General features: G+C 42.5%; 1 protein-coding gene and 1 long non-coding RNA gene across 4 annotated transcripts in view; one reads left to right on the plus strand and one right to left on the minus strand.

The window, feature by feature from the left end:
- The window catches only part of LOC115106609 (myosin-binding protein C, fast-type-like), a 50191-nt gene extending 31332 nt beyond the window's left edge, over positions 1–18859 (minus strand). For both annotated transcript variants that reach the window (XM_029629499.2, XM_029629497.2), the window contains exon 1: positions 18719–18859. In XM_029629499.2, coding sequence (XP_029485359.2) covers positions 18719–18743 — 25 coding nt within the window. In that variant the 5' untranslated portion in view covers positions 18744–18859. The remainder of the gene's footprint in view (positions 1–18718) is intronic.
- Positions 18860–38122: 19263 nt separating this feature from the next.
- LOC115106192 (uncharacterized) lies at positions 38123–56038 on the plus strand. Of its 2 annotated transcripts, none has more exons than XR_010460676.1 (3): positions 38123–39195; positions 54473–54615; positions 54973–56038. It is a non-coding gene; the product is annotated as an uncharacterized LOC115106192 (long non-coding RNA). The 2 variants fall into 2 exon arrangements; XR_003859996.2 differs by having other exon boundaries at positions 38124–39100.
- Positions 56039–66783: the final 10745 nt, after the last annotated feature.

Below are 66783 nucleotides of genomic sequence, written 5' to 3' on the forward strand. Positions count from 1 at the left end.
TGGACACGGGAAAGCCCTGGACCCAAAATGCATGAATTAATTTGGTCCGATTTGTGTGAGGGAAGCAGCAGAAAAGCTCATTGTTTTTGCTGCTTTATTAACCAGAGCTGTAGAGAAAGGGAAAGAGAGGGGCCGTGCGGTGTGTTTGAATGAGTGAGTGAAGCTTACTACAAACTCTATGGAGACGTAAGATTCAGAGTGTTGGAATGTTGTTTTATGTCACAAAAGGGGTAGCCCCTTGTAATAAACTCTGTCATTCAAGGTGCGTTTTTACTACCTGAAAATTGAGACAAGCCGTATCATTCCCTCCACAGTCGTGGGAGCAGTGTTGTCGCTTGGTTCCTATAGGATTTGTAGGCTATTCATCAAAGTAGACTATTTTGCATTGATTACCAAATATAATCTCAACAACAATTGAAACAGTAAACCAAACAACAAGAATCGACCCAAAAATATATTTTATTTAGAAGTAATAACTACTGATTACAGGCTATCAAAAATGGTAGAACCTGCTGTACCCAACTAGCTAGCCATGTGCGTTTTCTGCGTGACCAAAACAGGATCTATTTGTAGCAGATATGAGAATGAATACACAAGCAGCATATCAAAATGGCATAATGTTTTTTACACTCAATATTTGCAGGGCATGTTTTCTTCATTATAAATCTGATTATTTCACATGGTGATGTGGTTAACTTAAAAAGCTAGCTAGCTTGCTATGTTTATAGCTATTGTGTTAATGTCTTAGCTGATTGCGGTGACTTCACCCAGCATAACTAGCGGGTCCGGAGATGCAACCTCTCTTATCATCACTCAGTGCCTGGGCTTACCTCCCTTGTACCCGCACCCCACCATACCCCTGTCTGTACATTATGCCCTAAACCTATTCTACCACGCCCAGAAATCTGCTCCTTTTATTCTCTGTCCCCAACGCACTAGACGACCAGTTTTGATAGCCTTTAGTCGTACCCTCATCCTACTCCTCCTCTGTTCCTCGGGTGATGTGGAGGTTAACCTAGGCCCTGCGTGTCCCCAGGCACTCTCATTTGTTGAAAAATCCTTGGTTTCATGCATGTTAACATCAGAAGCCTCCTCCCCAAGTTTGTTTTACTCACTGCTTTAACACACCACGCCAACCCTGATGTCCTTGCCGTGTCTGAATCATGGCTTAGGAAGGTCACCAAAAATTCGGAGAATTCCATACCCAACTACAACATTTTCTGTCAAGATAGAACTGCCAAAGGGGGAGGAGTTGCAATCTACTCCAGAGATAGCCTACAAAGTTCTGTCATACTTTCCAGGTCTATGTCCAAACAGATAGAGCGTCTAATTTTACAAATGAATCTCTCCAGAAATAAGTCTCTCACTGTTGCCGCCTTTTATAGAACCCCTCAGGTCCCAGCTGTGCCCTGGACACCATATGTGAATTGATTGCCCCAAATCTATCTTCAGAATTCGTTCTGTTAGGTGACCTAAACTGGGATATGCTTAACACCCCGGCAGTCCTACAATCTAAGCTAGATGCCTTCAATCTCACACAAATGATCAAGGAACCCACCAGGTACAACCCTAAATCCGTAAACATGGGCACGCTCATAGATATTATCCTGACCAACTTGTCCTCAAAATACACCTCTCTGCTGTTTTCAATCAGGATCTCAGCGATCACACTCAGCCTCATCGCCTGCATCCACTATGGGTCTGCAGTCAAACGACCACCCCTCATCACTGTCAAACGCTCCCTAAAACACTTCTGTGAGCAGGCCTTTCTAATCAACCTGGCCTGGGTATCCTGGAAGGATATTGACCTCATCCCGTCAGTCGAGGATGCCTGGTCGTTCTTTAGAAGTAATTTCCTCACTTTAAAGTAATTTCCTCACTTTAAAAGTAATTTCCTACTTCTCAGACAGAGTTCAGTGTGTCAAATCGGAGGGCCTGTTGTCCGGACCTCTGGCAGTCTATGGGGGTACCGCAGGGTTCAATTCTCGGACGGACCCTTTTCTCTGTATACAGCAACAATGTCGCTCTTGCTGCGGGTTATTCCCTGATCCACCTCTACACAGATGACACCATTCTGTATACATCTGGCCCTTCCTTGGACACTGTGTTAACTAACCTCCAAACGAGCTTCAATGCCATACAACACTCCTTCCGTGGTCTCCAACTGCTTTTAAACGCTAGTAAAAAACAAATGCATGCTTTTCAACCGTTCGCTGCCCACACCCGCCTGCCCGACTAGCATCACTGCTCTAGACGGTTCTAACTTAGAATATGTGGACAACTACAAATACTTAGGTGTCTGGCTAGACTGTAAACTCTCCTTCCAGACTCATATTAAACATCTCCAATCCAAAATGAAATCTAGAATCGGCTTCCTGTTTCGCAACAAAGCCTCCTTCACTCATGCCGCCAAACATACCCTCGTAAAACTGACTATCCTACCGATCCTCGACTTCGGCAAAGTCATTTACAAAATAGCTTCCAATACTCTACTCAGCAAACTGGATGCAGTCTACCACAGTGCTATCTGTTTTGTTACCAAAACCCCTTATACCACCCACCACTGCGACCTGTATGCTCTAGTTGGCTGGCCCTAGCTACATATTCGTCGCCAGACCCACTGGCTCCAGGTCATCTATAAGTCGATGCGAGGTAAAACTCCGCCTTATCTCAGCTTACTGGTCACGATAACAACACCCACTCGTAGCACGCACTCTAGCAGGTATTTTTTATTGGCCATCCCCAAAGCCAACACATACTTTGGCCGCCTTTCCTTTCAGTTCTCTGCTGCCAATGACTGGAACGAATTGCAAAAATCGCTGAAGCTGGAGACTTATATTCCCCTCACTAACTTTAAACATCAGCTATCTGAGCAGCTAACCAATCGCTGCAGCTGTACATAACCCATCTGTAAATAGCCCACCCAATCTACCTACCTCAACAGTGACAGGACTGTTGACCCAGTGAGCATTAAGTCACTGATTAGCAACCTGTCTTAGGTTGTCCATATGAACTTCAGCTATAGAGTAGCCACTGATTGGTCAGTCTCCTCCAATAGCTTCGTGAAGATGTACGTGAGGAGGAGGTGGTTTGGTGAAACATGCTTGCATGATGTATAACTTCGCTATAGATTTGTGTTGGCTACCAAAGCTAATGCCTAGGCCTCAGCTCAATGGACCAATGCAGACCATAGAGTCACGCTCCCTGGTTTGATACCTGGTGGATCACATACAGACATGGGCATCCAATATGCCCTATATATATTGTACGGGTCATACTGTTGATGAAGTTAAACATTGAAATGCTAAAATGCATCAGAGATGGGTGCGCTTTTCACTTTCTAAACGTGGCACGGGGTTGTTCAATGACAGACATGTACTGTATCACTTGATGGTTTAATTTTAGAGAGACAAATAATCATGTTTTTTTTTGCAAAATGCTATATACTGTAGACACCTCCCTCTCAGAGAAACAACTAGTGCTGCTGGGTTTTACACAGTCAAATGAAACAAATAACAACATTTGTAATAAAGAACTGTACAAATAACACATTTGTGACGTCAATATTTAAAGCGGAACTGACAGCATTTTAGCAGCATGAAACGTTATTCAAATCTGTTCATATACACCCCCAGGAAGAATACGATACTTTGAAAAACATTTTCTGACAAGCGAGAGCTTAAATATGGTCTTTTTCACGTTTTCATAAATTCTTAGAATGTTTGGGAATTATATATTCTAAGGCATTTGTGACAATTCTACAATTCTACAGCAGCTACAGAGTGGGAAAGGGGCCGTGCGTTTGGACAATTTAATAGACACTGCAGTAAATAAAACCCAATAAAAACATCGGCCTGGTCCAGTACCGGAGTCTACCCAGACCGGTGCGCCATAGCCAATCAGATTTACAGTAGGCCTTTTGCCACTCAGGCCTGCCATCATTCACTTTGAACTGGACTGTGTGTTTAAAGGCAGTTGCAACAGCACTACTTTACATCATTAGAACGCATTCGCCAAAAGCCACAAAATTCACCCGAATGGATTTCTGCAAATATGTCAATACCACAGGAATACTTTTAGATTTGGCAACTTTACAGTCCCATTGATCAAACAACAATGACAAGGTAAGCTCTCTCTCCCTCAGTTAAATCAAATCAAATTTCAAATGTATTTGTCACATACACATGGTTAGCAGATGTTAATGCGAGTGTAGCGAAATGCACCTCAACAACAACAAGATCAACAACTAATAGCTAGCCAGAGCAAGATGAGCTCAAATCTAACGAAGGAACATTAGATAAACCCTCTCAAACTTTTTCGCTAGCTGGCCGTCAAAATTGCTCTGATGAACGATGGGGAATTGTAGCCTACTCGTCCTTCTGCAGCTTTCCTGACAAAAACCCAGAATTAAAATAATGATTGTGCCATTATACAATACATAGACAGCCACATATTACACATAGCAGAAAAAAATACTGATTCAAGATATCTTGGTGGTCTAGCCTAAATCCAAATTTGGCAGATTTAGCCTACATTTATAGTAAATTTGTTTTAGATTTCGAATAGCCTAGTAATAGGGTATTTTTTTGAAATGTCATCATTAATAGACTGACACATTACCTTTAATTAAAGAATACCTCACCACCATGAGTTTCCATCTACTCCCCTCTCTCCTTCATTGCTTTCAACTCAATTCAAATCAATTCAAATGGGCTTTATTGACTGGGGAACATATGGTAACATTGCCAAAGCAAGCGAAATAGATAATAAACAAAAGTGAAATAAACAATAACATTTTTACAGTAAACATCAAACTCACAAGTTTCAAAGGAATAGGCACATTTAAAATGTCATATTATAGCTATGTCCAGTGTTATCATTATGTACAAAAGTAAATATGGGTTGTATTTACAATAGTGTTTGTTCTTCACTGGTTGCCCTTTCAGAGAGATGTCAACAGTTTCATTAAATATGTTTCTATTGATGTTCCCAAACAGATTTCACTTGGTTTCCCAAATTAAGCACTTGGTAGCAGCAGGAACACAGTTGGACAGCCCATGGCATTCAGAGTTTGAGTGGTATATCACCTGTGGTGCAGCGAAATGACCAGAACCGGAGTAGCCTACCCAACATGAGTGAAAAATGTTCATGCGGAAAAGTGGCTTCCATTCACTATTCCAGTGTATATGGAGGACATGTATTTTTAGTCTTGCCCCTGTTCTTGCCTATTTGATAGCGGGCTATTCTAAATCAAAACGAATTTAATATATTCGTAATGACGAGATTAAATTGAGAATAGTCTGATGGGTGAAAATATGATCGCTTGGTGAGAGAACAGCCTGTGCAGTCTGAGGCAAGGAACAGAGTTCGTGTTTCATTTGAGCAGAACAGGTTCTGGCACTTCTCCGTTTTGGACTGTTTTGTTGGATCCGGTACCTCTCGTGACAAGAAAATTATTTTTAATTTGAGTTGCTAATTAATTATCCTGCCCCCAACAAAAAAACATAATGTGGAAAAGTAGATTTTCAGCCCTGGCCCGGGTTTCTGATTTGCGCAACATTGTAACCTATGTTTGAGACCAACGCGTGGCCATGGCTTTGTGAGAATTGCGCCAGTATCTCTCACATTACTATAATGAGATTCACTTTCTATGTTCTTTCTCCCTGTCTGCTCTGGTAGACATGAGCCTGCAGCTCTCATCTCTCCAGCGTTGACCATCATGTATTTCCTTAGAGAACCGTAGCCGTGCAAAGGGTTCTGAAGGAACTGCGGCACCCCTGATGAATTGGAATACATTTGCCAAAGTTATAGACTTACTGCTGTCTGTTCAGAAATAAATTAAATAATTCAGAATAGCCTACTACACTATGAAAAGGCCTATAATTTAGCAGCATATGATCAATAGCTTTAAAAAAAAAATTGCCTTGCTGTGGATTGTAGCCCAATAACGAGGCATAGCCTACATCGGGAACACATGGCAAAAATGTCAGTGAAATAAAAACATGCAGACCCAACAGGCCTTTCGCGATATTTCAAATACAATCGATTGCTCGCCTGCCTGTAGTTTGTGAGTAAAGCTAGTCCCAGTGACCGTGCGGACACACAGCTACATACATCTATGGCTATCTATCGACCCGTTTCTCGTGAAATAATCCTATGCTAACATTTGCCGGCTAGAGTAGGTATGTTTGAGGCGGCACATAACTCATTTGTTGTTGACAGTGACATGGTATGCTGTCTCACTGTACTTTAAACTTCAATTTGATCTCATTTAGTTTCTTAATCAAAGACAATCGCTGTTGAAAACGCATTTTGCTTTTTTTATTTTGACTAAGGCTTTGATTTCGCTGTTCCATTTATGGCAATCTATAGCCCACATGGTAGTTTGGCAACCTGTAGGCTATTTTGGATACTGTTACTCGCAAGTTAGACACCGATCCTGTCTACCGATATTTGTGTATATATAAATGCATTTTTCATTGGGGCTCTCCTTGATGTATAACGTTTTTTGAAATTGTATTTTTAAATGTTATTGATGGACATTTTGAACTACCTGGTTTAGTTTGGCCTTAATTGGTGATGTTGCTCACTGGTGGTCCTCAGTCACATTCACTTTATCTTGGACTCCACTACGACATTGGAGTCTAAAACTATCACTCTTCTCTTCTAATTTCACTCTTGTTAAATCGTTGCACTACCTGAAGAGTTTAGACCCATGGTTTGTGTGCTTAATTGTATATATCCAAAATGCTAGTTGTCCATTTGTATACTGTTATTTAATTGTGTCCACCTAAGGATGTTTGTAAAAATGTACAAAGACAGGGGATGACCCTTTTCATAGCCTACTGGTTCCTTTATAATGTTTCTCATTATCTCAGACATGTGGCAGCACCTAGTGGGCTTCACATTATGGCCATTGAACATTATGTTGGCATTATCCAAAGATTCTTGTGCTCTGTTTCTCTAAAGTTTTTTAAATGTATTATTCAGATTTTATTTTTTCATGCTGCTCCTCTCTCTCAATCTCTCTTTTCCTTTTTCTTCATTTGACGTTTTGGGATTTCCAGTCAGACTGGTGACATGGAACTCTTAGGCATACGGAAATGGACAACTTTTTCAACAACTTGGATAATCCATCTATTGATATGGACATGAGTAAAGTTCTGGACAACCCTCTGCACCTAGATGAGATAACCAAGGGTCTAAAGTTAAATGCAAAGTGGCAAGGCCCTGACGGATTCCCCATTCATGTTTATTTAAAAAATTCTCAGATCAACTCTCCCCCTTACTATCAGATATGTTCGCCGACTCGTTATCACATGGCTCTCTCCGCCCGACGCTAACTCAAGCCTGCATATCACTTATACCCAAGAAAGATCAAGATCCGGCAGAATGTAGTGGATATCAGCCCATTTCACTTTGAACGCCAATGTTAAACTATTAGCTAAGGTTCTAGCATGCCTGTTGGAACCCTGCCTTCAGGGTGTCATATCTGATGATCATCAAAGAGCGACAACTGTTTTCCAATGTACGCCGTCTTTTTGGGCATTACACTCGCGCCTGTCTCTCCAGACCCCAGAATTGTTGTTTCTCTTGATACGGAGAAGGCTTTCGACCGGGAGGAGTTGGATTATTGAAGATTTTGTGAAGATTTTGTTTTGGGTCCAATTTCATCTCATGGATACGTATCCTCTATTCTGCTCTTACGGCTAGCGTACACACCAACCTTCAACATTCAAAAATACTTTCCCCTCTCCGGCGGGACCCGTCGCCCTATGCCCCCGCTCCTTTTTTGCAGATATGATAGAACCGCTTTACTTGGCCTTAAAATGATCATCATTCACGAGAATCCACTGAGCTGGTGAAGAACACATGGTGTCACTACATGCAGACGATCCACTATTACACATCACTAACCCTGTGAACTCTGTCGATAGCATACGGCATATTTTAAACACATTTGGATCATTCTCAGGTTACAAATGGAACATTCAGAAAAGTTTGTGTTTTTACCTATAGGTTTCTATGTGTTTTTCATCGTCTTCCGATCTTTCTGCCGAAATCATTGTTTACCAAGTTGGATAGGCTCATCAGTCATTTTATCTGGGAAGGCAAATAACCTAGGATACGTAGAGCAATATTTAAAAGAAGGAGACAAGATGGAGGATTGGCACTTCTAAATGTACTTTTTTATTATCGGGAAGCCAATATTCAAAAGATTATGGTCTGGTTTAATGCTCCAGGTACCAACTGGTGCTCATAAGAAGCACACTCCTGCCAATCATCCTCCCTTTCTGCTCTTACTTGTGCTCCTTGTGTCCTTCAAAGTATACTGTATTTTGTCAACATTGTAGACCTATCTAAGCCCTATCTGAAACAACCACCTATTTTTACCCTCCAAACTCGACCAGGCTTTTGTTTTGTGGCGAGAGAGAGGTTTGGTATGTTTCAAAGATGTATTTTTAGATGGGAAGTTTGCCAGTTTTAATGATCTCGTTATTTTCAAGCCCGCAACTTTGTTCGCTTTCATTTTCCCACCTTTCCTCAACTACCTCCCAAGACATTGCTAGTAGAGATTTCTAGATTATATGACATTATGCTTTCCCCTGAACCCTCTCCAATAAACAAAATCAAGACAAAGGGGTAGTGAACTTGAACTGATGGGAGGAGGCCCTTCGTAGGGTTAACTCCACATCCCGATGTGCTCGATTGAGTTGAATTCAGTTCAAGGTCTTGCACAGAATTCACTACGCCAAAGAATAACATACAAAATGTCTCCCTGACACAAATTGCACGTGATAGATGTTCAATCACTTCGGCACACCACACCCATTATGTTTTATTCATGTTCTAAGCTTTCTGAGTATTGGCCATCCTTTTTTAATACTCTCTCTAAAATTCTGGATATCGACCTGCAGCCTTGTCCTTTGATAGCTATTGGAGTTCTGTCATTGTTGCCTAGTCTCACTAAAAGTAAAGCAAATGCTGTAGTAGTGTTTTGCTTCCCTCATAGCCCGCCGGAAGATCTTGCTTAATTGCAAATCCTCCAAACCTCCCACTGTATCAGCCTGGTTGAAAGATCTCATGTCTTTTATATATATTTTTTTTATACACCATTTTTAAATACTTTGAGAGGTTGTACTGATGACTTTAAATGTCCTTTTTTGAACAGTTGCCTTCTATTGATCAGGGGTAAGAATTTTGGCCACAAAAAGAGGGTGTGGGAGGGAAGGGACAGTATGATGTGGTATTTTAATTGTATTTTTGTGTATATGTATGTATGTACAGTTGAAGTTGGAAGTTGACATACACTTCGGTTGGAGTCATTGAAACTCGTTTTTCAACCACTCCACAAATTTCTTGTTAACAAACTATAGTTTTGGCAAGTCGGTAAGGACATCTACTTTGTGCATTACACAAGTAATTTTTCCAACAATTGTTTACAGACAGATTTTTTTTACTTATAACTCACTGTATCACAATTCCGGTGGGTCAGAAGTTTACATACGCTAAGTCGACTGTGCCTTTAAACAGTTTTGAAAATTCAGAAAATTATGTCATGGCTTTGGAAGCTTCTGGTAGGCTAATTGACATCATTTGAGTCAATTGGAGGTGTACCTGTGGATGTATTTCAAGGCCTACCTTCAAACTCATGCCTCTTTGCTGACATCATGGGAAAATCAAAAGAAATCAGCCAAGAGCTCAGAAAAACAATTGTAGACCTCCACAAGTCTGGTTCATCCTTGGGAGCAATTTCCAAACGCCTGAAGGTACCATATTAATCTGTACAAACAATAGTACGTAAGTATAAACACCATGGGACCACGCAGCCGTCATACCTCTCAGGAAGGAGATGCGTTCTCTCCTAGAGATGAAAGTACTTTGGTGCGAAAAGTGCAAATAATCCCAGAACAACAGCAAAGGACCTTGTGAAGATGCTGGAGGAAACAGGTACAAAAGTATCTATATCCACAGTAAAACAAGTCCTATATCGACATAACCTGAAAGGCCGCTCAGCAAGGTAGAGGCCACTGCTCCAGAACTGCCATAAAAAAAAGCCAGACTATGGTTTGCAACTGCATATGGGGACAAAGATCATACTTTTTGAGAAATGTCCTCTGGTCTGATGAAACAAAAATATACCTGTTTGGCCATAATGACCATCGTTATGTTTGGAGGAAAATTGGGGAGGCTTGCAAGCTGAAGAACACCATCCCAACCGTGAAGCACGGGGGTGGCAGCATCATGTTGTGTGGGTGCTTTGCTGCAGGAGGGACTGGTGCACATCTCAAGACATCAGTCAGGAAGTTAAAGCTTGGTCGCAAATGGGTCTTCCAAATGGACAATGAACCCAAGCATACTTCCAAAGTTGTGGCAAAATGGCTTAAGGACAACAAAGTCAAGGTATTGGAGTGGCCATCACAAAGCCGGAACTGAAAAAGCGTGTGCGAGCAAGGAGGCCTAGCAACCTGATTCAGTTACACCAGCTCTGTCAGGAGGAATGGGCCAAAATTCACCCAACTTATTGTGGGAAGCTTGTGGAAGGCTACACAAAATGTTTGACCCAAATTAAACAATTTAAAGGCAATGTTACCAAATAATAATTGAGTGTTTGTCAACTTCTGACCCACTGGGAATGTGAGGAAAGAAATACAAGCTGAAATAAATCATTTTTACTCAGATTAAATGTCAGGAACTGTGAAAAACTGAGTTTAAATGTATTTGGCTAAGGTGTATATAAACTTCCGACTTCAACTGTATGTGTACATATGTGCATATAAATGTATATATATATATTTTTTGTTTACATGTATTTAATTATGTTTATATACGCTGCTTTTGATGTTAAGGGAAGGGAGGTGTTTCAATAGGTACAGGGGGATAAAAGGATGTACCTGTTACATTTGTAATTTTTGTATTTCTTTATATGTCCAACAAACAAACAAAAAATATCAAAAAGAATCCAGCTCCCTACACAGCAGCGATGCATACCCATGGGCAGCAGTGGGGCCACCCACACAACCTGGCACTTGGGCAGATTGCCCACGCGATGAATGCTGCTGACGTCCGCCTGGATGATCCAAAGGGTCTCCGCAGATTCTCCATCCTTACCAGCTCGATGGTGAGTGTCCGGATCTCACAGACCTAGCGAATTGGCTCCAGATCGAGGCAGAGTGTGAGGGCAGGGCACAAGCGAACCAGAGAGAGGCGTGAGCGTTTGCCCACAGAAGAGATGGGGCACTAACTCTCTCCACGGAACCGACCAGAGTCCACCCTGGGGAAAGCCAGCCTCGCCACTTCGACATAAGTTTAAGGACTAGCTCCAGCCCTACTCTACGTACTCCTAGACGAGGAGGAGCTCTGCACCAGATGTGACCGATAGCACTCAGCAGAGAAGTGCAGCCTCAAGAAACTCTGCAACATCCGTGAGGGACGCCACCTCCACGTCCTTCACAAGATCTAAAGTCAAGGAGACCATGACCATGTCCCCTTGTCACAGCCCCCAAGAGCACAGTGCGAATGGGACGGCTAAGCGGCAATGGGCAACTGCTCCTCAAGGTGGCCAACTGGTCCCACCCGTCTCATCACAGCCAAAATCGCAGGAGGCAGTGCTCCGTAACCCTAGGAGCACTGGAATGCAGCTGGCTAAAGACCTTGCACCTTGCAGACCAGGAGTGCACAAGCCAAAGCAAGACGGCCACATGATCAAGACCGAGCCTGAGGACTACAAGGTACCTAGTCTAAGGAACATCGATCGGATCGTAGCCACACCACTGGTCTGATTTAATAGGGGTCAGCCAGCCCATACCATAAAATGATTTAAAATATGTCCTTTTACTTATTTGTACCTTTTATTTAACTAGGCAAGTCAGTTAAGAACAAATTCTTGTTTACAATGACGGCCTACATACAAACAGATACGGTATATTTAGTTACAGTCTTGCTATCTTTAGCTCAGAGCATGTAATCTACTGTAGCACTGGTGCAACATGGCCACACACAGACACTTATAAGGCTTCTTTTATGGATGCATCTGGAGGAATGTTTAAGCCTTTTGGTAAATCAATGTGATTTTAAATGACCGTCCTGATAATAGGATTTATTCATACAACTCATTTCTTTACTTTTCATTCGAGAAACGCTGTGTCGTGATGACAGGGAGGTCATTGACACACTGTGTGTAGGCCAGGCGAAACAAAATCTACATTTGAATCCATTTTAAATCCAGGCTGCAACACAACAAAAAAGTCAAGCGGTGTCAATACTTTTTGAACTTGGACTCAAAGGACCATTCAGTCACTGTCCCAATAGTTTTGGAGAATTGCATTGGATTGATTGCTTTTGAAGGCAGTGTTTCCAATATGATGTCACTCTTTCAAGACATACGAAAGAGTGACATCATATTGGGAACACTGCCTTCAAAAGCAATCAAAAGCAATCAATCCAATGCAATTCTCCAAAACTATTGGGACAGTGACTGAATGGTCCTTTGAGTCCAAGTTCTTTTAATTTGGAGGGGCAGCTGTTAAAACCCCTCTCCCCCTCAGCTCGAGTTGATTACATTTATGGCCAGTCTGCTGCGTGAGAAAGGGCTCTCTCTGCCTTGGAGGTGTGAAGTGTCTGTTTACAGGTCACGCCTCTGACCTCTCAAGGGACCTTCCACCCACTAATCAGCCCCCCTTGACCTTGCCCACCTTGGCCTTGAGCCAATAGGAACTTTAGGCCGGGACTGATGTAATAGTCAGCCCATATCATACAATTATTTTAAATATGTACATAGAAACAGATACGGTAGATTTAGTTACCGTCTTGCTATCTTTAGCTAAGAGCATGTGATCTGGTGCAACATGGCCATACACAGACACTTCGATGGCGTCTTTTATGGCCGCATCTGGAGGACGATTAAGCCTTGTGGTAAATCAATGGGATTTCAAACGACAGTCCTGGTGATAGGATTTATGAATCCTACATGGGGGAGGCAGACATCTCTCCTGGTCTGTTGCCCTAACGACAACAAAATGTGCCACTGTCCCAATGCCTTTGGAGCTCACTGTGAGTTGCCATGGAGAGAGCCTTGGCAGAAACAAGACAGATAAGGAGGTAAAGTGTAAACCTAGAATGGGGAGTCCCTTGACTTATTCCACATTTTGTTGTGTTACACCCTGAATTCAAAATTGATTCAATATTTTTTTTCCCTCAGCCATCGACACACGATACCCCATAATGAGAAAGTGAAAACAGATTTTTTGAATTTTTTGAAAATGTATAGAATAAAAAAAAATAAAAAAAATCTAATTTACATAAGTATTCACACCCCTGAGTCAATACTTTGTAGAAGCACCCTTGGCAGCGATGACAAGAGTGTGTCTTTCTGGGTAAGACTATTTAATTTCTTTCCACAACTGGATTGTGCAACATTTCCCCTTTATTCCTTTTCAAAATTCATCAAGCTCTGTCAAATTGGTTGTTGATCATTGCTAGACAACCATTTTCAGGTCTTGCCATAGTTTTTCAAGTATATTTATGTCAAAATTGTAACTCAGCCACTCAGGAACATTCACTGTCTTCTTGGTTAGCAATTCCAGTGTAGCTTTGCCCTTGTGTTTAAGGTTATTGTCCTTGAAAGGTGAATTCATCTCCCAGTGTCTGGTGCAAAGCAGTCTGAACCAGGGTTCCCTCTAGGATTTTGCCTCTGCTTAACTCCATTCTCTGTATTTTTTTATGCTGAAAAACTTCCCAATCCTTAACGATTACAAGCATACCCATAACACGATGTAGCCACCACTATGCTTGAAAATGTGGAGTGTGATGTATTCTATTGGATTTGCCCCAAATAAAATACTTTGTATTCAGGACAGAATGTTTTTTTGCAGTATTACTTTAGTGTCTTGTTTCAAACAGGATGTATTTTTTTGAATAATTTGTTAGTCTGTAGAGGATTCCTTCTTTTCACTCTGTCCATTAGGTTAGTATTGTGGAATAACTACAATGTTGTTGATTCGTCTTAATTTTTCTCCTATCACAGCCGTTAAACTCTGTAATTGAGCAGTTTCCTTCCTTTTCAGCAACTGAATTAGGAACGATGACTGCATGGTTCCTAGTGACTGTGTGCGTTGATACTCCAGCCAAAGTGTCGTTAATAACGTCACCATGCTCAAAGAGATATTCAATGTCTGCTTTTTTCACATTTTTACCCATCTACCAATAGGTGCCCTTCTTTGCGAGGCATTGGAAAAACCTCCCTGGTCTTTGTGGTTGAATCTGTGTTTGAAATTCACTGCTCGACTGAGGGACCTTACATATAATTGTATTTGCAGGGCACAGAGATGAGGTAGTCATTCAAAATCATGTTAAACACGTATTGCACACAGAGTGAGTCCAAGCAACTTATTAAGTTAATTTTTTTCCTGAACTTATTTAGGTTAGCTATTTCCCAAGACATTTGAGCATTTCCTTTTTTAATAATTATGACATTATGGGATATTGTGTGTAGGCCAGCGAAACAAAATCAACATTTGAATCCATTTTAAATCCTGGCTGTAACACAACAAAAAGTCAAGCGTTGTCAACACTTTTTGAAGGCACTGTATGTCTTGAAAGAGTGACATCATATTGAGAGAATGCCTTCAAAAGCAATCAATTCAATGCAATGCAACATGGCCCAAAAATGTAATAGTGGCAAGAGGTGGAATAACGATGTTTTTAGAGTGCCAACCTTTTCCTTTTTATGGTTTCAGGAAGTGCATTGCACAAGCCATGTTGAGGAAAACAAAATAAAGATGTACAGGAAACACGAGAGAGGATGATGAAGAGTTCATTTTGCTGCCATAATGTTTTGCAAAGATGAAAGGAATTGTGGCCAACAAACTGTCATCTCTACATTTAATTTGACATTTTAGCAGGAGCTATTATCCAGATGGTTAAGTGCCTTGCAGAAGGGCATGTCAACAGATTTGTCACATAGTTGGCTCAGGGATTCAACCCAGCAACCTTTCGGTTACTGGCCCTATGCTCTTAACCACTAGGCTGCCTCCAACCCTTTGCTCTCTGCCTATCTCTCTCTGCTTACGTTGAAAGCAGACCTGTCATGTTTTTGAGAGAGGAGTCGGGAAAGAGTGGGATGAGAAACTAGTTCAAATAGGAAGGGTTGGACTATATATTTTTTGAAAAAGTACAGATGAAAGATTTTAATTTGAGCCAGTTTGCTACAGCATGAAAATAATCCTGCAGCAACAGGAAAAAATGTATTATTATATTGATTGTAATTAATGGACAGTTTTGTCTGGGTTCATACATTTTCACGAGGGACATTTCTGACATTTCTAAGTGGATATTACTAACTTCAGAAGCCTTTTTAAACCTCAAATACACTACAAGATCCTACATCTGCAGAGACAGAAGGAGGATTAGATCATGATTTATAGCAAATTATATTGCAAGTTGGATACGATAAAACCTTATATGCCGGTGTGATATCATATTAATGTGAGTGGAGTAATGTAGATGAGGAAAAAGGTTAGAGGTGAAGTCGGGATATTTTTAACTGGGAGAAGGGGGAAGAGAGAGATCAGTGATAAAAAGAAAGAAATGGTCTTGTGGTTACCTAATAATGGAACGACACAGAAATGCAAGACCCCCCCCCCCCCAAGGCATTGATAAGTAGTTTGAAGGACAAACGGGTAAAATATACACAGAGTAGATTATTCTGTATCCTGAGTAGCTAAAGTGACAGGCAGAAAAGCTGCCCCGATGTATGTCAATTGTTTATGAATGATTATAAACTGCATAAATACTTGGTACAAATTGGTATTTCCTGTTTAAAAAAAACAACTCTTTATGGCAGAAGTTTGTTATTAAACTGTAATGTATTTTCATATTTTCAGAGTATTTTCATACTGAAATAAACTGTTTGTATCTGTCCTTCCAAATGATATTATATTTCGAGTTTTTTTTTCTTCTGGTAAGCCTAATGTACAGGAACCCGTCAATCAGGGAGGGTGGTGGTTATTTGAGCTGTGCAGTCAAAGGTTAGCGGTTGAGTGAGGACGGAGCCAAGAAAGGTCTAAGATGGTGGCGGGGGTTCAGACGTGACAAGGGGATATCGTATCTATCTTAAGGCCCAACCATCGGTAAATTCAGGGTGAAAAAGGATGGCTCTGGGAGAACGAGAGTAGATGGAAGGAGGTGAAAGTTTATGGGTGTTACAGTGGTCACCGTTTCATAGGTGACAGACGGTAGGACAGGAGTCTGGAAATCTTGGAAATGTGGTAATTTTAATTTTACCTTTATTTTACTAGGCAAGTCAGTTAAGAACAAATTCTTATTTTCAATGACGGCCTAGGAACAGTGGGTTAACTGCCTGTTCAGGGGCAGAACGACAGATTTGTACCTTGTTAGCTCGGGGATTTGAACTTGCAACCTTTCGGTTACTAGTCCAACGCTCTAACCACTAGGCCACCCTGCCGCCCCAATAGGCCTTCACAAAGGTAAGGAGCTGTGGGAGCTTCAAAACGTAGTAGTGCTTAATGTGTATTACATTTCAAGACTTCATAGACTGTCATTGAAGACTCACACCGTGTAAAAACAGACAGCGCTACGGTGTCAAAGAAATATAGAGATTTTCTGTCAGAGGAAAAAAGTGGTCGAGCAGCGACGAGAGAAAGACAAGGCCAATCGCCCTGTCTTGAAATCAACGTGGTGTCTTTAAAACTCATCTCCCACTCACATTCGCACATTCGGGTTTTCTCGTCCCTCTCTCAGGTTACCGTCAGCGTTGTGATTTACGGTAACACTTGGTCAACGTGGATGTTAAAACGGAGGACAGATCGCTCCTCAGAGGAGAGGAAGCCAACCTTAAATTGAAATCTGCCATAGACACACATCACTAAATATAGTGCTTGAAGTTTTATGACACGATTGAAGTCATGACATACCCAAACGTTATTGCGTTACTAAGTGTCAGTCTGACTTTGATAGGTAGGAAAAGTTGGGATTCAAACGCCATGATGCTACCAAGCTTATTTTCGTTATGTTGTCATCAGCTAAATGACATTATCATAAACAACAGTATATTTCCCAACTTTCCGACAGTCGTACCAAGTAACCAGGAAATTAAATCTTCCAAGACAGGCATTATTCCCAATGTGTGCCTTCCCTCGCATGCATTTGTGTATAAATCAAAGGTCTGGAGCGAAACCAGCTAGCAAACGTGGAACAAAAACAAATGAAAGTAAACCTTGAAAGAAAATGTTTTTGTGTTTTTCAGGACAGGTGCAGAAAATGTGCAGAGGTATATGCTTTTGTATGAGCTGTAATATTTGGAAAAAACTGAGGAGCGATTAAAATAAACATACTTCTGGACACGTAACTAGTAGCCTGAATTGACATAAGTGTTATGGCCACATATCAGATAGTAAATGATAGAGTAGATAGTGTTGCAATCCATTGGTTGTGATGTCAGCTCAATTTGTTACATTTCTAAGTCTCATACAAATACAATTTCCGGGTTTGTCATGGTATCAATATATCAGAGCTTATAGTCAACATGTTGTATTTTTTCTTTTTTTTTACCTTTTGAGGGGGCATATCTGTATGAAATCACAGAATGCGCAGAATGCGCCTTACACAGAACTTCCCCCTGATACTGTACAATTTATTTGATAAAACTTAACGGCTGCTGAGTTTTCCATAGTAAATGATGATCATTTACGTATGATAATTTACTTCCCATGTGCAAGAGCCTGCACTTTTAAACTTGTACACATCATCAGTTTCCTAGGGCATATGTAAGCTACACATCGCTTATGACTGCATCACCTGATTAGCTCATCTGATTCTGAACACATGCATTTGGTCACCCTATAGTGTCACACACCAATAGTAATTATCTGGATCAAGTTCAAGCTGTGCTGCAGTGACGAAACTGAGAGGGCAGTGAGGTTAGACCCCCTGTGTGTGTAGTAATTTCTCTCAGACAAACTAGTCCCTCAAACCACTTCCCTTGCACCTGCCATCTGTTCCTCTCTCCCATCTTCTGACATGACATACAGTATGTGCTAAGCTCTACCTCTACCAATTTTTTGGTCCTCTCCAACCCAAGATATGCAGCACATTTTCACATCAGGTTGTTGCTATCTGGAACCAAATTCCATGCAGTCTGGTTTAAGAAATGTACTGTAGCTTACTAACAGTATTATAAATTACATCAGTGTGCACTGTTTGGAAATTGCTCTGGCATTGAATGTATTTTCATTCATATTCAGTGCCGTACGCAGTCATATTAGCTATGCATTTGCTAAAACAATCACTTTAGAAACTGTTTAGTAAATTGACAACTCAATTTGCTAAATTCATGAGAAGACAACTATTATTACGGTCAAATAAAGCATTTCTGTGGGGAATTTGGAGACACATCCCACTCCTTTCTCCATATTTGGACAGAGTTCGCTATGAAGTAGTCTTCACTAACAGTAAAGTAACTCTATGGACATTGACGGAAATACATATCAGAATGCATGTTCAACACTGCAACAATATGTCTACAGTACGCCACTTTTGCAGAACAAATGAACAATTATCTAAATATCTAACAAATATGTTAAAAAAACTTTCGCATTTGACAATTTAGCGCTTTACACCCTCACATCTGAGATATGCATCCTCTAACAGAAACACTTTCCACATACTGACTCAAATGAATGATCCATCAGGTGCATACCTGCATCATCGGCGGCTTCAGGCATGACTATCCCAGTGGCTATCCCAGTGCCTTCTCGTCTCGGGCTGGAAGTTTGAGGGCTTGCTGTGCTTATTCCTTTTATTTCTCTGCCTCTCTCTCTCTCTCCCTCTCCCTCTCTCTCTCTCTCTTTTTTTATTTTATTCAAAGCTCTCCTGGCACTTAAGTCACCCACCCACCAGGGAGGAAGGTAGGGAGAGGGGGAGAGGGGGAGAGAGAGAAAGGGAGAGGCTGTCACTTGAAACCAATGAGGATTCCAAGGAAACGACGTGAGAGGCAGGAGTGATAAGGTGGGGGAGACAAGAGAGGGTGAGAAGGTGGAGTGGTGAAAGGGGTTTATTTTACCAAGGGATCGGTCGACGTATTAAACTTGTGGAATACTTGTCATGTTAGAGGGAAACTATGCTGCGAGCGTAGCAACATCTGCTACTTTTCTAGCACTTTGTCTGGCACCTCGTGTATGTAACCGCTGCCCCAATCATCACCTCTCACACTACCATTAAGGGCTCAGACGCACCAATAGCGTTTGCTGGCCGAGAGTGCTTAGCACCTCTGAACGTAATCTGCTAACCCGAATGTGCACCAATTTAACATGTAGAATCAAGTGGAAAATGTTGGCAGTCTGAGGTCTACTGCGGGTGGTCCCTAAAACTAACGTTAGATCCACATTCAGGGCTATGTGTGCAAGCCTTAAATCACATGCAAAGGGCCTGACCCAGAGGCTAAAAAAAGCACCTCTGGGTTATGCTCTTTGTTTTCTTTCCTTCTTCCATTTCTAGTTAGATTTATTTTGTCATTATATTATGTCACATTATATCAAATATAGTGGGGAGGCAGGTAGCCTAGTGGTTAGCGCGTTGGACTAGTAACCAGAAGGTTCCAAGATCGACTCCCCAAGCTGACAATCCCCGAATCTGTCATTCTGCCCCTGAACAAGGCAGTTAACCCACTGTTCCTAGGCCGTCATTTCAAATAAGAATTTGCACTTAACTGCCTTGCCTAGTTAAACAAAGTAAGTATAGTATTTTAATGCACCATATTTATGTTAATGTAATAGGATACTTTTTCTTGACCTACATATATATATATATATCAGGGTTGGGGTTAAAGGTTTAAAACAATTGGGTGTTAATGGAAAAAGTGATGAAATAAATAGCTTCTACTTTTCAGTTTATTAAGCAGTCATTGGCAATATACTGTATGCCCTTTTTCAAACGCTACACTTGGAATTTCAGTTTACTTCCTGAATTGACGGCCTTCAATTCGAACTGACCCCAACCATGACACATACATGTACGTACTATATTCATTCATTTAGTTCCTATGTTTCATATCAGCGCTATTAATAGCCGGTGAATAAGCATACCCTACCAACTGGCCGGATGACCCCCTCACCACTCCTCCCCCTGATTAAAAATTAAAATGTTGTTTGTAAGACCATAAAGATTGAACAATATAGAATTCTTAATGACTTTCTCTTTTCCCCACTTTTGTTGGCCCATCGACATGGACAATTTAGCCAATCTAGTATTTCCTACTCATAACTTAATCCCCCTCCCCAGGCCTTTCTAAATGTACCAATAAGGCTCTCAGAAGCTATATATGCTATAATGGTCAACAGAGCCTGACCATACTGGATAGTGTAACTCTAGAACGGCACACTATCTGACACTTTCCCCTGTCTCCTATTCACTGACATCTAGTGGTTTAAAAGCGGGTCTGAAGGAATGTCTTCATTACTGCTCGTCACCGCCTCCTCAGCTGTGACTCCTCAGCTGTGACTCCTCGGCTAGCAGAATGCGACTGGCTTGACAGCTAGTGTCACCGTGGAGACAAGTCCCCTGCTGCTCAGCTCTGGCGTAAATCTGTGAAAGCGACGAGCACGACCGGCCCAGTGTGCCCACCGAGGGATATAGTTGCAGACAGGGCTGAAATGCACTGAGAGGAAGGGATAGAGAGAATGAGAGAGAGAGAGAGAGAGAGAGAGAGAGAGAGAGAGAGAGAGAGAAGAAAAGTGAGACAGAGGGAGGGACTTGATACCCTTTGTTCAACAGGCAGAGAGGTGGCGGGGTCACTATCAACTAACACCCCGAAGGTCCACAAACTGACATTGCACACTTATGACCAGATCCAAATTTAATAAACATGCATTAACACGTTGCCTAAATGCATTAGTTTTAATCTGAGATTTGCACTAAAATGTGAGGTATGTGCAGAGATTTTACATTTGGGTTTGCCCCTTAAAGGGGATTGCCAAATCCATTTCAGGACTTTAAAAAAAATGACACTTAGCCATTGATTCTTGAAGAATATATCTTATGCATGAGCTTAGAACAACTGTCGTAACCCATCAGAACCCCAAATATAAGCTTGTTTTGTTTACTTCATTGATTGCAAACAATGTTCTTGTAAACAAATGCTGTATAGCCTCCAAACAACATATCATTTTTATCTCATGGATGGTCAGTCTCTGCATCCATAGCTCTGTTAATCAATTCGAGAGTGTTTACCAAAACAGGTGGCAGGGTTTCTGCTTTATTTTTCTTTGAAATACTAGCTCTAAAATCTGGATAAACTGACTAGATTGGTATGTGTCTGAAGAGATGTACAGGACAATATTTTCCTAAAGTGTTTGATGATTTTATGTAACTCATTTATAGTATTTTAAATAGTTGTCCCACATTCGTCATTTTAAAAATAGGAGAGGACAGAATTAGACCAACATCTTGTCAGAATTTGAACTTTACATCATGAAACCAATATAGCCAAAAGGAAGGAAGACCACCTATGTTTAAATGTAATTTAAGAAGAGATGTTACTATGCAGTGAAAGAGATAAAAGAGACTGAGTGGAGTGGCTGACACCATCACCCTTTGACTGATCTTACATTTAATAGCCTGTAAACACAGCCATGAAGTTTACAGTGTGAATTAAATGTAAAATATTGCTATACTTAATTTTACTGTCCCTATTAATCCGGTATTTTTTTTACTGTGTGACATAATTACCTAATAAATACTCGTGACCTGTATTTTGGATTCTTTGGAATTTGAAACATACTCTACATTTTCAAAGTGAAAGAAAATTGTATTTTACAAATTATATTTTCTAAATTAATACATAAAAAAAACAAGATGTTTTACACCTTGTAATGCAGCCATTACAGCTGTGAACCATTTTGAATACGATTCTACCAACTTTTAGGGCAACGTAACCCCCCTCGTGTCGGCCCATGTTGACTCCAATGATTCCCGCAGTTGTGTCAAGTTCACCTGGTCAGTCTATAAAGTGTTCAATAGGATTTATTGGACTCCTCTGAGGTTGAACGGAATAGGCTTGACAGAATCCAACCGACGCTGGAGATGTCAGTCATTTACAGGTGATGGGATCCATATGTTCTCTGACTGTCCCAGCTTGCGTACCTTTTGGCAGAAGGAAATTAAAAATATTGGGGATATTCCGGGTACCACAATACTTGGAAATCCTGAATATCAGGATATTGATAGACAGAGAAGCTTGTGTTTAAACTGGCTAAAGGTTGCTCTAACCACAGCCAAAAGAGTCATTGAGACACTGGAGGGAGAAGAACCCTCCCTCGTATAAGGAATGGTACATAGCCTTAGCAGAAACGGCGTCATTTGAAAGATTGATTTATACAATTCACGGCAAACTCAATCACTTTTCTGACATCTGGGGACATCTTCTCTCCGAGATAGAAAGAGAAAACAATATGTAATGGCCTGGTAGACGACAGACATACTGTACATAGATGACTGGTAGGGGTAGGGTCTTTTACTTAAAAGGAAAAAAGAGAAAATAAATGAAAATAAAAATAATTTTGTTGTAATAGCTGTTATGGAGATGGGGAGGGGGTTGTGGGTGAACAATTTAAAGTTTGTTTCCTTTTCTTGCTTCTTTATTGTATTTATAGTCACGTCTGTCAAGTTATTTCTTAGTGTTAAATGTAATTCAATTGCGTTGTTATATTGTGAAAGGAAACGATAAAAAGTGTAATTACAACCAACAAAAAAGAGCAGGTGTTCGTAATGTTTTGTAAACTCAGTGTATATCCTTTTTTTGTCAAAATTGCTCAAGCTCAGTAAATTTGGTTGGGAATCAATGACGGACAGCGATATTCAAACCTGGTCCCAGATTTTCAAGAACACTCAACACCTCTTGGAAAGCCATTCTGGTGTGTCTTTATTCATTTGTGTAGTTGTACACTGAAATATAAAACTTGATCCCAGGGTTAGGTTTCCAGAAGACTGAGGTGGGTTTTCCTCTAACTTTTTACCTGGGCTTTACTCCTTTTATATATTTTTTTATCTGGACAAACTCCCCAGTTTCTGCCAATGACAAGCATACCCATGACTCTGTATTGTGTTCAAGTTGACCCAAACTGGTAGTTTGCAAAATGTGAAGGGGTGTGCAAGAGGTGTGTAGACTTTCACTAGTGACTAAGTATCGGGTATCTATTGTTACCACACAATGCTATGGTAAATGTCAGGTGAGTACTGTGTGAGAAACAAAAATGTTTTGAAAAGACACCAACAGTATTGTTGTGTTGCATTGGTATCCAAATCACTGCAATGAAAATGTAGGTACACTCCACGTCAGTGATTCTTAAAAACCTCTTAAGGATCGGACACGTTCTTCAAATTTTTGCCTAAAATGACATAGCCAAATCTAACTGCCTGTGGCTTAGGAACTGAAGCAAATATATGCATATTCTTGATACCATTTGAAAGGAAACACTTTGAAGTTTGTGGAAATGGGAAATGAATATAACACATTAGACCTGGTAAAAGATATAATACAAAGAAAAAAACATACATTTTGGTATTTTTCCATCATCTTTGAAATGCAAGAGAAAGGTCACAATGTATTATTATTGGTTAATTGATACATTTTCAAGTCCATAACTGTGCACTCTCCTCAAACAATATCATGGTACTATTTTACTGGAATAGCTGTAAATTGGACAGTGCAGTTAGATTAACAAAAATGTAAGCTTTCTGCCCAGTCAGATATGTCTATGTCCTGGGAAATGTTGTTGTTACTTACAATCTCATGCTAATCACTTTAGATCAACCGTCCTGCAGGGGGGCCACCGATCCTGTAGAGGTTAATTAACCAAACCTAATAGATTCTGGTCTTATTCTTCGTAGTTTCCAGTCTAACTAGTCACCTAATCAGGTTTCAGGTATAACCCAGATGCAGACAGTGTCGAAGAAACAAACGTTTATTTCTAGTACAGGGGCAGGCAAATGCCAGGTCAAAGACCGGCTGAGGTCAGTAATCCAAAGGGGGTGCAGAAGTTCCAGAATTTCAGGCAGTCTCAGGGTCAGGTCAGGCAGGGGTCAATAATCCAGTGAGGTGGCGCAAGGTATAGAACGGCAGGCTCAGGGTCAGGGCAGGCAGAACGGTCAAAGACTAGAAAACAGGAGCAAGAACAGACAGGCGCAGGGGAACAAACGCTGGTAGGTTTCGCAAAACAAAACAAACTGGCAACAGGCAGAGAACACAGGTATAAATACACAGGGGATAATGGGGAAGATGGGCGACGCCTGGAGGGGGGTGGAGACAAGCACAAAGACAGGTGAAACAGATCAGGGTGTGACACACATAAGATTGTACAATCTCAAAATATGGTTAAACAGTTTCCTGCACATTCCCATCCACCTTATCCTTCAATACCAATTTTCCAGTTGCATAAAGTACCAGCCAAACGCTTGGCCACACCTACTCTTTATTTTTACTATTTTCTACACTGTGGAATAATAGAAAAGACACCAAAACTATGAAATAACACATATGGAATCATGTAGTAACCAAGAAAAGTATTAAACAAATCTCTATTCAAAGTAGCCACCCTTTGCCTTGATGACAGCTTTGCACACTCTTGGCATTATCTCAACCAGCTTCATGAGGTAGTCACCTGTAATGCTTTTCAAATAACAGCTGTGCCTTGTTAAAAGTTCATTTGTGGAATGTCTTTCCTTCTTAATGCGTTTGAGCCAATCAGTTGTGTTGTGACAAGGTAGGGGTGGTATACAGAAGATAGCCCTATTTTGTGAAATGCCAAGTCCATATTTCTTTAAGACATAGTCTTTTAAAGTTTCTTCAAAACCATCAAGCGCTATGATGAAACTGGCTCTCATCCGGACTGCCACAGGAAAGACAGAGTTACCTCTGCTGCAGAGGATAAGTTTGTTAGAGAGTTACCAGCCTCAGAAATTGCAGCCCAATAAATGCTTCACAGAGTTCAAGTAACAGACACATCTGAACATCAACTGTTCAGAGGAGACTGCGTGAATCAGGCCTTCATGGTCAATTTGCTGCAAAGAAACCACTACTAAAGGACACCAATAAGAAGTGACTTGCTTGGGCCAAGAAACACGAGCAATGGACATTAAACCGGTGGAAATCTGTACTTTGGTCTGATGAGTCTAAATTTGAGATTTTTAGTAACAACCACCGTGTCTTTGTGAGACGCAGAGTAGCCATCCCATCTGGTTTGCGCTGAGTCAGACTATCATTTGTTTTTCAACAGGACAATGACCCAAAACACACCTCCAGACTGTGTAAGGGCTATTTGACCAAGGAGAGTAATGGAGTGCTGCATCAGATGACCTGGCCTGCACAATCACCCGACCTCAACTCAATTGAGATGGTTTGGGATGAGTTGGACCACAGAGTGAAGGAAAAACAGCCAACAAGTGCTCGGCATTTGTTGGAACTCCTTCAAGACTGTTGGAAAAGCATTCCTCATGAAGCTGGTATGAGAGAATGCCAAGAGTGTTCAAAGCTGTCATCAAGGCAAAGGGTGGCTACTTTGAAGAATCTCAAATCAAAATGCTTTCTTGCATTTACATTTTACATTTAAGTCATTTAGCAGACGCTCTTATCCAGAGCGACGTACAAATTGGTGCATTCACCTTATGACATCCAGTGGAACAGCCACTTTACAATAGTGCATCTAAATCTTTTAAGGGGGGGGGTAAGAAGGATTACTTTATCCTATCCTAGGTATTCCTTAAAGAGGTGGGGTTTCAGGTGTCTCCGGAAGGTGGTGATTGACTCCGCTGTCCTGGCGTCGTGAGGGAGTTTGTTCCACCATTGGGGGGCCAGAGCAGCGAACAGTTTTGACTGGGCTGAGCGGGAACTGTACTTCCTCAGTGGTAGGGAGGCGAGCAGGCCAGAGGTGGATGAACGCAGTGTCCTTGTTTGGGTGTAGGGCCTGATCAGAGCCTGGAGGTACTGAGGTGCCGTTCCCCTCACAGCTCCGTAGGCAAGCACCATGGTCTTGTAGCGGATGCGAGCTTCAATTGGAAGCCAGTGGAGAGAGCGGAGGAGCGGGGTGACGTGAGAGAACTTGGGAAGGTTGAACACCAGACGGCTGCGGCGTTCTGGATGAGTTGTAGGGTTTAATGGCACAGGCAGGGAGCCCAGCCAACAGCGAGTTGCAGTAATCCAGACGGGAGATGACAAGTGCCTGGATTAGGACCTGCGCCGCTTCCTGTGTGAGGCAGGGTCGTACTCTGCGGATGTTGTAGAGCATGAACCTACAGGAACGGGCCACCGCCTTGATGTTATTCGAGAACGACAGGGTGTTGTCCAGGATCACGCCAAGGTTCTTAGCGCTCTGGGAGGAGGACACAATGGAGTTGTCAACCGTGATGGCGAGATCATGGAACGGGCAGTCCTTCCCCGGGAGGAAGAGTAGCTCCGTCTTGCCGAGGTTCAGCTTGAGGTGGTGATCCGTCATCCACACTGATATGTCTGCCAGACATGCAGAGATGCGATTCGCCACCTGGTCATCAGAAGGGGGAAAGGAGAAGATTAATTGTGTGTCGTCTGCATAGCAATGATAGGAGAGACCATGTGAGGTTATGACAGAGCCAAGTGACTTGGTGTATAGCGAGAATAGGAGAGGGCCTAGAACAGAGCCCTGGGGACACCAGTGGTGAGAGCACGTGGTGAGGAGACAGATTCTCGCCACGCCACCTGGTAGGAGCGACCTGTCAGGTAGGACGCAATCCAAGCGTGGGCCGCGCCGGAGATGCCCAACTCGGAGAGGGTGGAGAGGAGGATCTGATGGTTCACAGTATCGAAGGCAGCCGATAGGTCTAGAAGGATGAGAGCAGAGGAGAGAGAGTTAGCTTTAGCAGTGCGGAGCGCCTCCGTGATACAGAGAAGAGCAGTCTCAGTTGAATGACTAGTCTTGAAACCTGACTGATTTGGATCAAGAAGGTCATTCTGAGAGAGATAGCGGGAGAGCTGGCCAAGGACGGCACGTTCAAGAGTTTTGGAGAGAAAAGAAAGAAGGGATACTGGTCTGTAGTTGTTGACATCGGAGGGATCAAGTGTAGGTTTTTTCAGAAGGGGTGCAACTCTCGCTCTCTTGAAGACGGAAGGGGCGTAGCCAGCGGTCAGGGATGAGTTGATGAGCGAGGTGAGGTAAGGGAGAAGGTCTCCGGAAATGGTCTGGAGAAGAGAGGAGGGGATAGGGTCAAGCGGGCAGGTTGTTGGGCGTCCGGCCGTCACAAGACGCGAGATTTCATCTGGAGAGAGAGGGGAGAAAGAGGTCAGAGCACAGGGTAGGGCAGTGTGAGCAGAACCAGCGGTGTCGTTTGACTTAGCAAACGAGGATCGGATGTCGTCGACCTTCTTTTCAAAATGGTTGACGAAGTCATCTGCAGAGAGGGAGGGGGGAGGGGAGGAGGATTCAGGAGGGAGGAGAAGGTGGCAAAGAGCTTCCTAGGGTTAGAGGCAGATGCTTGGAGTTTAGAGTGGTAGAAAGTGGCTTTAGCAGCAGAGACAGAAGAGGAAAATGTAGAGAGGAGGGAGTGAAAGAATGCCAGGTCCGCAGGGAGGCGAGTTTTCCTCCATTTCCGCTCGGCTGCCCGGAGCCCTGTTCTGTGAGCTCGCAATGAGTCGTCGAGCCACGGAGCGGGAGGGGAGGACCGAGCCGGCCTGGAGGATAGGGGACATAGAGAGTCAAAGGATGCAGAAAGGGAGGAGAGGAAGGTTGAGGAGGCAGAATCAGGAGATAGGTTGGAGAAGGTTTGAGCAGAGGGAAGAGATGATAGGATGGAAGAGGAGAGAGTAGCGGGGAGAGAGAGCGAAGGTTGGGACGGCGCGATACCATCCGAGTAGGGGCAGTGTGGGAAGTGTTGGATGAGAGCGAGAGGGAAAAGGATACAAGGTAGTGGTCGGAGACTTGGAGGGTTGCAATGAGGTTAGTGGAAGAACAGCATCTAGTAAAGATGAGGTCGAGCGTATTGCCTGCCTTGTGAGTAGGGGGAAGGTGAGAGGGTGAGGTCAAAAGAGGAGAGGAGTGGAAAGAAGGAGGCAGAGAGGAATGAGTCAAAGGTAGACGTGGGGAGGTTAAAGTCGCCCAGAACTGTGAGAGGTGAGCCGTCCTCAGGAAAGGAGCTTATCAAGGCATCAAGCTCATTGATGAACTCTCCGAGGGAACCTGGAGGGCGATAAATGATAAGGATGTTAAGCTTGAAAGGGCTGGTAACTGTGACAGCATGGAATTCAAAGGAGGCGATAGACAGATGGGTAAGGGGAGAAAGAGAGAATGACCACTTGGGAGAGATGAGGATCCCGGTGCCACCACCCCGCTGACCAGAAGCTCTCGGGGTGTGCGAGAACACGTGGGCGGACGAAGAGAGAGCAGTAGGAGTAGCAGTGTTATCTGTGGTGATCCATGTTTCCGTCAGTGCCAAGAAGTCGAGGGACTGGAGGGAGGCATAGGCTGAGATGAACTCTGCCTTGTTGGCCGCAGATCGGCAGTTCTAGAGGCTACCGGAGACCTGGAACTCCACGTGGGTCGTGCGCGCTGGGACCACCAGATTAGGGTGGCCGCGGCCACGCGGTGTGGAGCGTTTGTATGGTCTGTGCAGAGAGGAGAGAACAGGGATAGACAGACACATAGTTGACAGGCTACAGAAGAGGCTACGCTAATGCAAAGGAGATTGAATGACAAGTGGACTACACGTCTCGAATGTTCAGAAAGTTAAGCTTACGTAGCAAGAATCTTATTGACTAAAATGATTAAAATGATACAGTACTGCTGAAGTAGGCTAGCTGGCAGTGGCTGCGTTGTTGACTTTGTAGGCTAGCTGGCAGTGGCTGCGTTGTTGACACTACACTAATCAAGTCGTTCCGTTGAGTGTAATAGTTTCTACAGTGCTGCTATACGGGGGCTAGCTGGCTAGCTAGCAGTGTTGATTACGTTACGTTGCGTTAAAAGAACGACAATAGCTGGCTAGCTAACCTAGAAAATCGCTCTAGACTACACAATTGTCTTTGATACAAAGACGGCTATGTAGCTAGCTATGTAGCTAGCTACGATCAAACAAATCAAACCGTTGTACTGTAATGAAATGAAATGAAAATGTGATACTACCTGTGGAGCGAAGCGGAATGCGACCGGGTTGTTGAGTGCGGAAGTTCTATTCGGTAGACGTTGGCTAGCTGTTGGCTAGCTAGCAGTGTCTCCTACGTTAAGGACGACAAATAGCTGGCTAGCTAACCTCGGTAAATTAAGATAATCACTCTAAAACTACACACTCTAAACTACACAATTATCTTGGATACGAAGACAGCAAAGACAACTATGTAGCTAGCTAACACTACACTAATCAAGTCGTTCAGTTGAGTGTAATAGTTTCTAAAGTGCTGCTATTCGGTAGACGGTGGACGTTTGCTAGCTGGCTAGCTGCTGGGCAGATAGCAGTGTAGACTACGTTAGGACGACGAAATACGATAATTACGCAATTATTTTTGATACAATGACGGCTATGTAGCTAGCTAAGAAGAAATTGCTAAGATTAGACAAATCAAACCGTTGTACTATAATGAAATGTAATGAAATGTAATGAAAAGTTATACTACCTGCGGACCGAAGTGCGGATGCGACCGCTCGCTCCAACCCGGAAGAATTTGTCTTCTTGGTTACTACATGATTCCATACGTGTTATTTCATAGTTTTGATGTCTTCACTGTTATTCTACAATGTAGAAAATGGTAAAAATAAAGAAAAACACTTGAATGAGTAGGTGTGCCCAAACTTTTGACAAGTGACATTAATAAGGGATCCTGGCTTTCACCTGGATTCACCTGGTCAGTCTATGTCATGGAAAGAGCAGATGTTCCTAATGTTTTGTATACTCAGTGTATATGAACCATACAGGCTCATTGAAGACCACATTTTTAATTCACGTCCATAGTGTATGTTTCATGAAAACACATTTAAAGACTGATACCTATTTAGAAATGTTGAGGACAGCATTTTCAGAACACTTTATTTTCTAACGTTTTCAGTTTTCAGAGTCCTGTTCCAGACACAATGCTCTGTCCCACTGTATCATTTTGCTCCGAGCCTCTTTTCCATCTTCAAACATCCACAACGTTGACTATGTTGATGGCGTTGTTGATTAAGCTGCTGTCAGGCACGCCACGTTCCCGAAACATACAAATATTCTGTTCCAGTTCTATAGTATCTCTTTTATGCTAACCATCTCCATCATCAATCACCTTCTCCTCAAACTCTCTCTCCTTTCAGCTCTGTCTGAGCTGGTTACTGGGTTTTACTCCAGTTCACCCCTCTCTGAAATTCCAATATATTTCCCAAAGGTTTTAATGGAAGTGCAAAGTCTTGCTCTGGTGTGGTTACTGAAACAAAAACGGCTTGAACTGAACAGGTCCCGGAGGTCCCATAACTGTATCTGGTTATAAGACTTAGTATCAAGTACTGTTAAGTTAAAGTGGTTACCTATGCTCAGCCCATCCATGGAAAGGTGTCTTACAAACAAGTCCTCAACGTAGGTCAAGTTCTTCAGGCTCATGGAGGTCAATGCTTGACTTAACCTCTCTGGTACAAGTGGGACGCAAGCGTCCGACCTCGACAACAGCCAGTGAAATTGCAGGGCGACAAATTCAAAACTACAGAAATCCTGTAATTAAAATTCCTCAAACATACAAGTATTTTACACCATGTTAAAGATAAACTTCTTGTAAAATCCAGTCACAGTGTACAATTTCAAATAGGCTTTACGGCGAAAGATCACCAAACGATTATGTTAGGTCAGCACCTAGTCACAGAAAACCATACAGCCATTTTCCAGCCAAGGCTAGGGCTCACAAAAGTCAGAAATAGCGATTAAATTAATCACTAACCTTTGATGATCTTCATCAGATGGCACTCACAGGACTTCATGTTACACAATAAATGTGTGTTTTGTTTGATGAAGTTAATCTTTATGTCCAAAAACCTCATTTGAAATTGGTGTGTTATGTCCAGAAATGCATTGTCTCAAAAAAACATCCAGTGAAAGTGCAGAGAGCCACATCAAATAACAGAAATTCTCATCATAAATATTGATAAAAGATACAAGTGTTAAACATACGAATACAGAACTTCTCCTTAATGCAACCGCTGTGTCAGATTTCAAAAAGGGTTTACGGCGAAAGCACACTTTGCGATTATGTTAGGTCAGCTCCAAGCCACAGAAACCCATACAGCCTTTTCCAACCAAGGAGAGTGTCACAAAAGTCAGAAATAGCATTACAATTAATCACTTACCTTTGATGATGTTCATCTGGTGGCACTCCCAGGTCTTCATGTTAGACAACAAATGTTTGTTTTGTTCGATAAAGTTAATCTTTATGTCCAAATATCTCCATTTTGTTGGTGCGTTTAGTTCAGAAATCCAAAGGCACAATGCGTGCTCTCAACACCAAGATGAAAAGTAAAAAAAAGTAGAATTAAAGATGGTAGAAACATGTCAAACGATGTTCAAAATCAATCCTCAGGTTGTTTCTGTCATAAACAATCAATAATATTTCAACCGGACAAAAGCTTCGTCAATGGAAAAGGTAAACAAGAAATGCGTGCTCCCGATCACGTGCTTGGTTCATGTCTGGAAATTTCCACTGTCCTCTCATTGAAAGTGGTGTATCTCCCTCATTTTTTAGATTAAAAGCCTGAAACAATGCCTAAAGACTGGTCACATGTTGAGGAAGTGAACTGGGTCCTAAGTCTTTGTATGGTGGATAGGCTTTCATTGGAAAAACAGCCTTTCAAAATAATAGTACTTCCTGGTTGGATTTTCCTCAGGTTTTCGCCTGCCATATCAGTTCTGTTCTGCTCACAGACATTATTTTAACAGTTTTGGAAACTTTAGAGTGATATTTATCCAAATCGTTATCCAAATCTACTAATTATATGCATAACCTAGTTTATGGGCCTGAGTAGCAGGCAGTTTAATTTGGGCACGCTTTTCATCCGGAGGTGAAAATACCGCCCCCAGCCCAAGACAGACTAACTGGGTCAATTGGATTAACTTCTTCATGTGACGTCACCTCACACCTTGGTTGGCAACATTAGATTTTCTGTATGTCTCTTTCCCCCCATCCACCAGTAATGTTGACACATCAGTGTGATGCTCAGCCACTGAATCTCACATTACAGATGTGTCCATGTCCTAGTTTTTGTTTTATTGAGATGCTTTACACGATTAAGGTTACAGGAGTTTCAAATGTCCTAGCTAACCTCATTGTTTCTTTACGTGTTTACCCATAGTTGCCCATGCTCAGACCATCCATAGAAAGTTGTCTTACAAACAAGTCCTCGATGTAGGTAAAGTTCCTCAGGTTCTATACAGCGGCTCTTGGAGGTCAATGCTTGACTTATCACGAACTGGGTCAACTGGATGAACTTTTTCATGTGGTGTCACCCCACACCTTGGTTGGCAACATTTGATGTTCTATATGTCACTTTCCCACCCATCCACCAGTACTGTTGACACATCAGTGTGACATTACAGAAGTGTCCATGTTAAAGCTTTTTTAGAGAGATGCTTTACAGGAGTTTCAAATGTCCTAGCTAACCTCATCCACTCAACTTTCCTTCGATCCAGACACCCCCAAATGCCCCCACCTCTTCTTCTCCAAGGGTGTAAAAGTCTATGCATGTAGCATCTATTCCTCAATGCCAGAAACGCATATAATAGTAACTTAGAGCACCCCAAGAAAACCTCCCCAAATTACAAACTCTTAAATACATTTTTATATTACTGTAATATTGTTCTAAAAGTTTGGTTTGAGGTTTTCTTCAAATCAGCTCTAACTTCGGGAAAACAATCCCACAATGCCCCATAATCAGCATCACACAGTGAGGAAATATACATTTACATTTACATTTAAGTCATTTAGCAGACGCTCTTATCCAGAGCGACTTACAAATTGGTGCGTTCACCTTAAGACATCCAGTGGAACAGCCACTTTACAATAGTGCATCTAAATCTTTTAAGGGGGGTGAGAAGGATTACTTTATCCTATCCTAGGTATTCCTGAAAGAGGTGGGGTTTCAGGTGTCTCCGGAAGGATATAAATACATGCTCACCCTTCATATACTCAAAAAAACAAAACAAATCTTGTTGGTTAGTAGTATGGAGCTAGCTAGCAATTGCATTATTATTCATCAAGAAGGCCAAGCTTTGTGTGATAGTAGGATGTAACAACACTTGTTATACAAATGTGAGTATGCCTATATGGTCACGCAAATTAAACACTTCATAAAAAGTGAGATACCCTTGTGAGGAAGAGGTGGGAAAATTGGGCAATCTGCGGGGCACATTTCATCCTTGAGAACTTCCACGGCTATCAACAACGAAAGGAGGGCTTCAGCAAAACACTGCTGTCCATACCAACAACGTGGCTTATAAAGTATCACAAACAGCCAGCAGAGACAAAGCATTATCCGGGCCTCGCCGGGTAAGAGAAAAGAGCTAGCTTACTACCTCTATGCTAACGTTAGCTAGCTATAGAGCTACCACATTTAGCTCACGTCTTCCATCTAAATAACACGGATTGAAGCTGAAGTAACACACACGCTTCGGCCATGTATTCGATTGTGGATCTGCTGGCATTTTGGAGAAAGTAGCCAGGTATTCTTAATTAAGAGGGGGGGAGGGGTGGATTTTGCTCAATGGGATAGTTGTTTTCGGGAGCTTGCATGAGTTGTGTTTTGGGAGCCGCTGGCTGACTGCGCACTCTGTGTGTGTGGATCGGCTCCCGGGGAGTTTTCTATAGAGCAGCGTTTCTTAATGTATGGGACCTGTTGATGGTGGGTCGCGACGTAAATGTAGAATTATTTCATTCATTTCTGGAATTGATTTGGCCAAGCTGCAACTGAGAACTCGTTTGAGCGCGCTCTCTGCTCAGTTTGGCAGCTGCGTGAGAGGGAGATACCCATGTGCTTTGCGGTTTTACCGGATCTTTTTTTTCCTGCTGTTTTGTTGAAGATCACTCCGCACGCTTCAGCGCTCTCGTTCAAACCACTGACTTGTTATCCCCACACGCCATCATGAAATGGACTCATTCTAACCACGAGTTCCGACAGAGCTCCGTCGTCATGAAACTCCAAATACACTGGTGACTTTCTGTCTCTGTCTTACAAACTCTGAGAAATAATGAGGAGCGCCCACCACGTGTAACTGTCTTGTATGTGTCGAACTGCTGTGCTTTATCTTGCCCAGGTCGCAGTTGTAAATGAGAACTTGTCCTCAACTGGCCTGCCTGGTTAAATAAAGGTGAAATAAAATAAATAAAAATTTGTTTTGTGTGGTGAAGTGCTTAGTAATGAGTCTCTCAAAATGAACATGTTAATAAAACGACACGTCCTGATCAAACATCCAGGCACAACATGACGGTGAACCCAGGGAGTTCTTTCAGAACAGGGCAGAATGCTTCAGGAAACAGTGCTTCGAAAGTGGGAAATAAGTCAACTAACAAGGCATTGTTGTCATTTTATAACAGGTGATGATAAGCAGAAATAAGGGAGTACTATCTCTCATAGTTGTAGATGTGAGTTTCTCTTTCAAACAATCCCCATGGCCTTGTAACGTTAGCTAACTTGCAACCCTAAGAAACGGTACAGATGAAGATGAAAAGTGATCAGGCCTACTGTACATTTTACTGTAGAAATGACTGTTGAAAACAAGTCTAGGTTGGAACTGTTGCTGCTACTTTTTTATCCTGAACTGGAATAAACTGATTGACGCAAGATGCTTTTTGACGCAAACACTCACACAGTTCTGGGTTGCTCATCTGCAGCAGGAAGCGGTCTGCCTGACTGAGAAACAGTAGATTTTCTGATCCAGTTTGGCACCACATAACTATGCAAGTCAGGGTTCTCAAGTACAGAAACAGTGTCAATGCTGAGCATGACCTCAGTGTTGCACTGTTAAAAACGGAGCCCAGAATAGACATGCTTGTTGGAAACTTCAACCAGCCACACACCTCTCATTGGGACTGTGTGTATGTGTGTGTTTTCTTGTCTACATCTGTGTGATGTGATCAATCAGTTTATTCCAATTCAGAATAAAAATGGTATTTTAACAGAAACAGTTCCAACCTAGACTTTCTATCAACAATAATTTATCCAGTAATTTTTTATCTGTACTATTACTTAGGGTTGAACGATCAAAAAGCATATGTGTGTGTGTGTGTTCAGTTATACATCTGTGTGAGGTGATCAATACATTTATTTCAGTTCAGAATGAAATTATTTATTGTATTTTAACAGCAACAGTTCCAACCTAGACAGGTATGTCAGAGTGTTGTTAATGGGGAAAGATAAACATGAAAAGATATTTATGGGTATTTAATTATTTGTGTTTGTCTATACTGCATTTTCTTTAGGCATAAGGGCAACAAAATGTATTGACATTTACAAATAGTTGCATATTTTCCTACGCTTGGGTCCCAGGAAAACACAGAATTTCTCATTTGGGTACAAGGCTGAAAAATTGTAAGAACCCCTGATATAGAGCCTTCCTGCGGGCTAAATTGAAATGTAACACTTTGGTCTTGGATCTGATCACAGATCTGTGGTCATTTTGGAGAAGTCCTGGAGACAGGCTTTATTTCGAGGGTTGGATTGTGGATGTTGTTAATTGGGAAAGTATATATTTTTTTAAATCTTAGAATCAATGTTGTTAAAGAGGTATCAGCTAACGCTAGCTTGCTATAGCTAGCTATCCTCTTCCTCCATTTCTGAATTAATTTGTGGCTGTTACTTTCTAGCTGGTAAAATGAGTGAGCTAGATTTTGTTTGTGTACTGCCATATGTCGATAGTATAGCCGAGTTTGTCACTGGTATGGAATATTACATATGAGATAAAACCAGGGAGAGAGGGAGGAGAGAATTCACTTTCTGTTTCATTTGCTGCTGGCTTGATCATATTCACTCAAATACTTTTTTCCACATGTACACTGAACAAAAATATAAACCCAACATGCAACAATTTCAACGATTTTACTGAGTTACAGTTCAAATCAGTACATTTAAAATAAAATTCATTAGGCCCTAATCTATGGATTTCACATGACTGGGAATACAGATATGTATCTTTTGGTCACAGATACCTTAAGACAAAGGTAGGGACGTGTGGATCAGAAAACCAGTCAGTATCTAGTGTGACCACCATTTGCTTCATGCAACGCAACACATCTCCTTCACATAGATTTGATCAGGCTGTTGATTGTGGCCATTGGAATGTTGTCCCACTCCTCTTTAATGTCTGCAAAGTTGCTGGATATTGGCGGGAACTGTAACATACTGTCGTAAGCGTCGATCCCGAGCATCCCAAACATGCTCATTGACTGACGTCTGGTGAGTACGCAGGCCGTTGAAGAACTGGGACATTTTTTTATTTTTTTTTAACTCTGTTTATTAAGTTTTACACACACACACACACATACACAAGACAAAGCAATATAAATAATATACTCAACTAGAAAAAAAATACAAATAAAAAATACAAATAAAAAAATAGCTTTAAAGATACCATACTTTAGACAAGTTAAACATACCAGGCAGAAGGCTACAGAGGTTAAAGGGCAATCTATAGTACAGGGACAGAGCAAACACCTCACCATTGTTCCTGTAAACAGTCAAGGGATAAGGGTGGAGAAATGCAACCACTCACAGAGAGTCATGGCCACAGACCGACCCTCCACTGGACCAAAAATAAAGTTTACAATGCTTTAAAATAAAAAATATAAAAAATAGAATGATTACTCATGTAGGCGTGAACAAAATGTAAAAATAACTGGGAAAAACAAGCTCACACTTCAGTCTCTGCCCGGGCAAGATGAACAAGGCATCTGCGGATCACAATCAATAAGCACATGGACCTTAATGCCACCCCCCAGCAAAAACACAGAGAGAAGCTCCTCCAACCCTTAAGTCACAGACTTATTTTAGTATTAATTGGAATGCCATCAGAGGATGGACTGTAAGACCGGAATGGAGCCCAAGCCTCATTAAACAGTTTGGGGTTCCCACGTGAATTGAATTTTTCTAGTTTCAGAGAGCACAACACATCCCTCACCCAATATTTATAAGATGGGGGAGCTGCCATCTTCCAGTTCTGTAGTATTAGCCGTCTAGCTAAAAGAGTTGTATAAGCAACAGTGTCCGACTGGATTCTTGATAGGGGGGTACCCATGGGCAGTAATCCAAAAAGGGCTGTAAGGGGAGACGGATCTATAACAGTGTCATATATATCAGAGAAACATTTAAATATTAATTCCCAGAAACCTGACAGTTTATGACAGCCCCAAAACATATGCAACAGTGTGGCTGGTTCCACTTTACATCTGACACAGGTAGGACCAAAATCAGAGAATATTCTTCCAAGTTTGGCCCCCGACCAGTGGATACGGTGAACCACCTTGAATTGAATGAGGCTGTGTCTAGTGCTAAAAGGGGACGAGTGCACCCTGTGCAGCACAGATTCCCAGGCGTCTTTCCCAAGTTCCTCCCCCAAATCCTTTTCCCATCGAGTCTTTAAAGGCACCAAAGAAGGGTTCTGTAAGTCATGAATGATTGCATATACATCTGAAATTGCGCCCCTAGGAAGCTTGTTCAGCTCCAAGATGCTCTCTATAGCTGTATTCGCAGGCCTATTGGGAAATACAGGTGTGTTAGCCCTGACAAAGTTTCTAGTCCGGAGATAGCGGAAAAAGTGGGATTGGGGGAGATTGAACTTTTCCTGCAGCTGAGAAAAAGAGGCAAATGTATCATCAAATAATAATTGGGCTAGCGAGGAGAGGCCTAGTGAGTGCCAAAAGCCCCATCATTCAAAGATGGAGGAAATAAAATGTTCTGATTGATTGGGCCTGATAAAGAAAAGCCTCGGAGGTTAAAGGCTAAACGGAACTGATTCCAAATTTTAAGAGACTGCTTTACAATTGGGTTGACACACCTTTTGCCTAGGGACACTGGGAGAGACGAGCACAGCACAGAGGAAAGTGCTGCAGGTTTACACGATTCAGACTCCATCTGGACCCAGAGTGGTCTAGGGCCAGTAGGATCAGTCTGTGTGACAGGTTAAAGGACATATTCATAGCCTGTTATACATTGAAAAGTATTAGTAAGTTCATAGTATGTGAGGATCTTAAAACATCTAAGGTTAAAAAGATGCATTCAGTATTAGTTGATAGAGATTGATAACATTCATATAATTGTGTTAAAGTTAAAATCTGTCAAAGGGTACGAATTGTGAGAGTAATGTGTAAACGTTATATTGATTACTTTATTTTGTAGTGCATAAAAGTGTTAATCTGTGATCTACGAAATGTTCTTAATCTATGAGCCGGAGATCGATTGCTCTGGTCTCCACCCATATTCCTGGGGAATATCGCGGTCTTTTCTCATTGAACTATACGTTGAATTGAGAATACAACACCGTATCACTGTCGTGATTATTTCTCCCCTGTTTTCAGGTACTTTATTGATGATAAAAATAGTAATTTAAATGTTATAACTAGCGAACATGTCAAGAGTGTTTAAGGTGTGTTTTAGTAACGTCTTGAGGAAGTTAGAGTTAAGTTTGAAGAGAGTAATATTAGCCCTGCTCGGTTGAAGTGAAGGATAGCATCGTACTGAGAGTAGCTGCCATTTTATGTTGATTGTGAATGAACATGCGTGTTGGTAATAAGATATTTTGCTGTGTTATTTGTATAATGGGTTTTCTGTTATGTAATGTGTTACTTTTGTGAAATGATTGAACTATACGTTGAATTGAGAATACAACACCGTATCACTGTCGTGATTATTTCTCCCCTGTTTTCAGGGGCGTAACATTTTTGGAGGCTCCGCTGAGATTGCTGCTCAGATGTCCAGTTTCCACACCCTGGTCGCTGAATTCCGAGCCAGCTAAATCTCCACATAACAACTCAGGCAGGCTGCAGTGAGGAAAGTGTTGCTGTTCGAGGGAAGTTGGAAGTTAGTGGTTAAAGTACGTGTCAACTGAGGCCATTGATCGACCATCAGAGACAGTAAGGACCATCTAATTCAGAGTCAACTCCTGCACAGTAAAAGTTCCTCCTGTTCTGTCAACATGACAAGCGCCTTGGAAGAACTACAGGAAGAGGTAGTAGGAGAATTACACACCCTGACTAAAGACAAATTACTAGAGATATGTGATTTCCTTGAAATATCAGGCGAACAGAGAAGAGATGTTAAAGACAAATCCCGCATAGCATTAATGACTCGCATTATGATGTTCCTTGAAAGAGAGGAAGTCACAGAGTTAGAAGATGGCGGCATGTCGGAATTGCTCTGAAATTTGCAGCCCTCTGAAAATTTGGTAGAGCTAAACCCCCCAATGACCTAGGCTTCTGTAAATGTTTTCTACCAATCCGTGGTACCTTGCCATCCCAAATAAAATGCATGAATGTTTGATCCAGTGAAATAAAAAAAGATTTTGGAATAAAAATGGGTAAACATTGAAATAAATATAAACATTTGGGCAACACATTCATTTTAATGACATTAATCCTTCCGATAAGAGAAAGGGGTAGCGAATTCCAAAAAGTAAAAGATTGTTTCAATCTGTCTGCTAGAGCAACAAAGTTTTCCTGAAACAAATTGGAATATTTCCTTGTCACTTTTACTCCCAAGTAAGTGAATTGATCCCGGACAATCCTAAACTGAGAACTTGTAAAAGAGCACTTTAAAGCAGCCTTGTTTACCGGAAAAAGCTCACTCTTGCCTAGATTCAGCTTGTACCCTGAGATTGATCCAAACTTTTTAAGAACAGATAGGGCACGTGGCAATGAGGTATCGGGGTTGGAGATAAACAAAAGGAGGTCGTCAGCATATAGCGAGACTTTCTGCTCCCAGCCCGCCCTGATTATGCCTTGAATGGCATCATTAGAGCGTAGTGCAATGGCGAGAGGCTCGATTGCCAAAGCAAACAACAAGGGGGAGAGTGGGCAAACCTGTCTGGATCCGCGGTGCATGGGAAAATAGTCAGAGGACAAGTTATTAGTCCGTACCGAAGCCATGGGGGAAAAATAAAGAATCTTTATCCACGCAATGAATTTGGGGCCAAAGCCAAATCTATAAAGGGCAGCTGTTAGGTAATCCCACTCAACGCGGTCAAATGCTTTTTCGGCATCAAGTGAGACCACCACCTCCGGGTCCTCCGACGCTGGGGAGTACAGTATATTCATAAGGTGCCTAATATTGAAAAATAAATGCCTATTTCTCACAAAGCCAGTCTGGTCAGAGTGTATTACTTGGTGCAGCAAGCCTTCCGGATGGCTAAAAGCTTAGCTAGGATTTTGTAATCACAGTTTAAAAGCGAGATTGGGCGATAGGATCCACATTCCAGGGGGTCTTTGTTTTTCTTTAGTAGTAATGAAATTGAAGCCTGATAAAGACTAGGCGGTAGCTTTGAAGTATTGAGGCACTCTGCAAATAGTCGAGACAAGAATGGGCAAAGCAGACCAGAAAACGTCCTGTAAAATTCGGTTGGAAAACCGTCCGGACCCGGTTCTCCTCAAGCGTAAATTCTTCTTCTAGATAGTCATGGGAGTCTGTATCAATTGAAGGCATATTCAAGCCATTAAAGAAGGAGTCAATCAGCAAGGGGTCTTGAGGGGATTCAGAGGTGTATAGCGCAGAGTAAAATTGTTTAAATTGATAATTGATCTCTTTATGTATAACTGTGGTGGCACCAGACGGGGTCCTTATTTGTGGGATTAAACGTGAGGCCTCAGATTTACGGGTCTGATGCGCAAGGAGTTTACTGGCCTTGTCGCCTTGTTCATAGACTTTGTATCGAGCTCGCAAGAGTAACTGTTCAGCTTGCCTGGTAGAAAGCTCATCAAATTCAGATTGGAGTAGTTGGCGCTCTTTATGCAGATCAGAGGAAGGATCCGTAGCATACTTCTCATCCAGTGTGGCTATGGACTCGCTCAGGTCCTGTTAATAATGGGATATGATAAAGGGTGAGTCGGTCAAGGATCGATGCAGACAAGGTGGTAGATTGTACGACAAGCGACAGGTTTATTTCAGAGTGGAGATATATGGTACAGCGTATATACGGGCCCCTCTGTTAGCTCATCAGAGACTAGCAAAAAGGCCCTAGTTAACAATGGGTACAAGCTTCATATACAGAACAGAAAGTAGGTTGATATCTAGGAGATCAGATCTTCGGATTGGATCAGGCTGGGGTGTAGTCATCCGGCATTGGCTCTGTTGTCTGTCCGTCATCGTAGAATCCTGCCATGCCTGTTCTTGGTCGTCACACCATGTTCAGCTGAAAAGGAGATCTGGTGTGTGCGCTATCTTCAGTCACTAAGTCTAGGCTTTCTGCCAATCTGTGGGTGCCTTATCTGGGTGTCCTCGGCAGCTATGTGTGTACTGTATGTGCGTCGTCCCTGTCTTCTGGGGTCAGTGTGTAAAGTGTGTGCGTCCCTATCTTCAGGGGAGTTGTGGCCGAACTGCCGGCTAGCACCTGTGGCTAGGAGTATCCTGTTGTGACAGTGTTCTGGATGATTACAGTGAGTGTGTGTGTGAGAGATATCCTGTATGGGGCCCAACCTGTTTTACTATGTGTCTCAGCTATAGTAGTGTAATGTCACCTACATAGGAATTAGCAGTAATGTAATGTCACCTACATAGGAATTAGCAGTCCTCTACAAATCCCTCTCTTCACATCTACCCAGAGACGTGACACAACCTAACTAGATTCTGATACAAAAGAAAACTTTTCCCAAAGGGGCTATGAAAAAGGCACAACATTAAAAAGAAATGGATGTATATGTATTACCACCAAGTTCTCCACTCAATCCCACTATGTACTAAGTTGGCTACCAGCCACCTAGGAACTTACAACCCTCATTTAACAATTGCGGAGAACAACAGCTCTAAGCTATAAGTAAAATGTTTGTCCACATAAGCCAACCTTTTCCAGGCGGAAAAAGTTGTGATACCCTCTCTTCACATCTCCAAAGAGATGTGACACTCTCTAAAGGGTATTCTCCACCTCATCCTCAAACTCTGGCAGGTCATTAGCAAGCAGAGGATACATCTGGGAAGGGGAAGAAGGGTCAATAGCTCTGGAGATAACTCTAGCAGTAAGGGACCGGATACATGGAATGCAACCGCAGCCGCACAACACTAAAATGGCTGCAAAAACTAAAAGATGGGTCTCATGCTCCATACCGTTATCTCGCACCTGGCTCCTGTTATCTAACAAAAGACCGCTTGTTCTCGCAACCCCACGCTCTGAATGTGCCCTCCCTTCTGTATTTTCCCAGCATGAGAAAGTTCCATGGCCCTGATACTTTTAACAATGTTTCAAATCAGCTAGAGAACATAACACATACACACATCCACCCAAGGCAACAGCAGATAATATTCAATCATATATATGGTAATGGCTATAATGTAAAATAATCCCAAGGGTGTGAAATTTAAGTCCCCCTTTTGACACTCATTATCCTTTATTTCAGCAGTCATAGCATTTCATGAAAATAATAAAAAGTTTATTATTAATAACAAGTGATATATGTCTATTGTTATATGCGTTTCCCCCTTTTGTCACCCACAAGGGTGTCACTTATCAAAAACAGGATAAAACTTTATTGTTATTGACATGTAAGATGTAGGATAAAACTTTGGTCATGGAAAACAGAGGAAAGAATTATTAGAAACCATCTGGTCCTCCCAGCTACTCCTATCCTGTACCAGGTGGGCTCCTTGCCACCCAGGGACTCTAAACCTTTACAACAGGGAGAACAAACATACTGGAAAGAAAACCTATCATAAAAATTTATAACAAGGAACTGTGGTGGTGTAAAATTATTCTACTACCTCACCCACAGCATACCATGGGTCATCCTCAGTCAGTCCCATCCTCTCCTGAAAGCATGCTTCCGTATCGGCATCTCCAACTGGAGCATCAAGCAAAGGCAACATGCCTGAAGCCTTCACCATATCTGTAACATATTTCTTAGAACACGGTATGATGCAAGCAGCACATCACATCAATAACAAATAATACAAGAATTAGGGTCAGAAATCCAGTAACCATCATATCAGTGTACTTACCAAACCAGGCCAAGAGAACAGACTCCTCCACCCCCCCTGTGGACCTCATCTTATCAGATAGTGCATCAAGCCCGCCCTAGATATCATCTGGACTGGTATTATTAGGAATATACGTGCAACATTGTTTACCGAACATCTTGCAAACGTCCCCCTGACTGGCAAGAAGCATATCCAAGGCAAGTCTATTCTGTCTGGAAACCACAAATGTGGCCTCAAGCTGTTCAGACATACCAGTGAGTGCATCACGGGAGTAATTCACAAAACGCTGTTGATTATAGTAGATATAATTAATCCATGCAGTCTGTCTAGCATCCACCATGGCTGGACCCATAGTAGGTAGTAAGTGCCAGAGTCCATCATTCCTACCCAAGGCCTGAAACTCATGAGGAACCCCCACTGGCACACCCAACAGGTTAGTGTTTATGTCAACTACATTCTCTGAGCGCTATGTCTATGTCTCCCATGGGATGGAATGTTTTCAGGTCCCTTGGATACAGAACCCAACAGCTGTTCAGCAGTAACATCAACAATGGTCAGTGGAATTATCAAACTGGTCAGAGCACACGTACCTTGCCATTCTCCTCTAAGAATGGGTCTCAGCACTCTTGGCTCCACTCATCCACCTCACATCAGCCTGTAACTGGCCAAGTGGAATTAATGGTTATGTTACTACTGCAATCAGCTTCAGGCAATCCCCCATAATCAATGCCATTACCTGTACCCGTGATGCACTCTTAATTGCCCCCATATGCCTCAACACCCCAAGAGGCCCGATGAGGAGGTACTGCAGGAAACACAAGGCTCAAAGAGGAACAGAGGGTGGAATTGGGCTTAACCTGGTAAAAACTTCTCAGAATACACAACCACCCCTCTCCTTCTCCTACAGCAAATGGGTGTGTAGCCAGAACAGGTCTAGCATGACTACAAATAATGCAGTCCTTTCCTCTCAGGGTTTTAGCTGTGTACCTCATATAAGACAGCCACAAATTGTCCCTACTATCAAAACCAGTCTCAGTTCCTAATTGATCAATAGCCGAATAGTCTCTAACATTAATTACCTGAATGGTATTTTTAACACAGTGGTGGTAGAGGAGTGTGTCCGGTTACCTCTGGTCTTGGCAGTACCTTAATAGAAAACACACCCATCATGTCTGTCCTCGTCCTTTGTAGTCCGAGGGTGTGAGTGCCTGCATCAGAGAGCTTAATAGTTTTGATGGTTAGTAGGATTTCATCACCTTTACAAAGTTCAACATTGCTTCCAGGTTTCCCCATATCATGGAAAACCTATCCACCCTTGTGGGATCCCCCATGCTATAAGGATACCCTCTTCTCCAATCCTAGAACTGTCCGAAGTCGGTTATCATGTAATCTCTACTCTAACTTCTTGTCTATATTTACATTTACATTTAAGTCATTTAGCAGACGCTCTTATCCAGAGCGACTTACAAATACCCAGATCTAGGGATCTCTTATGCTTATTTTGGAACAAAATACACATCACTTAGCCAGAGCCAGACACATCCTCACTTCTATGAACAAAAACAGGGGTGATAGGACAGGTAGGGTTACTTCATTCGAGAGTTGGCCCCCGGAATTCTGTTAATTCCAGTTCTTCTCTCGAACACTGTTTTAATGTCCGACAGATATGAATCTGGGTAGCTCTTTCAGCTAGCTGTCACCAGGGGTCATCTATGGTCCCCAAGCCTCTGGGACTGGATTGAGTGACTTCACCTGTAGTTCACCTGTAATGCATAAAATCCTGGACATACAGGCTTGGTTAACAAACAATTTCTCATATGTTTTATCTGATTATATCTTTAACTTCTATGCCCAATTGTTAGCTTACATATTTTTTTATTTTTATTATTAGTTTCTTATCCAATCGGCCCCATCCTATCCTAGACCACATTTACCCATCCCCCTTTTGATACCTGGCTCTGCCCAGGTAACAACCTTACCTACTCTAAATCATGACTTAGGTAATATTAGTATATTATCCTTATGTCTGACATCATCATGAAGGAGCGCCCCCATCATTTTCCACATGTCCAACTCTCTCCCCTGTCTCCACTCAGCAACTGTTATCTTTGCCTGTCCTGCCCCCCCCCCTTTCCAAAACCTCTCCTCTGCTCTCTCCAACTTTCAAGGTCTCTGCAGTGCGGGCGGAGGGCCCCTCCGTCTGCCTTTTCCCCTATCTGTAAAATACCATGTCTCTGGGAACGTGAAAATCCCCTTAACCCAAACGTTTACTACAAAAACAAAACCTAATAATTATGATAATCCCCTCAAACTCAAATAATTTGTCTCGGTGTTTCATGTTTTATTCGTGTTTCTCCAAATTGTCTCCCCAAAAATACTTCTTAGATACCCAGCCATTAGACACACAAACAACTGTGATAAACGTGCACTGTCCCTTTAACATAAAAACCTCAGCCTGCAATCCCCTCTGCCTTTCATTGTTCCCCATAATGACAATAGATTCTAATGTTAGTATACCTTAACCTCCTGTTTAATTTCAGTGGTTTTATCTGAACAATCAAACCAAAATCAATAACCGGGAAGAACTTGTGTAAACTAATTAAAAGAACAAAATAAATCTACCTTATTTCTCAGCACTTGGTTAGAACACCACTCCCGTCTTACATCGACCACGCCCGTCGCCCCTTACCTAGTGTATATCTTATCTATTACTCAGTGGCTCAATTAATGTTTATCGTAAGTATGTTCAGATGTTGATTATGTAATTCTACAATATTAGTATAGTTCAAACCTCATAATATAACTCTACACACAGAATTTTATGTTAATAGAGTTGAACACCTTTTCCAACAGTCATGCACACCCCCCAATATTCTATGATATAACTCTCATCAGCAAGCCTGCGACTTTTTCAACATTCTCACCGGTACCAGCTCCACAAATCTTCTTTTACGCCCGTAAACTTCAATTTACACCAGACACATACAAATCTTCATTCTCCCCAGCAAGCAGACCAGTAGGAGATGCAATAGCCCCACCTTCTGTCCATTCTCTGTACAGCTTCTCACCCCGTCTCCTCCACTCCTTGCCCTCTCTGCCTTTATTTAATCCTAGAGTGGACTTCAGCGCTCTCAACACCTTTTCCATTTCCAACGACATTCCATGTACACTACAATACTGCCAACAACCCATGCCTTTACTGAAACCCAAGTGATACCCTTTCCCTACGGCTAAATCGGCCCCCAATTAGTTGGTGATCACTCGTTACCCACCACTCATACATGTAGTCCCAGACTATCCATTCAAGCTTTGGTGGCCACCCGTTACCCATCATTCATACATGTAGTAAGTGTTCTCTGTTACCACCTACCAGCCAGGCATACTAGTACATCCCATACACAATGCACCATTAAGTATGGTTGATCAATAATAAAATTGCAGTTGCCAATGGAGATATTACTTTCTCAACTATTTTCCAATCTCACACATCATTGTAGTTTAAATTTAGTAACTTACATCAAACAGGTGTCTCACAAAACTAAATTTGGATAACTCCAATGTGCAGAACTTTAGTTTTTCACAACAGGTGTCTGCTTACCCTTTTTATTTGACCGGTCAGGATTTGTGAGACACACCGTCCGACGACAGTACTGGCCAATCGGCTGGCACACCAATGTCCAGCGATGTCCTTTTACCAGACCACTTCGGGGTCACCATTTGTCATGTATTGTATATTTTAGTAAGTATATATGTATATTTTGACCAATTGAAATATATATTCAGACTATCTGAGTATACTTAGCCCGTCACTGGTAAATACCCGTGATGAATTCCTGGAGCCACGTACTCTGCCTTATCTCAGAGCTGCTCCCTCGTATATTCAGTTTGAGAAAAAACGCATGGGTTTGTATAGAGATCAATTCGACTATTTAGTCTCGATATTGAATATTGTGCTCAGATCTTATTTCAATTATACATCAGTCATTTTGTTCCTGATTATACATTTAACACAGAAGTCATAGGTACATACAACATAGAAGTTTCGGATTTATCAAATAACCCTTATTGAATTCTCTCTCTCTCTCTCTATCTAACCACCAACAATCTTAATGGAAACAATTACAAGCACATTGCATTTTAATATAAACAGTTACAAATAGACAAAACAAGACAAAACAACACGTTATATCTCTGACCCCTGAAAGCCGATCCTTATCAGCGAATCTCTTATCAGACTGGCCTAGACCGGGCCACAGGACAAAATTACAATTTGTCCCCCTCGGCGCCAGGTTTAATGAATAGTAGTTAACTATCCCCTTACTGATCTCTATTCCTGACCCCTATCGGAACTATCCTAGGCCTTTAAGTGATCTCTCATCATTGAAAGCTATCAGACTGTGCTGACCCCCTACTGATATCTCATCAATGATTTAGATCACCCGGTCGTCACCGGTTTGTCACCACATATATTCACTTTACTGTACTTTCAACTTGTCAGCAAATTATAAATTTACACAAGAATTCATACTCACTCGGTAATACTGATCAAAATTTAGACAAGACTATACGAAAATATGCAAAGTTTGATTTAACAGGTTTTGCTTACCTTGTTTGTGGTGCGCCTTGTGATCAGTTTACCGAGTTGAGCAGAATTGTTGTCCTCCCCCGAATTCCTTCACCTCTGTCCTCGGTGAATCGTCCTTTCACCCGCTCTCCCTCCCAAATCAACTCACTTTGATGGATCGTTATTAAACCATCCTCTGGCTACCATTTCTGTTAATAATGGGATATGATAAAGGGTGAGTCGGTCAAGGATCGATGCAGACAAGGTGGTAGATTGTACGACAAGCGACAGGTTTATTTCAGAGTGGAGATATCTGGTACAGCGTATATACGGGCCCCTCTGTTAGCTCATCAGAGACTAGCAAAAAGGCCCTAGTTAACAATGGGTACAAGCTTCATATACAGAACAGAAAGTAGGTTGATATCTAGGAGATCGGATCTTCGGATTGGATCAGGCTGGGGTGTAGTCATCCGGCATTGGCTCTGTTGTCTGTCCGTCATCGTAGAATCCTGCCATGCCTGTTCTTGGTCGTCACACCATGTTCAGCTGAAAAGGAGATCTGGTGTGTGCGCTATCTTCAGTCACTAAGTCTAGGCTTTCTGCCAATCTGTGGGTGTCTTATCTGGGTGTCCTCGGCAGCTATGTGTGTACTGTATGTGCGTCGTCCCTGTCTTCTGGGGTCAGTGTGTAAAGTGTGTGCGTCCCTATCTTCAGGGGAGTTGTGGCCGAACTGCCGGCTAGCACCTGTGGCTAGGAGTATCCTGTTGTGACAGTGTTCTGGATGATTACAGTGAGTGTGTGTGTGAGAGATATCCTGTATGGGGCCCAACCTGTTTTACTATGTGTCTCAGCTATAGTAGTGTAATGTCACCTACATAGGAATTAGCAGTAATGTAATGTCACCTACATAGGAATTAGCAGTCCTCTACAGTCCCGAAGTCGCTGGGAGCGAACTCTGTTTTGGTTGGCTGTATAAGAAATAATTTGGCCACGTAGGTATGCTTTGAGAGACTCCCATATGGTAGAGCAGGACATACCTGGTGTTGAATTAGTTTCTAGGAATAAGGTGATTTCAGAAGAGATGAAATTGACAAACTCCTTATCTGAGAGTAAAATGGGGTTGAGACGCCATTGATAACACATAGGAGGTCGCTGGGGAAACTCTAGTTCAAGCACTAATGGTGAATGGTCAGAGATAACAATACTCTCGTAAGTACACTGCCGAAGGTTAGGCAGAAGTTTTTTTGTCCAAAAAGAAGTAATCAATCCGGGAGTATGTTTGATGAACATGAGAATAAAAGGAATATTGTCTATCTGTAGGATGTAGGAAACGCCAGGCCTCAAACATAGCATATTTCTGAAGAAAGGATTGAATAAGTAGGGCACATTTAGATGGGCCTGTATTTGTTTGTGAGGACTTGTCAAGAACTGGGGACATTTTACAGTTGAAATCCCCCCTAAAATCAACAAATGAGAATCTAAATTGGGAATAGTAGACAGAAAGGAAGAAATGAAACTTGTGTCATCCCAATTGGGAGCATAAACACTAGCCAAAACAAGAGGGGTAGAAAACAGTTCACCGGTTACTATGACGTATCGTCCCTTAGGATCATCAATAACCTCAGAAGCTACAAAGGGAGTAGCTTTATCAACCAGAATAGCAGCACCTCTTGATTTACTATGAAAGTTCGAGTGGAACACTTGACCAACCCAGTCCTTACGCATCCTAAAATGCTCACCAGTCCTCAAGTGAGTCTCTTGTAGAAATGCAATATTTGCATTCAAACCCTTTAAGTGTGTCAACACCCTCTTACGCTTCACCGGGTTGTTAACCCCTTTGGTATTCCAAGAAATGTACTTGATCGTATTATTTTGGCCCCTCTGGGCATTACCGTTATTCAACCCTGTCATTAGAGCATAGAATGGAAAAGCAATGAGCGCCCAAAACCCCCAGAATAACTTGTCTCAGAGTAATAATGTACAGTGGTAAATGTTTGGAAAAAGTACAGAAAAAAAACTGATAAAAAAACTAAAAAGACAGAATGACAACATTAGAACTGAACAATTCAACCTGCCCCCCCCCCCCCATCCCAGACAATACCTCCCCAAACGAGGTACAAGCCTAAATAGAACATGTTCTCTTCGCACAGTATGTCTGTGAGAGTGCGGTCTTAAACCTAAACCCACAGTCCCGCTCTTTAAAGTCGCGTTTTGTTAGTGGATCAAGCAGCAAAAAGAAAGATTTGTATGTATTTTTTCAAATAAAAAAAGGCGAATCCCTTGTGCAAACGGAATGACAAAAGCACCACTTGTAGATGTATATAATTGTATTCCCAGTCTTATAACAGGCATTGAGAGGGAAAATACATTAAATGCATAAAGGCTCTCAGCCAAAAATCGAATTTGAAGTAAGGAAATCGTAGTAAGACAATCAAAAATAATAGTAATTATAATAGTAGTCTAGTTGAAGCTGAGACAGCTTACAACCAATACCAAAAAACTATGTGTGCGCAACGTTGAACGTTTGCTGGGCATAAATGACGCTCAAAACTTTTAAAATTAAAGTGAGGCCCCAAAAACCGTGTAAGCCTCGGGAGACATTTACTGTTAACTGGGTCAATGCAAACGGATGCAGTAAACAAATAACCAAAAATATTTTGAGTCACCGAGACAATGTGTAAACAAACGAAATAGGTGAGCGAGATAAGGCACGCACACTAGAAGATCAAAACATTAGATCACCTCAAATAAGCCTGAATAGTTTCACCAACTATACAAGACTAGCCTATTATGTCTAAGCATAATTGTACCACAAGTGGGTTACTTACTATCCACAGTACGCAAGCAACAGTTGCTGAACTGTGAGCATATTCAAGACTTCTTGATGTGACGTTGAATGTGAGCCAGAGCCTCATCCGGAGATTCAAATGTGTGGTCTTTACCCTCGTGAGATATCCATAAACGGGCCAGGAATCGCAGTCCATACTTCACACTTGGATGGTCCCGAAGTACTCGTTAGGCCTGTCCGAAAGCTGTGCGCTGCCTGGAAACAGTGGAGGAGTAGTCCTGGTAGATGGAAAAGCTCTGTCCTTGAAAGCTCAGAGTGGTATTGCGGGCTCGTCGGAGGATCTCCATCTTCTCATGAAAAAAGTGCACTCGAAGAATTATGTCACGGGGCCTCTCCCCATCCCGGGGCTTTGGGCGCAGCGACCGGTCAGGGGCTTTTCATCTAAGGCAAGAACATCCTTCAGCAGCCCCGAAACGAAATCCGTGGCGCGATGCATTTCGGAGGACTCTGGGACCGATACAAGTCTCAGATTATTGCGGCGAGAGAATCCCTCTAGACTCACGCAGCTCTCCTTCACCTTTTTCAAATCCGCAGCTAGGCGTTTAACTTCAGCCTCCAGGGATGTAGTTAAATCGGAGACATTAGTAGCGGAGGCCTCCAGTGCCGCAATCGTTGTAGTATGTGACGCAGTTGTTGTTTTGAGTAATGTGATTGCTGGCACAGTCTCGTTCCGCAGGATGGTTAAATCTGCTTTTAAAGTATCAGAAACCTCCTGTATTCTGGCCTCAATCATAGCAACCACCTGTGTTTTCATTTCAACTATCTCAGAGCGTAGTAGTTTGATGGCCTCGAGAATGTTCATTTCAGCATCGCCAGGCCAAGACACGCCCCCGGTTAAAGTGTGCCTCCCCGGGCCCTCAGACTCAGGAGAGGCCGGGTTTTCTCAAAGTCATGCTTTTGGCCTTATGTTTGGTCGACATGCTGACATTCGGAAGCAAAGTAGTCTTGTTTTTTACGGCAAGGGATCACCAAATTAATATTTGAAAATAAATACGGTTCTGCTGCAGAATTCACATAAACTTTAAGAATACCACGGGAGCAAATGGAAAACACGTCAGTCGCACATGGCGTCCCCTACCATCCCCAACTGGGACATTTTCAGCTTCCAGGAATTGTGTACAGATTCTTGCAACATAGGGCCATGCATTATCATGCTGAAATATGAGGTGATGGCAGTGGATGAATGGCATGACAATGAGCCTCAGTATCTTGTCTCTGTGCATTCAAATTGCCGTTGATAAAATGCAATTGTGTTCATTGTCCGTAGCTTATGCCTGCCCATACCATAACCCCACCGCCACCATGGGACACTCTGTTCACAACGTGCCATCAGCAAACCACTCACCCACATGACGCCATACAAACTGTCTGCCATCTGCCCGGCACAGTTGAAACTGAGATTCATCCGTGAAGAGCACACTTCTCCAGCGTGCCAGTGGCCTCAAAGATGAGCATTCCTAGAACTGCCGTCAGGTCAAGACCCTTGTGATAACGAGGAGCATGCAGAGACGGTTTCTGACAGCTTGTGCCAAAATTCTTCGGTTGTGCAAACGCACAGTTTCATCAGCTGTCTGAGCTGTCTGGATAGCTGGTCTCAGACGATCCTGCAGGTTAAGGAGCTGGATGTGGAGGTGATGGGCTGGCGTGGTTACATGTGGTCTGCGGTTGTGAGGATGGTTGGACATACTGCCAAATTCTCTAAATCAACATTGGAGGCGGCTTATGGTAGAGAAATTAACATTAAATTCCTTGGCAACCGCTCTGGTGGACATTCCGGCAATCAGCATGCCGATTGCAAGGTGCACCTTGTTCTGTAATGAGCAAGCTGTTTAATCAGCTTCTTGATATGCCAGGGCTTGGGGGTAGAAGAAGCTGTTTAGAAGCATCTTGGACCTAGACTTGGCGCTCCGGTACCGCTTGCAGTGTTGTAGCAGAGAGAACAGTCTATGACCAGTGTGGCTGCAGTCTTTGACAATTTTTAGGGCCTTCCTCTGACACCGCCTGGTATAGAGGTCCTGGATGCCAGGTAGCTTTGCCCCAGTGATGTACTGGGCCGTACGCACTACTCTCTGTAGTGCCTTGCGGTTGGAGGCCGAGCAGTTACCATACCAGGCAGTGATGCAACCAGTCAGGATGCTGTCGATGGTGCAGCTGTAGGATCTGAGGACCCATGCCAAATCTTTTCAGTCTCCTGAGGGGGAAAAGGTTTTGTCGTGCCCTCTTCAAATCAGTCTCTATTTGTGTCCTTGGTCAGAGCCTAACATATGGAATGTTCTTATAAAAGTTTCCTAGCCATGAAGTTACCAAGTGTCCATATTTTATTCCTTTACCCTCATTTTTACAGTTAGGAAAACAACTAAATCTGGCAAGACTGCAAAGAAACAAGCAAGTAAAGGACACAATACAGAATTTAAGCCATGCTCTAAAAAATGCTGTGTTAAAAACAACCTAAATATAGGACATAACACATGCTGGGTTATCTTGGCCCAGTTGGGTTGTTATGATTACTCAAACATGGGTAAATGTAAGCATTAATTGTTTTTATAACCATCAGTTTGGTTGAGCCAGCATCTGGATATTTTTTTAATGAAATCCATTGGTTAATTTCAGGTGTGGCTCATTAGGGTTTTTTAAATTTTATTTTATGAAACCTTTATTTAACTAGGCAAGTCAGTTAAGAACAACTTATTATTTACAATGACGGCCTACCACAAGGAAAAAGACCTCCTGTGGGGACGGGGGCTGGGATTATTATTTTTAATTAAAAAATAAAAATAACATGTAAATATAGGACAAAACACACATTACAACAAGAGAGACAACACTACATAAAGAGAGACCTAATGGTAGCAACAAAACATGGTACAAACACTATTGGGCACAGACAACAGCACAAAGGGCAAGGAGGTAGAGACAACAATACATCACGCAAAGCAGCCACAACTATCAGTAAGAGTGTCCATGATTGAGTCTTCGAATGAAGAGATAAAGAGAAAACTGTCCAGTTTGAGTGTTTGTTGCAGCTCGTTCCAGTTGATAGCTGCAGCGAATTGAAAAGACGAGCGACCCAGAGATGTGTGTGCCTTGGGGACCTTTAACAGAATGTGACTGGCAGAACGGGTGTTGTATGTGGTGGATGAGGGCTGCAGTAGATATCTCAGATAGGGGGAGTGAGGCCTAAGAGGGATTTGTGAGTCAGCATTAACCAGTTGTGTGGCTTTGAGAATTATTTTTGGCCACCCACAATGTCATTCCTGTTCATCATGTTAAGTTTGTACGCGGCAAAGTTAAATTTTCCTTTAATATTTTTGCACATTAGAATATATACATCTATAACATTATTATTTACGTATCCCAACATTGAGCTATGCATAGGCTCTTGAGAAACTCATACACTTGTGTAAGCCTCATTAAAGTTTCAATAGTGTCAGTGTTCAACCGTAACATGTGCTAACAACAGAACAGATGAACCAGAATTACATTTACACTCACGGGTGGTCAAAAAGAACGATCTGAAAGCCACGCCCCTACTAAGCTACACCTCCAGTTTTATCATCTGACCCGCTGGGTCATATGTCAATAACTCAGCACCCAGCATCAATAACCCAGCCGTTTTTAAGAAAACAACCCAACTAAGTGACCCCCCCCAACCCAGCGTTTATTAGAGTGTAGAACAGATATTCATTTTGATTAGTATAATGAGTAAATGTGTTGCACATTGATGTCAAATTCCTCTTATTCCCGTTTGACATTTTCTCTTCCCTCTAGTCACAGAGAAAGTACCTGTCTATGACACCCAATATTCCAGAGCCAACATGCCGCGCTTCTAAAACATAAGGATGTGCACCGTTTTCAGCAAATGTTTTCAAATATGGAATAATATGAATGCATTTGCCTCATTTTTCTTTCATCTAGACTGGATCAACCTGTCTCTGAATGACGAGACAGCCAATAGGATGCTGTGGATTTCTGAGGACAGGGCCAAGGTGTCTCGTAGGGGAGATGATATCATGTGAACCGTCCTGGACAGTCCAAAAATATATGCATACTCCCTTCAGGTAACTCTTTCTTCCTATTTATTTTACTAGGCAAGTCAGTTAAGAACAAATTCTTATTTTCAATGACGGCCTAGGAACAGTGGGTTAACTGCCTCTTCAGGGGCAGAACAACAGATTTGTACCTTGTCAGCTCGGGGGTTTGAACTTGCAACCTTCCGGTTACTAGTCCAACACTCTAACCACTAGGCTACCCTGCCGCTCCTAAAGCGCATGGGTTTCCTCACAATGCTCGCGCTGCAGTATAATGCACATATTATAGCACATGAATACACGTTTGCATAGTGTTATTTTTATATTACCCTTATCACGAACAGCACTGTTGTCTTCTCTATCATCGTATCTATCTTCCTCTTACAGGGGATTTGGGGCTTTAGGGGCTACTGGGAGGTGGAGTACACATGATGGGTGGTCATCGGCACCACATATGAAGGAGCAGGGAGGCGAGGAGGGTCAATGCTGGGACGCCCAGTGGCTTGGGGAAGAATGAGGAATTATTGCGCTTGTGTTGGTCCGGCTCCTGCTACCAGATGTGCTTCAAAGCGAGGATCAAGGACACCTGGGACATCCCACAGTGCTCCACCTTTGGTGTGTATGTCGACCTGCTTGCCGGCGTCATGAGCTTCTACCTCGTGGAAGAAGGGAAAGAGGGAGAGGAGAAGAAGGTGAAGCTGCTTAATAGACTTGAGGGCCCTATTAAGGATAAGATTCTGCCAGAGTTCTGGGTTGGGGTGCAGTCTTCCTGCATGATACTGAAGAAACCAGAATAATTTTCTAAGGGGGAAGTTCATTAGTAATACGTTTTAAAAAAGTTTTATAAAACGACAGGGGGTAGTCACGACAAATGTTACATTTGTGATATCTTGTATTACACAGGTGAAAGGTTTAAACAAAGAAAGGGAGAATATAAGGTGTTTTGAAAAGACCCTAAACTCTAGAAAAGGGACTTAAAAGCTTTGGGAAAACAAGGATTGGAGGATGAGCTTATACAGGAGAAGAAAAGCTGGTCTTGAGTTAGATTTGTAGTCACGAATTGGGGAATACCTGAGCTCAGCATTTTCCAACTCGGTCGTCGTGACCCCAAGGGGTGTACATTTAGGTTTTTGCTCTAGCCCTACACAGCTAAATAATTAACTCATCAAGTTCAGATGATTTGAATCAGCTGTATAGTGCTTGGGCAAAAACCAAAACGTGCAGCCCTTGGGGTCCCCAGGACGGAGTTTGGGAAATGCTGCCTTAGCTAATGGTTGAGACAAAAACATCATGACGCGTGTTGTGCATGAAGAATTTAAACTCCTGCAAAGGCCTCTGAGCTTAAATAGCTTCTAGCCTAGTTTTTATAGCTTCTCGGCTATTTTTGGTCTCTTACTGTATCCGTACGACACTGTTGCACCATTTTCTATGTGAATATATTTATGAATGTGGTGATTGTTCTCAATTTATTTCTGTATAAAGTGTTCATTTCTATGATTGCAATGCTTTTATCCTGGTTAATTTGAGTCTTGATACAACAAAAAATTGGTGTGTGTCCATAAGTTAAGCATAAGTGCAAATAAGGTACTTGTAAATTGCTGATCACTCAAATACATTGAATTTTGTAATATAATTATTGTATGTCAATTTCTAAAAAGTCTATCAAATGAACTACTCATATTTCATGATGAAACAAAAGCTAATTATATGCACATAGTTAAAGCTTCAAAAGTGGACACTTAAAATAGTCACCAAACTTTCAGCCAGAGAGTAAAAATTATCTCAAATTATCACAAGAAAGGTACTTAAATCAGACATACAATACAACACATTTGACGGAATTTTACACAATACCTGCTAGTCTTTATTCTGGCTCTGCACTGCACTCATCTACATCAGTGATTGATTGTACAGACTCACCTGGATATCCCTAGCCCCAAAATAAATGACTATTCCTTAATGAGGAAAACTTATGTGACCTACAGTATGAGAACTCGAGGTCCTCACGCCCGAGAAACCCTCTAAAACAGGGATGGGCAACTTTGAAAATCTGAACTCAATGTAAAATTGGCTCGGGGGGTTGTGTACCTTTTTCTATAAAGCCCCACAGTGGAGCTGTCATAAATACCCATAAAACCTAGCGGTCAAACGGAAGTGTTCCAATCGTTTTTCCGCCATTTATTTTCACCACAGGGGATTTTAGATACACTTGAAATTAGGGCCGTGTAGGCTTACCCTGGCGTGACATTTTTAATTGGGGGGGGTAAGCCTACACAAAACACAGCCCTTATTTGAAGTGTTATACCCCATGACTTATTCCACATCTTTTTGTGTTACAGCATGAATTCAAATGGATTAAATTGATTTTGTTCCCCACCCATGCACACAATACTCCATATTGCCATGTTTTAGAAATGTATGCAAATGTGTTGAAAATGAAATACAGAAATATGTCATTTATATAAGTATTCACACCCCCAGAGTCCAGACTTTGTAGAAGCAGCTTTGGTGGTGATTACAGCTTTGAGTCATCTTGGGTATGATTGTCAGCTTTTCACATCTGAACTATTTTTTGGGCGGTGAACAGCAAGTTCCAAGACTTTCCACAGATTTTTTAATGGAATTCAAGTGTGGGCTTTGGCTGAGCCACTCAAGGACTTTCACATTCTTTGTTCTGAAGCCGTTCCAGTGTTGCTTTGGCTGTATGCTTGGGGTCATTGTCCTGTTGGAATGTAAATCTTCCTCCACTCTAAGGTTATTTGCACTCTGAAACAGGTTTTCATCAAGGATTTGCCTGTATTTGTCTGCTTTCATTGTTCCCTATATCCTTACCAGTCTCCCAGTCCGTACCAATGAAAAGCATTCCCCATAGCATGATGCTGCCACCATTCTTCACAGTAGGGATGGTGTTAGATGGGAGATGAGCTGTGCCTGGTTTTCTCCAGACATAGCGCTTTGCATTCCGACCAAAGAGCTACATTTATGTCTCACCAGACCACAGAATCTTTTGCCTTATGCTCTCAGAGTCCAGGACTGGCTTCCGTCTGGCCACTCTCCCATAAAGCCCGGATTGGTGTTGTAATTCTGTCAGGTTCTCCCATCTTAGCCAAGGAACCTTCTGTCAGAGTGGTCATTTGGTTCTTGGTCAACTCTCTGACCAAGGTCCTTCTTGCCCTGTTGCTCAGTTTGGTCAGACGGCCAGGTCTAGGCAGAGTCTGGGTAGTTCCACATTTCTTCCATTTCCCAACGATGGAGAACACTGCTCTTGGAAACTTTCAACACACTAGAAATGATTTCATACCCTACCCCAGATATACGTATGCCTCATCACAATTTTATCTTTTGGATCTATGGACAGTTCCTCAGACTTCATGGGATAGTTTCTGTTCTGACATGCACTGTCAACTGTGGAACCTTATATAGACAGGTGTGTTTCTTTCTAAATCACGTCCAAACAATTGAATTGGCCACAGGTGGACTCCAATCAAGTTGTAGTGACGTCTCAAGGATGATCAAAGGATATTGGATGCACCTGAGCTCAATTTGCAGTGTAAAAGCAAAGGGGTGTGAATAATTATGTAAATGAGATATTTCTGTATTTCATTTTCAATAAATTTGCAAAAATGTCTGAAAATATGTTTTTACTTTGTCATTATGTGGTATTGTGTGTAGATGGGTGAGAACAACAATATATGTAATCAATTATAAATACAGGGTGCAACACAGCAAAATGTCAAGGGGTATGAATACTTTCTGAAGGCACTGTATGTCAAGTATGACTGTTATTTACCAGTAATAAAGTGAATAGTGTCTTGGTTGAGCAGTTTAACAAATAGTATATAAGTAGTACAGTAGTGGTTACTGTGTGTGTGTGTGCGTGTGTGCGTGCGTGTGTGTGTGCGTGCGTGCGTATTCTTGTGTGTGTGTTTATGTGAATGTATGTGTATGTGTATGTAGGGTTGGATGTGTGGAGAGTCAATGCAAATAGTCTCTAAGGTGCAGATAAATAGCAGATCTGAGCAGGTAGACAGCTAAGGTTAGCTGTTCAACAGTGTAGTAGAAGCTGTCCTGGAGCCTGTTTCTCCGGTACCGTCTGCCAGATGGTAATGGGGTGAACAGTCTGTTGCTCGAGTGACTGAAGTCCTTAAAAAATCTCCTGGCGTAAACATCCTGAAGGGCTGGCAGCTCGTCCCCCACTGATGTACTGGGCCATCCACACCACCCTCTGTAGAGCCTTGTGGTTGAGTGCGCTTTGCAAATGCCATATCAGACCATGATGCAGCCAGACAAGATGCTCTCAATGGTGAATCTGTAAAAGTTATTGGGGATCTGAGGTGCCATGTCACATTTCTTCAGTTGCCTGAGGTAGAAGAGGCACCGTTCAACCTTCTTTAACAGTGTCTGTTTGATGGGTCCATGTCAGGTCTCCGGTAATGTGCTTGCGGAGGAACGTTAAGCTTTTGACCCTCTCCACTGAAGCCCTGTCGATGTGAATGGTTGATTCGACTGTGTTGTTATTGTTGTTGTTGATTACTCTAAGCAGGAAGTCACCCGCTGTGTATGATGGTGTCCTATAACTGACTCTACCTTTAAGGAACATCACTGTTCACCCAGTAATGCCTAATCCGCTCACCAAGCGCTAACTAACTGCAAAGAACCCATCGTGAGATGCACACTGCATATAAACAGCTTTAAAGCACTTGGTTTAGTAAAAGTTATTTGGATCAGTGGGTTGGAATTGTGTTCCCCACAAGACTACAGAATTATCCAATCCAACACATCACAAATAATACAGTCCAAATAATACAATACAGGCCAGTTTATTAGGTACACCAGACCCGTTCACAGAAATGGTTCGCTCTTACACACAGCCTTGGCTTGCTAAATAAAGCAGGCAGACAGGCATTGAGGCATTCAGTTACTGTTCAATTGAACAGTAGAATGGGAAAAACGAGTGCCCTAAGCGATTTTGAGCGTGGTATGATAATCCGTGCCTGGTGCGCCGGTTCCAGGCCAGCCTCCTGGGCTTTTCAGACATGACAAGTGTCTACGGTTTACCGAGAATGGCGCAACAAACAAAAAACACCCAGTCAGCCGCAGCCCTGTGAGGGAAAACAGCTCGTTGATGAGAGGTGGAGGAAGAACAGGAGGCTTACAGGAGGGCAACAAACGGCCAAATAATAGTACAACAGTGGTGTGTGCAGAACTGCATCTCGGAGCGCACAACTCGTCGGCCCTTGTCACAGATGGGCTATTGCAGCAGACGACCACACCGGGTTCCACTCCAACAGCTCAAAACAAGAAGAAGTGGCTCCAGTGGGCACACAATCACCAAAACTGGACAATTGAGGAGTGGAAAAACATTGCCTGGTCCGACGAATCGCGGTTCCCGTTGCGTCATGCTGATGGCAGAGTCAGGATTTGGCGTAAACAGAATGAGTCCACGGCCCTAACCTGCCTGGTGTCAACGGTATAGGCAGGTGGCGGTGGTGGAATGGTGTGGGGAATGTTTTCCTGGCACACAGTTCCATTGATACCAATTGAGCAACGTTTCTATGCCCCAGAGAATTCAGTCTGTTCTGGAGGCAAAGGCAGGTCCGACCCGGTACTTGACTGGTGTACCTAATAAACTGACCACTGAGTGTACATACTGTATGTGCAATTAACACCTACTTAAGTACATAGAGGTGAGCCATACAGTAGTCCCGTTATAATGAGATTTAGGCTACTGTGTGTTAGTGTGACAGTAGCACCCTTATGACAGGAAAAACAACATTGTTGATCTAAGAATAAGGGTTCATTAATTCCAGAGCCGTACATATGTGTGCCTGTATGTGTGAGCGTGTTTTAGTGGTAACTCAAAGCCCATGCATTGATAGGTAACACGTATGACATGAAACACAGCCCTGGAAGCTCATAAATATACCATGCATTCGGGAAGTATTCAAACCCCTCAACATTTTCCACATTTTACAGCCTTATTCTAAAATGGATTAAATAAAAAACAGATCCTCATCAATCTACACACAATACCTCATAATGACAAAGCAAACCCAGGTTTTTAGACATTTTTACACAAAAACAAAACAAAACAAAGAAATACCTTATTTACATAAGTATTTAGACCCTTTGCTATGAGACTCGAAATTGAGCTCAGGTGTATCCTGTTTCCATTTATCATCCTTGAGATGTTTCTACGACTTGATTGGAGTCCACCTGTGGTAAATTAAATTCATTGGACATGATTTGGAAAGGCACACACCTGTCTATATAAGGTCCCACAGTTCACACTGCATGTCAGAGCAAAAACCAAGCCACGAGGTTGAAGGAATTGTCTGTAGAGATCTGAGACAAGATTGTGTCGAGGCACAGATCTGGGGAAGGGGTACCAAAACATGTCTGCAGTTTTGAATGTCCCCAAGAACACGGTGGTCTCCATCATTCTTAAATGGAAGAAGTTTGGAACCACCAAGACTCTTCCAAGAGCTGGCCGCCCGGCCAAACTGAGCAATCGGGGGAGAAGGGCCTTGGTCAGGAAGGTGACCAAGAACCCGATGGTCACTCTGACAGAGCTCCAGAGTTCCTCTGTGGAGATGGGAGAACCTTCCAGAAGGACAACCATCTCTGCAGCACTCCACCAATCAGGCCTTTATGGTAGAGTGGCCAGACGGAAGCCAATCCTCAGTAAAAGGAAAATGACAGCCCGCTTGGAGTTTGCCAAAAGGCACCTAAAGGACTCCGACTATGAGAAACTTGATTCTCTGGTCTGATAAAACCAAGATTGAACTCTTTGGCCCGAATGCCAAGTGTCACATCTGGAGGAAACCTAGCACCATCCCTACGGTGAAGCATGGTGGTGGCAGCATCATGCTGTGGGGATGTTATTCAGGAGCAGGGACTGGGAGACTAATCAGGATTGAGGGAAAGATGAACAAAACAAAGTAGAGAGAGATCCTTGATGAATACCTGCTCCAGAGCGCTCAAGACCTCAGACTGGGGTGTTGATTCACCTTCAAACAGGACAACGACCCTAAGCACAGAGCCAAGACAATGCAGGAGTGGCTTCGGGACAAGTCTCTGAATGTCATTGAGTGGCCCAGCCAGAGCCCGGACTTGAACCCGATCGAACATCTCTGGAGAGACCTGAAAATAGCTGTGCAGCGACACTCCCCATCCAACCTGACAGAGCTTGAGAGGATCTGCAGAGAGGAATGGGAGGAACTCCCCAAATACTGGTGTGCCGAGCCTGTAAATTCATACCCAAGAAGACTCGAGGCTGTAATCGCTGCCAAAGGTGCTTCAACAAAGCACTTTGTAAAGGGTCTGAATACTTATGGAAGTGTGATATTTCAGTACATTTATTTTAAAATTTGCACAACAAAATGGGGTATTGTGAGTAGATTGAAGAGGGGAAAACTATTTAGTTTGTTCTAGAATAAGGCTGTAACGTAACAAAATGTGGAAAAAGTCAAGGGGTCGGAATACTTTCTAAATGCACTGTACATTGCACATCAATGACTACATCTCAGTGTTCAACACCATAGTACCCTCAAAGCTCATCACTAAGCTAAGGATCCTGGGGCTAAACATCTCCCTCTGCAACTGGATCCTGGACTTCCTGACGGGCCGTCCCCAGGTGGTGAGGGTAGGTAGCAACACATCTGCCACGCTGATCCTCAACACTGAAGCCCCCCAGGGGTGCGTGCTCAGTCCCCTCCTGTACTCCCTGTTCACCCACGACTGCATGGCCAGGCACGACTCCAACACCATCATTAAGTTTGCAGACGACACAACAGTGGTAGGCCTGATCACCGACAATGACGAGACAGCCTATAGGAAGGAGGTCAGAAACCTGGCTGGGTGGTGCCAGCATAACAACCTGTCCCTCAACGTAACCAAGACTAAGTAGATTATTGTGGACTACAGGAAAAGGACGCCCCCATTCTCATCGATGGGGCTGTATTGGAGCAGGTTGAGAGCTTCAAGTTCCTTGGTGTCCACATCACCAATGAACTAGAATGATCCAAACACACCAAGACATTCGTGAAGAGGTCACGACAAAGCCTATTCTCCCGCATGGCAAGTGGTACCGGAGTGCCAAGTCTAGGACAAAAATGATTCTCAACAGTTTTGACCCCCAAGCCATAAGACTCCTGAACAGGTAATCAAATGGCTACCCGGACAATTTGCATTGTATGTCCCTCCCCCAACGCCTCTTTTACGCTGCTGCTACTCTCTGTTTATCATATATGCATAGTCACATTAACTATACATTCATGTACATACTACCTCAATTGGCCCGATCAACCAGTGTCTGTATGTAGCCTCGCTACTTTTATAGCCTCGTTACTGTATATAGCCTGTCTTTTTACTGTTGTTTTTATTTCTTTACTTACCTATTGTTCACCTAACACCTTTTTTTGCACTGTTGGTTAGAGCCTGTAAGTAAGCATTTCACTGTAAGTGCTACACCTGTTGTATCCGGCGCACGTGACAAATCAACTTTGATTTGATTTGACATTGAAAAAGGTTGAAGGGATAATGAATGGCATGGGGAGAGCACTATGACGTACCACTGTGCTGACTGCGCTAACGTGTCCGTGTTTCTGACCAGCTCATTAGCTGCTGCTAAACAACAGGTCCGCAGCTGACCTTGAGAGGGCACTCTCTTATTTATGAGGCCGTGCATGCACTCTATAGTAGCCAAGTGTGCCCAATGTTATACCCATGGTTATTCGCTCCGCCGTCACAAATGTATGTTGTCAGTTGACTAAAACTTACACGGGAATGATTCCAGGGCAGCGTTGTAAATTCCGCAGTTCTTACCACGGTTTATTCTGTTTTCTAAGAAGCACTTACTAGCTCATTACAAGGTAACACATGTTAATGGTAGTTACACTGGCACAGGCTTAGCGATGTAAAATGTGCTCTCCTGTTGTGCCTATGGCCCGTTAGGAATAGGTTGGACAATAGCCTAATGTCCACTCACTCTCACCACACCCAGTTCATTTACTCTTCTACATTTTTTTAACCAGGTAAGTTGACTGACAGCAAATTCTCATTTACAGCAACGAGCCGGGGAATAGTTACAGGAGAGAGGAGAGGGATTAGGTGGCCATGATGGTATGACAGCCAGATTGGTCATTTCACCAGGACACCGGGGCTAACAACCCTACTCTTACGATATGTGCCATGAGATCTTTAGTGACCACAGAGAGTCAGGACACCTCTTTAACATCCCACCTGAAAGATGGCACCTTACACAGGGCAATGTTTTTTTGGGGGGGACCAAAGGAAAGACTGCCTCCTACAGGCCCTCCAACACCACTTCCAGTACCATCTGGTCTCTCATCCAGGACCAATCCTGCTTAGCTTCAGAGGCAAGCCAGCTGTGGGATGCAGGGTGGTATGCTGCTGGCATAATATGCACCCCTCTGTCCCTACACACAATCCTATCACTGATAGGATGGCCATTTATTCTGATACTATTGGTCTCTGTAGACTTACTTCCTAACACTGCTCTATATACATGTGAGTTCCTGTGGTCGACTGGGACTGTTTGTCACCCGTCTCCTCCACTGTGTCTTTTTCCTCTCTCTCTCTCTCTCTCTCTCTCTCTAGGGGGACCATCTCTCTCTCTCTCTGTAGGAGGACAATCTCTCTCTCTCTAGGAAGACCATCTCTCTCTCTAGGAGGACCATCTCTCTCTCTCGGAGGACCATCTCTCTCTCTCTAGGAGGACAATCTCTCTCTCTCTAGGAAGACCATCTCTCTTTCTAGGAGGACCATCTCTCTCTAGGAGGACCATCTCTCTCTCTAGGAGGACCATCTCTCTCTCTAGGAAGACCATCTCTCTCTAGGAGGACCATCTCTCTCTCTCGGAGGACCATCTCTCTCTCTGTCTAGGAGGACAATCTCTCTCTCTAGGAGGACAATCTCTCTCTCTAGGAAGACCATCTCTCTCTCTAGGAGGACCATCTCTCTCTCTAGGAAGACCATCTCTCTCTAGGAGGACCATCTCTCTCTCTCGGAGGACCATCTCTCTCTCGCTTTCTCCTTCCCTCTCCCTAACTGGCCACCACACGTTCTCTGTGGCTAGCATACACTAAATCAAACACAATTACGAATACCAACAAAGGACAGATGGAGGAAACCAGTCTCTCAAGTCGGTTTGGTGTAGACAGTTCATGTGCCCAAGCTGTGGTCAACAACCCCGTTTTTTTTTTTCTCGTAACTTTGTTTGTCTGTTATTATTTTGGCATTTGATGAAAACTTCTAGCAGACAAACAGTTGCTTATCCCCCCCCCCTCCCCCTCCCCAAATGTGCAACACATGTGCACTGTTGTCTTTTGTACTCGTCCAGATATTAAAACAGCACTAGTGAGCTGTATAGTCGAACTCTAATTCATTTATATTCATGTTTAACCTCTCAAAAAGCCTCTTCAAGGCTATGTGAAATGTAATGTGACAAAGATGCGTTGACATGGAAGTGGAATAAATACCTAGAAAGTGGTGCACTACATAGCAAAACTGTTGAAGGACATTGTTGAATGTGCATTGTTTTGTATAATTAAATGTTAAATGTTTATTTGGCGAATTCTAGAAAATGTGCATGCTGCAATCATATCAAATCAGGTAAGGTCAGTACTAGCTATGTAAACAGGTAAGTACTAGCTATGTAAACAGGTAAGTACTAGATATGTAAACAGGTAAGTACTAGCTATGTAAACAGGTAAGTACTAGCTATGTAAACAGGCAAGTACCAGCTATGTAAACAGGTAAGTACTAGCTATGTAAACAGGTAAGTACTAGCTATGTAAACAGGTAAGTACTAGCTATGTAAACAGGCAAGTACCAGCTATGTAAACAGGCAAGTACTAGCTATGTAAACAGGCAAGTACCAGCTATGTAAACAGGCAAGTACTAGCTATGTAAACAGGCAAGTACCAGCTATGTAAACAGGCAAGTACCAGCTATGTAAACAGGTAAGTACTAGCTATGTAAACAGGTAAGTACCAGCTATGTAAACAGGTAAGTACCAGCTATGTAAACAGGTAAGTACTAGCTATGTAAACAGGTAAGTACTAGCTATGTAAACAGGTAAGTACTAGCTATGTAAACAGGCAAGTACTAGCTAAAAATGTGTACCTACACTGTGTAAGAATGTGTATCTACACTGTAATTACTCTGTACCCGACTCCCTGTCTACTGAGCAAGAGCAGTGGTACATAGCTGGTGTTGTATGGACATTGGCTTTCCAATCCTCTGTCAAGACAACAGCCTCATCTACTGTTAAGACGATGTATAACAACTTTGCAGGACAAGGATTATGTCATTAGGCTGGTTGCTGGTTCGGGTCTTCATATCAGGGGAATGGCTCCTTTTGCTGGTCTATGGTTTTCCGTAAATGGACCCCAGGTTCACCTCCAATCAAAAAGGAACACATAGCTGAATGTCACATGTGATTCTTCTTCCTCCTCAGCCACTGCTGCTAATCAAAGGGAAATTCAATAAATGGATTTAGTCTGTTACCTTTAAAGTTCTCCCGAGTGGCACAGCGGTCTAAGACACGGCATCTCAATGCTAGAGGCGTCACTACAGACCTGGTTTGATTCCAGGCTGTATCAAAACCGTCCGTGAATGGGAGTCCCATAGGGCGGCGCACAATTGGCCCAGCGTCTTCTGGGTTAGGCCTTGGCCAGGGTAGGCCGCCATTGTAAATAAGAATTTGTTCTTAACTGACTTGCCGAGTTCAATAAAGCTTAAATAAAAATAAAAATGTTTATCTGATATTTTTTAGCATGTATCAAACCCAAAGCTTTTAATCCATAGCAGAGTGCTAATTCCATAGCTGAGTGCTAAAGCTAAAGCTTTTTAAGTTGTACATCTGAACGATTTCTCTAGAATCCATACCCCCGAATGGGTAGAGGTGAGCAATGTAACTTTGGGACATCGTTCTTTTGGGCATTTGATGTCCAGTATTATGCAAGTTATTCCAAACATACATTACCGTTCAAAAGTTTGGGGTCACTTAGAAATGTCCATGTTTTTTAAAGAAAAGCACATTTTTCATCCATTAAAATAGCATCAAATTGATCAGAAATACAGTGTAGACATTGTTCATGTAGTAAATGACTATTGTAGCTGGAAACGGGCTGATTTTTAATGGAATATCTACGTAGGCGTAGAGGCCCATTA

Source organism: Oncorhynchus nerka, linkage group LG23 (assembly GCF_034236695.1).
Source record: "Oncorhynchus nerka isolate Pitt River linkage group LG23, Oner_Uvic_2.0, whole genome shotgun sequence".
Classification (NCBI taxonomy): Eukaryota; Metazoa; Chordata; class Actinopteri; order Salmoniformes; family Salmonidae; genus Oncorhynchus; species Oncorhynchus nerka.